The following is a 72,089-nucleotide window of genomic DNA, read 5'->3' on the forward strand; positions in this document are numbered from 1 at the left end:
ATTGGGGAGAAAGAATATAAATAGGAAAGATTCACTCGATCGCCCTTGTCATTTTAAACCCTAATCATTAAAGACAATTAGGTTGCGTTTGGTGAGGGGTAATTCGTCTTATAATATAATCAGGATTACATTACAAGATTGATTATTTTGTTTAGTACCATTTTAAATTTGTAATATAATGTAATATGAATTATAAAAGATAATAAACACTTTTGTAATCTGGATTACAAGACTAATAGCATGTTATCTAGATTACATTCTAATCCTTAAGATTTAATATGTCAAATCTACCCCTAGTTCAATTTTTACACTAACCAATTGTTGTCGTCGCCGGCTACTGCTATCATCACCGGCCGCTGCCAATTGTCATCGATAAAAATCACAGAATGTTTTTATCATTTTATAATAATATAAATTATAATTTTTATAAAAAATAATGGACATCAAATAAAACAAATATAATTAACTTTATAATAAAAAAATTACATATATATACAATATATAACTCTTTCATCGTAGTAATATAATATTAATTACATTATTAATTTAAATACATTAACGCAGCGTTAATTCTTTGCCCATCGACTTTAAAGGATGTGACCCTCAATCCATATATAAATCCGTCCCTGTTCATACTACAACTATATTAGTCAACCCGTTGCATGTGATAACACAATAGGCCAAAGTACGTTAACAATCCATATTAGTCAACCCGATGCATGTGATAACACAATAGTACGCTCACAATGTGAACTCCAATAAGATGATGAGGCATTCCTTTGTTAGACATATGAACTAAGTGCCATAGCTCATAGCTGGTTGAAACAAGTGTGGACATGTGAGTTATGACTAGAGGTGTGATAGATAAGAGAGAATTACAAGGAAAATTTTGTGTGATTGTTTAAATTTTTTTATAAAATTAACATAAATAATATTTATTAATAACTTTCTTAATCGTAATTGAACAAGATACACTAGGCAGTTATCTCTATTAAGGACTAAGGAGCGACAGAATCTTTGATCTGATCTGCCGACCTCGAATTGGCAAATATTCGCGCAATAGGAGAATAAAATATAATAATAAAAACAGGAAAAGAAACGGTGCGAAGATAAGAGCAGACGCGGACGCTTTCTCTCCACGCGTGGGCCGTTTTCTCCACGTCATTAGCGCGGTAGAACATTCTGCTGCCCAGTTGGAAGCTTCCCCTCGCACTCCTCGACCCGTCCCCACCCCACCATGTGATTCACAAACTGCACTTTTTTCCTTGCCGTGACAGCCTACCATCACGGACCTGGTCAATTATTGAATGCAACGATGGGACCCGCTTGGAACTCAATCGGCCGTCCAGCGACACGTATTGCCCAGCTCAGCACTCCATAAAGTACGCCCGCCGCCGCGGGCTCCGTCGTAGACGCTTTTTCCGGTCTATTTACTCGTATTAGAATCGACGAACCTCACGATCGCCGGCCATTATCTACTCGGATACCCCACCGTCCACCTGGGCGGGTCCCTCCGCAGCCCCTCCAAACGGACGGCCTATATCTGGTACGATATTAAGATGAAGTGGCGTCGGTCCACAAACTGGGCCCCAACCGCGTGAGCCGCGGTCCCGACACTGGCCCCCGACCGCGTGCACGCGCGTGCTCTCTCTTTCTCGCCGCAACATATAAATGAATCCGCCTCATTCTGCGACTCATCACGCATCCTCTGCCCAATCTGATTCCGAGTCTTCCCATTCCCAAATCGCCGCCGCTGCAAATCATAATGACCGCCAACCACACTCCTCCGCCCGTCCCCTCTGCCGCCTCCGCCTCTATTGACGACGACCTCTTCTCGTATTTCTGCTCCTTCGAAGACGAGTTCACCCCTGCATCCATCCCTGCTAGTCAACCTTCTTCAGCCCCCTCCCCGTCGATGGACCAGAACGCAAAGAAGCGCCCAAGGGTGGATGACGATCTACTGAACCGGTATGTTGCCTTGAAACGCTCCGCCTCCTCCTCGTCCCCCGCGCACAACGCCATAGAGGTGGGGGACGTCGGAGTTCAGGAAACGAATCTGCCGCCGCAGCCTCACCAACGCCGACTTTGGGTGAAGGACCGGAGCCGGGATTGGTGGGACCATTACAACAACCCGGATCTCCCCGAGGAGGAGTTCCGGAGGGCCTTCCGGATGTCCCGCGCCACCTTTGACTTCCTCTGCGACGAGCTTGGCTCGGCCGTGGCGAAGGAGGACACGGCGCTCCGCGCCGCCATCCCTGTCCGGCAACGAATCGCCGTGGGCGTGTGGCGCCTCGCCACCGGCGAGCCCCTCCGGTTGGTCTCCCGACGATTTGGACTCGGAATCTCCACCTGTCATAAGCTCGTCCTGGAGGTATGCACCGCCATCAGGGACGTGCTAATGCCGCGGTCGCTCCTCTGGCCCGCCCCTTCCGATTTGGCCGCGGCGGCGGCGCGATTCCAGTCTCTCTCGGGAATCCCTAACGTGGCTGGCGCAATGTACACGACCCACATACCGATCATCGCCCCCAAGGTCGGCGTAGCCTCCTACTTCAACCGCTGCCACACGGACCGCAACCAGAAGACCTCCTACACTGTCACCCTCCAGGGAGTCGTCGACCCCGACGGCGTCTTCACCGACGTCTGCATCGGCTGGCCGGGCTCAATGACTGACGACCAAGTGCTCCAGAAATCGGCGCTCTGGCAGCGCGGCAACAACGACCAATTGAACCACCAGTGGATCGTCGGCGGGGTCGGGTACCCTCTGATGGACTGGCTGCTAGTCCCCTACGCGCAGAGGAACCTTACATGGGCACAGCACGAGTTCAATGAGAAAATCGGTGGCGTGCACCGGGTGGCGAAGCAGGCCTTCGCCAGGTTGAAAGGCAGGTGGGGATGCCTGCAGAAGAGGACCGAAGTGAAGCTATCGGACCTGCCGGTGTTCCTCGCCGCTTGCTGCGTGCTCCACAACATATGCGAGATGAGGAAGGAAAAGATGGATCCAGAGCCAGAGTTCGAGCTGCTGGACAACGAGACGGTGCCCGAGAACGGCCTCCAATCGGCTAGCGCCATGCAGACAAGGGATAGCATTGCCCACGCCTTGTTGCACCACGGCCTCGCTGGGACAGGCTTCTTGTAGACTCTGCCGGAGTTCAGCTTTTTATCAAAAACAGAGTACTCTGTTTTGGCGTTTTCTCCACTGACGGAGGAACACTGTTGTGTAATCAATAGTTCGTATGTTGTCTGTAAAATCTCTTACCAGCGTGGAACTTTGTTAAACAACAGATTAAGGTGGAGATGATCTAATGTAGATCTTGATGATAAACAGAGGCCAAGGTCAAGGTCAAAATCAAATAATACGATGTACATTGCAAGAATCAACTTAGGTCAAGGCGAGTTGACCCTGACGACTGAATCCTAAGGTCTAAAACCGTCTAAATGATAGAAAGACAACCCAACCCAGATCTAGAATATGATGCACTCCAGGTCCAGGGCATGCCACGTTGGTAGAGGTAGGATGGGGACTTTCAGGTCACGGATGTTTGAACCTCGCGCAGTGCATCCACGCCAGTGGTTTTTTTTAAAAAAATCGTGGTTATGGCCCATTCGCCTTAACCGAACTGTGTTTTTCAGATTCAGTCGGTAGGATATTTGGGTGGACCGGATCCCTTTAGAATTAAGAACGGAATATCTGAACTAAAAATATATATATAGAAAAAAATAGGATAGAACACAGAACCGCGGAAGCAGAAGAAGCAGAAGGGTAGAGATAGGGAACTATATCGGTATAAAAAAGGATAATAATTGAAGAAACAAACTAATAATTATTTGGTGCCATAAAAAGTGTCTCTACTTTACTACTATTACAACTAAGTAAAGAAACATAATGACATAAAAAAGAAAACGGTCGAAGAAATAAAACAACACTTCTAAAAAGTTATCTCGATTTCAAATAGCCCCGCCTTTCTATTTGGTGGAGTCAAATTCTCGGCTGAGTAAAATAATTCAGGGCATCTTCAATAGTTAAAATTTTGAATAAGCTTTTTTTTGAATATTTCAATATGTCATGTCAACATTATAAAATCTCATTGAAATATTCCTAATGATTAAAGTTCTAAGTGAACTTTTTTGTAATTCTCTCCACATGTAATTGCATGACTCATGCACATTAATTCTCTCCATAAGTAATGATCCGGAGGTAAGAGCAGGAGACCCCCGTCTTAGGGAGTCAACACCACGTATAAGTCAAAGGGCCAGGTGGCCGACCTGACGACTTAGAAAAGGTGGGATCGCTATGCCGACCGGAGAAGGGGGGGCCGACCGCCCGGCCGGCCGACCGATGTCCAATTGAGGGCAAAAGGCGCCCCGGCAGGAGTCGGGGTTCCGGCGCTCTCTGAACAGGGTCGTAAGGCTGAGCGGACGGCACGCTCGGCTGAAGACATAAGGTAACATACTGCTAACAGTCTTTACAAAGCACATTACCGAGTATCTCCCAAGTAGATCATTGTATATGGCCGGCCGGACGTAAGGCAAGTGCTGGCCGGCCGGACGCCCAACAGGGAGTAAGGAGAAAAGGATAAGGGACATATTTTGACAACGGGCATGCTTTATAATCCAGCCATGCTCCAAATCTGACGACAAAGGGTTCTGCTGTCCCATCGAAGACATGCTTGGACTGTAGCAGTATGGTGTCAGGTAAGCTTGCTGACAGGCCCTTACTGAGGTATGGGCTGAGGACACGTGTTTCCCTAGGTATGTGTGCCTGAGCTCCTCCCCAGCTCTATATAAGGAGCTTTGCACTTCACCAGAGGTACGCGTTCTACGATTTTTGGAGTCACTTCTTCATTGTTCGCTTGCCTGACTTGAGCATCGGAGGGTCGTCGCCGGGAACCCCTTCCCGGCCCGACTTCTGTGCAGGTTCACCGGAGGCCCGTGTGGACAGTCAGGAGATCTACGTTAGCCCCTTGGAGAGCGCCACGTGCCCAGCGTCCGTTGATTCAGCTTTCGGACAGGATCAATTTGGCGCCGTCTGTGGGAACGCTCCTGCATCCGATCGGAAGCAATGGACGAAGCTGGACGACAGCACACGATGACGCTTTCCACGGAGGAACTCGACGCTCTGATCGAGTCGAGGGCCGCTAAGCTTGTGGAACAAAAACAAAAGGCACAAGTCGAGCGGCCTGAGCAGCAGGCAACATCAGCATCAGGCGGCCGAGCGGAAGCACCGCAGGCCACAGTTGCATTCCATCGGGCCCTATTCTGCACTCCTCCTGAAGCCGCAGCAACTAATCGTGGTCGAGGATCTTCTTCGGATGAAGTGCTAAGACGAGATAACAAAAAAGGGAAAGCCCCCCGAGCGGACGCCTCGCCCGAGCGGATCAACCGTCAATTTTCAGAGGCTATTCTACGAGACCCTCTGCCCAAGCATTATGTGCCTCCAGCGATCGGTGAATACAATGGAACCACCGACCCGGATGATCATTTGGGTAAGTTTGATAACACGGCTACCCTTCATCAATACACAGATGGGGTAAAGTGTCGGGTTTTCCTCACCACCCTCTCTGGATCGGCTCAACGGTGGTTTCGGAGACTGCCGGACGGATCCATCTCAAGTTTCAAAGACTTCCGAACGGCTTTCCTCCACCACTTCTCAAGCAGTCGGCGCTATCAGAAGACTAGTGTCAGTCTGTTTGCCATCAAACAAGAAGCCCGCAAATCGCTCGGAGCTTATATCCAGCGGTTCAACAGGGTGGCTATGGATATTCCAACGGCCACCTCGGAAACCATGATGAATGCCTTCACACAAGGCTTGGTGGATGACGACTTCTTCCGATCGCTCATTCGGAAACCGCCCCAAGACTACGACCATATGCTATACCGGTCCAACGAATACATCAACGTGGAGGAAGCCCAAGCAGCCCGAAGGAAGGAAACTCCCACCGAACGGGCTCCCCATGCCGAACGGAAGCCACACACTGCTCATCAGCCGCCCAGAGGACCGAGGGCCGAAGCGATCCGCTCCCCCCAGGCTAGGTCCCATGTACAAGAGGTAGCTGCCGAGCGGCCCAAACCAAAGAGGAAGGTATGGACCCCTATGTTATGCTCCTTCCACCGGACGGACACACATAACACCAGAGATTGCCGGAGTCTTCCTTTAATCGCCCACCCCATTCCCCGGAGTGGCGGCCATCGATCGCCATCAGCCGACAGGCGACAGAGGCCTCGTGAAGCCGATCGGACGATAGTCGACAGGCGACAACAACCGACTCCCGAGCAACATCACACTCCGAGGCGGGAGAATCCCCGGATGTCTAGGGAGCGGCCCCGACTATCCGCTCGGGAAGAAGAAAATAGGAGCAATACCTCCCGAGGCGAGATCAACATTATAGCTGGTGGGCCGACCGGAGGTGATTCTAACCGAGCAAGGAAGGCGGGCGTCAGGCAGCTCCAGATCCATGCAGTCGGCTGCAGCCAGGAACGGGCGAGCGGACCCGAAATCAGTTTCGGGCCCAAGGACTTGGAAGGAGTTGAAGTGCCCCATGATGACGCTCTTCTCATCAAAGAGGTAATAGCCAATTACACCATTCACCGAGTTTTTATTGACACAGGAAGCTCGGTCAATATCATATTCAAAAAGGCCTTTGACCAACTACAAATTGATCGGGCCGAGTAGCTGCCCATGACGACCCCCCTCTACGGGTTTACGGGCAACGAAGTTCAGCCGGTCGGACAAATTCAACTGGCTATCTCGCTGGGAGAAGAGCTGCTTAGGAGGACGCGGACAGCAAACTTCGTGGTGGTAGACTCTCCGTCGACATACAACGTCATATTGGGGCGATCAGCTTTCAGTGAATTCCGAGCGGCCGTCTCCACTTTCCACCAGAAGATCAAGTTCCCCGTGGAGGACAAAGTGGGAGAAGTACAAGGAGATCAACTAGCAGCTCGGCGTTGCTACGTCGAGATGGTCCGAGCAGAATCCAATGCCGCTCAGAAAGCGCCCCGGATTGAGGTGAACGCTATCACTGAAAAGCCACCCTCTTTGATTTATGAAGAAAAAGAGGAAGTGCAGATTCACCCGACCCGATCGGAGGCCACGACATTCATTGCGTCCGATCTGGAGGCCAACCAGAAAGAGGAAGTGGTCAAATGCCTCCAGAGAAATCGTGATGTCTTCGTCTGGTCGACACATGAGCTGTCCGAAATTTCACTGAGTATAGCGCAACATTAGCTCCACGTCCGACCGGACGCTCGGCCGGTGAAGCAGAGAAAGAGGGACTTCAGCGCCAAACAAAATGCCATCATCCGAGCGGAGGTCGAGAAACTCCTGGAGGCCGACCACATACGCGAGGTCCAGTTCCCGAGCTGGTTGGCGAACGTAGTGCTAGTCTCCAAGCCAGGCAACAAGCGGAGAGTGTGCATCGATTTCCGGGACCTTAACAAGGCGTGCCCGAAGGATTTTTATCCATTGCCTCGGATCGATCAATTGGTGGACTCTACGGCGGGCTGCGAGTTGATATGCATGCTCGACGCTTATCAAGGCTATCATTAAGTGCCGCTCGCCCGAGAAGATCAAGAAAAAGTCAGCTTCGTTACAGCCGACGGCACCTATTGCTATAATGTGATGTCGTTCGGATTGAAGAACGCGGGAGCCACTTATCAACGCTTGATGAACAAAGTATTCAAAGAGCAGACCGGGCGAAACCTGGAAGTATACGTGGACGACATTCTCATCAAGTCCGTCCGAGCGGCTGAGCTCTTTGAAGACATGGAGGAGACTTTCCGAACGCTGCGAAAATATGGAGTTAAGCTGAATCCCCAGAAGTGTCTGTTCGGAGCAAAAGGAGGGCGTTTCCTGGGATACATAGTGACCGAGCGGGGCATCGAGGCAAATCCCAGCAAGGTGAAAGCGTTACAAGATATGTTGCCCCCAAGAAATTTGAGGGAAGTGCAACGCTTGACCGGTCGGATAACTACCATGTCCAGGTTCATCTCCAAAACCGCCGACCGGGCCCTACCTTTTTTCAAAATCTTGTGCAAAGCCACTAAGTTTCACTGGGACGAAGAGTGCGATCGGGCGTTCGAAGATCTGAAGACATATTTGAACTCTCTTCCGATACTAGCCAAGCCAACTATGGGTGAGCCACTTTGTATCTACTTATCTTCAACCGAGTAAGCAGTCGGCTCGGCACTAGTAAGGGCGAGCGGAGAAGAGCTTGTATATTTTCTGAGCCATATTTTAAAAGATGCTGAATCTCGCTACATTGGGCTCGAGAAGCTGGCTTTCGCTTTGGTCCTCGCCGCTCGGCGCCTCCGTCCCTATTTCTTGGCTCACACTATCATCGTCCGGATGAACAACCCACTGGGAAGAGTGTTGTTGAATCCCGAAGCGGCCGGGCGGCTCATCAAATGGACAACGGAGTTAAGCGAATTTGACATTCAATACCAGCCCTGGTCGGCGATAAAGGCGCAGTCCTTGGCGGATTTTGTCACCGAAGTACAAAGGCCAGAACCCGAAGCCATGTGGAAGATATTTGTGGATGGATCGTCCACTCGGCTTGGGAGCGGTATTGGTATATTATTGCTTTCGCCCCAAGAGGAAAAAATGCATCTATCCGTCCGGCTTGATTATAGAGCTACGAATAATGAAGCAGAGTATGAAGCCCTTATAGCCAGCTTACAGGCCGCCCAGCATGTAGGGGTTGGATGGGTGATGCTATATTCAGACTCCCAATTAGCCGCTCAACAACTCTCAGGCTATTTTGAGATCAACAACGCTCGGCTCAAGTTTTACGCTCAAGCCTTCGAGAAACTCAAGGCCGACTTCAGAGAGGTTATTATCCAGAAGATACCCCGAGCGGAGAACCAGGCGGCCGATGAGTTAGCCAAACTCGCAAGCTCAATAACGCCGATTGCCATCCAGCAGCCAATTGAACAAGTATCTTTGGTAGCGCACGTCGATCGGATGGAGGGCCTCTCGTTTCCGAGCGACTGGCGGACACCCATCATGGAGTTTCTCTGCTCGGGTGCTACACCGTCCGATCGGGATGAGACCCAGCTACTAAGAAGGAGAGTCGGTCGGTTCACGCTCATTGGAGACCAACTATACAAGAAGGTTTTCTCCCGCCCACTGTAATTGCATAGCTCATGCACATTAATTCTCTCCATAAGTAAATTTATTATTAATTATTTATAAAATAAAATATTATAAAACATTATGGCAATTATTGACATTAATTATTAGCTCTATGTTTAAGAGAAAAAAGTAAGTTTGAAAACTCAAACCTGCTCTTAAATTAAAAACCCCAAACCTTATATACACAATTATAAAAACTCTTTTTGGTAAGGTTTTTCAATTTTACAAACCTCTAATAAAGCTTGAATTGGAGATGCTCTCAGTTAAGACATCTTAGTGGTATGGCTAGGGCTGTAAACAAGCCGAGGCAAGTCGAACTTTGGGGTGTTCAAGCTTGTTTGATAAGATAATCGAGTCGAGCCGAGCCGAGCTTAAAATGAATCAAGCTTTTGAAATGAATGTTCAAGTTTGACTTGGTTTATTTTTTATGAGCTTGAGCTTGTTCGAAGCTTGGCTTGAGCTTGGTTCGTTTAGATGTTATCAAGCTCTCAATTCAAGCTTGGCTTGAGCTTGGTTTGAGTTTGGTTCATTTAGATGTTATTAAGCTCTCAATTCAAGCTTGACTTGAGCTTGGTTTGAGTTTGGTTCGTTTAGATGTTATCAAACTCTCAATTCAAGTTTATTTGATTGTTTAAAATTTTTAATTGTTTGATTGGTTATTAAGATTGATAATTTAAATTTATTTATTTATTTATTTTATTGTTTATTTAACATATTAAAAAGAATTTTATTAATAAATATTGTTCGTGAACATTGTTCACGAACGTTATTCACGAACGTTAACGAGTTAAACACATATGTGTTCAAGCTTGTTTGTTTAGCTTAACGAGCTGTTCAAGTTTGTTTGTTTAATTAATCTAATGTATATTGAACGAACATAAACAAGCTCTTATCAAGCCGAACACCAAACTTGTTCACGAACGCTTGATTCATTTACAGCCCTAGGTATGACCACTACAGTACCATATCAATGCAACATAAAAGTAAAAATTTTCACTCATCCTTCCATTATTAAAAAAAATTCTCAATAAATTTTTTTTATGGATGTCACTCTTAATTTATATTTTATGTTATATATATAGATAATGTATTTATATGTATTTTTAAAAAAAAAAAATAAAAATAAACTATTGAACAAAAGACCGGATTTATAATTTTTTTAAAAAATAAAATTTTAAAATCATTTTATTTTCTGAAAAAATAATAATAAGGAGCAAGGATCCACTACTGAAGTTATAAAAAATAGTTCCTCTCGTAATGAGAGAGAGCTACACATCATCATTGTGGATAGAAAAGGAGTCATGTAGGAATTGTCTTGGACTATAGCTTAGTTCCTGTAGGGCTCCACCTACATTGTAAAACATGAATGATTATAAATTAATTTTAATAAATAATGAATAAATAATATGATATTGATTTTTGATATTAAATTCTAGTCTATTTCGTTCATTGCAATTAAAATTTTCATAATTAGTTTATCCTTAACCTATTAATCGAATACAGTACTTAATAAATAAATAAATAAATAAATAAAGTGAATATGTTGATTTAAAATTAGATTGGGATAAAATAAAATTCATTAGGTGGGTGTAAAGATAAAAATTATGTTAATCTAAAATAGAATTGATTTTAATTTAATTTGATAAAATCATGACTGATCCAAATTTAATTGGATTTAATTGGTTTCATCGGTTTAAAAGGAGTTATAAAATTTTTAAGAAAATATAATGTCTTCTCTATTTTCTTGTTATTTTTTCCCCATGTATATAATCTCACTCCCACTATCTCACACATAACACATAAGTCTTCATATGCCAACTTCTTCATCTGATCTTCTCATTCCTTCTTGGGGGCGATTGCACGTATGTACTATCTAGAGTTATAGTCCGACCTTTTTTTTATTATTATCTATATAAATTTCATTAGATATGAAATAAACATAAGTGAAGATGCTAAATTAAAATTATGGTTTATTCTTGGGACATAGTATCAGAGTAAAATATTTAGATTGTCATCCAGACACCCACGATTTGATCGTATTTATAGGAATTTTCCTTCAAATGAGGAGCGCAATCAACTAGGATTATCATTTTTTTAATTAAAATTGTGGTTTGAAATAAAATACATCAAGTAGTTATAGAAATAAGGAGTTATCATCGAACCAAATTTAATTTAGTTAATTTAGTTTAACTAATTTAAAATGAATTATTTTTTTAATAAAATATATTCTCTCTGTTTTTTTCCTTTTTATTCTCTTCTACGTATGTAGCGTCGCTCTCACTCTCTTACGCACAAGCCTCCACTTATGGTCATGATCATTCCCTCCATGGCTAGGCCCTCTCCCTCGAAGGCGTAGTCATCTACATGACTGCCCTCAATTGTGGCTGTCACAATCGGATCGTCAAGGCATATCCTTGCGAGTCATGTCTATGCCAGAGGTGAGCAGTTGTGAATTGAGGTCCTGTGTAAGATGCTCGATCACGGTCTTATGTCGCGCTAGAAGTTATTTAGTTTTTTTTAAAGGAAAGTTTATTAGGTTTTTATTATAAAAATTAGGATTTTATTAAAAAAAGTATGTTATTTTATAAAGAATACGTCGCCTTCTCAGATTATAAAAAGGATCAGGATTCTACATATTAATCACATTTTGAGTTAATATAATTTGTAATTTTCTGTTTTTTTGGGTGAGAATTAGTAGCTTTCTCTTGGATGAGGCTTATATCCTTGTCTGGTTCACCGTGCTACATCAAAAGGTATTATAGCTTTTCTCTGGGTGAGTATTATATCTCTATCCTTCCACTATAATTTAATTTGTCTCTTCAATTATTATCATTTTTGATGTCAATATAATTTGTTGTTTGCATTAAAATCATCATTTGATCCGAGTTAACTAAGATGCGAGGTAGTAGCACCCAAAAAAAAAAAAATCTCATAAAGAAATCAATACCAAATTAATGCAACATTGTACAACAATTAGCTGACTCAAACTGTGAGAATTGACATCTGTATGATGTTTTCATTGGAAGGATTTAACTCCCAAATGGCGAAAGACGAGGAAAAGGAAACGATGTGTATGATAATTAAAGTGTCTTAATGTTAGTTAAGGCATATCGCAGATTGAATTTTGAGATACGCTGCCGGTTTAAAGCAACAAATTAAATCGATGAGGCGCCGCGTGCTTGAGGTCGCATCATAACAGCTACTCATGATTCACCAACTAGAGTTGTTACTGGACACGCAAGCGGGCCTGCGATTTCTCACCAATGAGAAACCAGGTAAATTCGGTAATCCTCATAGGAAACACGTTGCGGAAAAGCTATGAACTAGCTAATTTAACAATTCATCATTAAGAATAAACATTGTCGCTACTCGATTCATACCTGTCTCGTTTCTTCCGTTGTTATGATTGGCCGACCCGTGTATTTTTTCCAATACAAATTAGGTACGAGTGGACAGTTGCGTACAAATAAGCGGAGGCAGTTGGTGGATTAGTAAATGGTATATTAATTAGTTTTTAATCAATTAATTAAGATTTAATGTCCGCTAAATCAGGCCTATAAATATCTCCCCCATCTTCCCTGTTTCATGCCTCGTTCGGATTCGAAGTCTCACAGAGTCCCATACTATCTGCTTACTTGCGCTCTAGGGCTTCTTGCACGTCCTCGCTTCTCGGAAAAGAAGCATCGGTCAGGAGCAGCGATGAGCAACGAAAACCAGCCAGGTAGCCTGAACTTGTCTGACCATGCTGGAATTCTGCATCCGCAAACCCTTCTTTTTTCTTGTACTGTTACTTATCTCTTCGTTTTTCTTATTCTCCTCTTGATTCTTGTGTTTACTCCTTCTGTTAACAAGATTTGAGTTCGGCGGATAGAGATGCTCTTGTGGTCGTGGATGGTTCAAAGGTGCGATCTTTATGCCCTTTCGTGATACGTAGGGGATTTGTTGGAGAAAGGTTCTTTTTGTATTGTGATTGACGTGTTTTTGCTGTTGCTATTGGAACTCAGAACAAACATGCGGATGTACTGGAAACATTAAGTCCAATAGTTAGGAAGCGCGTCGAGGTTTTGAAGGAGATTCAGGTTGGTTTCTTCTTTTCGAGTCGACTAATATTCTCTCTTTTTTACTTTAAGTGGACTTGGAATATGTGAATTGTCTGTTTGACTTTCAAGAGATTCTATTGAAGTAACTCTGCTCGTTTCTGCCAATGGACACTTGTGTTGATTCTCCTTTGGATGAGAATGCAAATCTAAGAGACGTTTATGTTTAACTGATATGATTGAATATTGGCCCTGTACTGCTGGATGGCTATGATGATTAGTTCTACCATCGATGCTTAGGGGGTATCTCATACTAATTTTCTAGATCTGCTTATTATCAACTCTATTCAGATTATTTTTTGAGCATATTCCTGTCAATTTTAACTGTGGTAAGTTTCCTATACTTGATTCGCCCTTATCGCTTGATAATTGTTTAATTTCAAGTGATAAAAAAAATTCAATATAATATTTTAGGTTAATGGGAAATATTGTCAATAACATTTATTTTTTTAGGAGATATAAACTCACTAATGGTATAAATACAACATGCTAAATTTTATAATGATATATACTATATCACTTGGATGTAGTTTGATCGAAAATCAGTTCACATACTATGTTGCACCATATGTCAATATTGGTTGAAAACAAGAATATAGTAACTACTAGTGATTCTTTATTACTATGACCTTAGTTTGTTCACGTGGACAAGGATTAAACATTCTTTATATTTTTTCATCTCATCTTCTTTTAATATGGAAAACATTTGGTCATCAATCTCTTCCCATCATTAGATACTTCACCACTCAAATCACTTTGACATAATTTTAATAGTTTAGTTGATTAGCTTTGTTCGTTTTTTTCTGTTTTGTTTTGTTTTGTGTTGTTTTGTTTCTCTCTACTCTAAAATGAGCAAGGTTAATTGAATTTTCTTGAATGTGAAAAACCCGTGGAGAGAATAACATACTTTGAGCTAATATCTGGCCAATTCTGACCATGTCATGACTTTAGCATAGAGCAAGTTTGGTACTTTCCAATTTATTGCATCGATAAGTGATGTTGGACTGATTCTATTCCCCAACAGCTAGACCTGCCGAGATGCAAGGATGGTAGTATACCACAAATTTGGAAAAGTGGCTTGTCTTGTGCTTTGTTACTGTCTTCTGTTTATAGTGTTTTCCAAACCTATTCGATGTTTAGATATTCTGATGGAGTAGTACCTTCTCATGTTTTTATTTTATAGAGCCAACATGATGCACTAGAAGCAAATTTTTTCGAGGAAAGGGCTGCACTTGAAGATAAGTATCAGAAGCTTTATGAACCGCTATACACCAAGGTACACTTGCAGCCCTTCATGTGGTGTAGTTTCATACTTTACAATGTACTACAACAACAACCAAGCCTTTTCCCACTAGGTGGAGATACTTTACAATGTACTGCTGAGAAAAAATTGCTATGCTTGGACCTTAGACTCATTGGTTAAAAAAAAAAAAGATCTTTAGATTTTGGGTCGTATAACTGATTTTGGTGCATCTTTTTGTCATTGGACTACAGAGATATGAGATTGTAAATGGTATCTCTGAAGTTGAAGGTATCACAGATGAATTAGCAGGGAACACTAGTGAAGGTATTTTGGCATGCTCTGATTTTGAGTATTATGCTTTATTTCATGCCTTAGTTTGTGTGCTTATTATATTTCATTATGTACCTATAATATTTCTCCTTCAACAGAAAAAGGTGTGCCAGAATTTTGGCTGAATGCTATGAAACTAAATGAAATTCTAGGAGAGGAGGTAATCTAGTGTGAAATTGCACCTCTTTTCTAGTTTGCTTCTCTGTTTGATGCTTAGTTTATAACTTCATCCAGATTCAAGAACGTGATGAGGAAGCTCTTACATATCTAAAAGATATAAAGTGGTCAAGAATTGTTGAACCCAAGGGTTTTAAACTTGAGTTTTTCTTCGAAGCTAACCCTTTTTTCAAGAATACTCTTCTGACAAAAACATATCACATGATCGAAGAAGATGAACCAATCTTGGAGAAAGCAATTGGGTAAGTTATATTTTCTCTTTATTGATCCAACAATTACCATATGAAAATAAATTACCAAAATTTAACTAACTTTTGGGTTTTGCTTAGGACTGAGATCGAATGGTTTTCAGAGAGGTGCTTAACTCAAAAGACTGTTACTAAGAAGCCAAAGAAGGGTTCAAAGGATGCCAACTCTCTAACAAAAACTGAGAAATGTGAGAGCTTCTTTAACTTTTTTAATCCGCCTAAAGTGCCTGATGATGATGCAGATATCGATGAAGAGAATGTAAGATTGTTCTGCCAACCTAAAAAACAGTGAGAAAACAAAAATCAGAAAATACAATTATAACTAATTTCATTATCCATTATTCTGCAGGCTGAGCAGTTGCAGGATCAGATGGAAATTGATTATGATATTGCGTAAGTTGTGTTTTGGTTCAGTATACTTGTCTGTTTATGCACTTCATCTCATATGCAGTCATCTACTAAGATCTCTTGTTCATTTGCCTAGCTTATATCATAACGAGCCATCTGCAGGGCAACAATTAAAGACAAGTTAATTCCTAATGCCATTTCATGGTTCACGGGAGAGGCTGTTGAAGATGATGAGTTAGAACTACAGGACAATGAGAAAGAAGATGACGAGGACGAGGACGAGGACGAGGACGAGGACGATGACGAGGATGAGGATGAGGATGACTAAGGAGCCAACTCAGAATGTTGGTGGTGAGCAGCAACGGGTCAGCTGGTTGCAAACAACAGTAGATTCTTTTTACAATAAGCATTGAGAATTTATATGCTAGTTGGAGTCTTCATGTGTAACGTGTGTCATGACTGGTTATTTCTTTATCCTTAAAAAGTCCTGGAACTCTAGTTGAGTGTATTTCATTGGTTGACTGCATTCTTCATAATAAGATTTATATTTGGCGAAAAAATTTACTTTCCTGATGCAACTGAAGAATATTTATCCTGGAATATCTTCTGTGGTAAATTTGGTTTCCTCTGTCAATCAAATTTGGATTTTCCTCAGTTTAAATGCACACTTAAGTCTAAAAGGTATGACTTCTTAATGAGGAAGTTCAGGAGGTAAGACCTTTTATAAAAGAAGTCCCAAAAGGCAAGACCTCTTGTGTGTGGCAATTCAAGGTTTTTATTTTCTTTACAAATGCATAAATATACTTAGTTTGAGTGTAACATATAGAGATGTCTTAACAATTCAAATTCAGATCATATGGAGTCAAATTTTGGGCAATGCACATGGTTATTGAGGAAGTTACAATTCTAGTATCTCAAGATTGACATGCGTCTGAACAACTACATATTATATTATGGTGAAGAGGCTGAGCCCCACAGGATACTCAGTTGCTTAAAAGATGATGTCCTTGAAGAAATTTTTTTTTCTCACCCTTTAGTTAATTTTCTCACCCCTTAGTTAAGTATTTTCTGGATAAAAAAATAAAGAAATATTATTTTTTTTATAAAAAAGTGTGTGTATAATTAAATTTACTTAAATAATAGTAGCAATAGGCCATTGGAGCTATAACTAATTAGGACGGTAAATGAATATGAATTCAACGTTTATGAATAAGTTTGGTCTTTGTTTGTTAAAATTTTATTTATGTTCGTTCAATATATATATAATTAATTAAATAAATAAATTTAAATAATTTATTAAACTAAACAAACAAGTTTGAACACATATGTGTTGAGCTCGTTAATGTTCATGAATAATATTAGTAAACAACGTTCGTGAACAATGTTCACGAATCATGTTCATTAGTAAAACTTTTATCAACGTGTTAGATAAATTTAAAAAACTTTTAAAATGAACGAATAAATTTAAATTATCAAACTTAATAATCAATCAAATAAGTAAAGTTTTAAATAAGTTTGAATTGAGTGCTCAAAAACATCTAAATGAATCAAGCCTAAGCCAAGTTTGAACTAAACTGAAGCTCATAAAAAATAAATCAAACCAAATTTAAATAATCAATTTAATGGATTAGTTCATTTTAAACTCGTCTTAGCTAGATTACCTTATCAAATAAATTTAAAACTCTTTAGCTTCTTTAAGGCCCTATAACTAATCATATAAAAGCCATTATTTTCCTTTTCCAAGTTGAAGTTTTATCCTATATATTTAATTACGGTTAAAAGCTATATATATCTTCTATCTTCCTTTTACAATAGATTCGTGATTTTCTACTTAATTCTACAACAATGCGAAGAGAATAAATGATCTCCTTAAATTCTGGACCTACAGCTCTCCTCCTCCTATAATTGTTTCCTCCCTGGGATTCTGTGCATTACAAATCTTGTAGCAAGTACAGACGATTCATGCATCTTTAAGCATCACTCGTGGAGCCATTCATTCATTGCACAATTCATTTTTCCTATTTGTTCATCCTTTCTTAATTTCTTCATTTTAAAATCACATAATTAATTTTATTTATTTATCTATTAAACACCCAAATATTTAAAGAGACAACCCTATACTGCATCCCTTTCATTAAAAAAGGAGACACACAGGCCCTAATATTAGCTGTATACCTCCTCTCTTCCCCATTAACATGGCCACATTTCTGATTGCCATCGTAGACGACAAAACGTTCACGTTCCGACTAAGAGAATTATTGTCACTTAAAAATTGTAAAAAACAATAATATATTTGTACCATTATGTTCCTCGCAGCAGTACCCATGAAGAAAGCTAGCAGTACTGCTCCTGATTAATGTCTTTCTGAAGGCCTATATATATATATATATATATTTATAAACACATACTCTATATTTTCATCGATATTTTCCTTGAGATTCTACTGCGTCAGGATCACATGAAAGAAAAAAACATATATACACAATTTTTTTTTCCTGATTAATTTATATTTTTAGTGCAACATGGAACAAGGGTATGAGTGAATGTTAGGGTTATTCTATGAACAAATGGACAAGGGAGTGAGAGGGGGCTCACGGTCGCCTATGCCTTCCTTGGATTGCAAGGAATATTACCCAAATAGAGCTCTGAAACACCTCACGAGATTTCTGTTCCTTATATATATATATATATATATATGCCTCATCGTTTTGATTGGACACCAGAGAATTTTTGATTTTTTTTCATCCTGAAAACAGTCTGGAATCATGCATCATGATCCATGCAGAAACTCATTTTGATGCTAATTGTGAGGGTTCCTTGATCATTTTAGAATTGAGTACTGCATAGATTTTACTGTGCAATAACCTAATTTCTCAGACCACACAGGAAAAATAAAACTAAGGCAAAAAAAAAAAAAAATGAGAGCTCAAATTAATCAACCAGAGCAGTAAATATCTAACCGACTAAAGTTAAAAGTACACTGCAAACTGTATAAACACAGTACACAGAGACAGTATGCACAGCAACTGCATGGATACATGTAATTAAGTGGAAGTAGATGCCCTCTGATTTATATTATTCTACACCATGAACAGGGTAGCTGCCTGCCTAGTTTAGCTAATAATCCTACTTATGGAGAACAACTATGCATATTAACTCTGGCTGTTTAACTAATTTAGATGGTAAAATGTGTTTAATTATAATTTTTACAGTAGACAGGGAGGAGTAAAGGAATTTCTTGGTCTGCGTAGATATGTAGCTAAGGGACAAAGCAAAGGACAGAAATGCTAGCGTCAGAGTCGGCTATCTTATTTGGTGAATTATTCTAGGCTGTACGGTTCATTCCACCTTTACTTCCTTCTCTCATTAATCTCATCCATATGCTTCCTCCCTCTCTCTTTCTCCCCCTCTCTCTCAGAGCATGATTTCTTTGCTTGATTTATTGAAATCAGAAGAGCCTTTTGGTAACTAGCTAGATCATATGGTCGCCTGAATTTTTTTGGCAACTACGTACTAGTTCATGGTAATTAAGCATACATAGATCTCACTTATCTGTTTGTTCTTTGATTTCTCCTTCAAAGTTTTGCATGTTCGATCAGGGAGCTATAGGATTTTCCACTCTTATTTCTTTACTTCTATATATATACATATGTGTGTGTGTTCTTCTTATCTTGCAAGATCTGGAGGAAAAGAAAGTGCTTACGAGCAACTAGCTAGCTAGAGATTTTATGTAGAGTTCATTTGAAGGTGCACTTCGAGATTGTTTGTACTTTTCATTTCTGTTAATCTTCTGTCAACTAATTCATAGTCCTTCCTCCTTTTTTTTCAGGGAAAGCACAGATCTGATCCTTTTTCTTTTCTGTTTTTTGACTGATTGAGCTGTTGATTGATCAGATCTCTTTTCAAATCTTTCGCACTGAATTCGGAGAAATTAACCATGAAAGGGATAATCAGAATTCATCCAAAACACCAAGTCGTGGAGGAGAACATGTCCAATCTCACCTCTCCTTCCGGGGAAGCCAGTGTCTCATCCAACCAACAGTCCTCGTTGGCCTCCACAAATCCAAACTCAAGTAACAAGAAAAAGAGGAATCTCCCAGGAAATCCAGGTTTCTGATCAATATGTCTAACAATTTTCTCACGTTTTTCTTTCTGAATGCAAACTTTGGATGTTGATTTTAACGATCAGATCCAGAAGCCGAGGTTGTGGCACTGACTCCCAAGACACTGATGGCGACCAACAGATTTGTGTGCGAGATCTGCAACAAAGGGTTTCAGAGGGATCAAAACCTGCAGCTCCACAGGAGGGGCCACAACCTCCCATGGAAGCTCAAGCAGAGGCCCAAGGAGGTGAAGAAGAAGGTGTACATCTGCCCCGAGCAGACGTGCGTCCACCACGACCCTTCTCGGGCTCTCGGCGACCTCACTGGCATCAAGAAGCACTTCAGCCGGAAGCACGGCGAGAAGAAGTGGAAGTGCGACAAGTGCTCCAAGAAATATGCAGTCCAGTCCGATTGGAAGGCTCACTCCAAGATCTGTGGCACCAAGGAATACAGGTGCGATTGTGGCACCCTGTTCTCGAGGTACACAGCTAGCCACCAATCTAACTCCTATATATATATAACTCTTTTTTTTTTCCCTTTCGATCCCCATTAAAGTGGAGTCTCTTTTTGGAGTTTGGCGCAGCCTTTTGTGAAAGATTGTTATTCTTTTTAATTAAAGTCGCTGCTGGTGGTGGTGGTGCAGGAGGGACAGTTTCATCACTCACAGAGCATTTTGTGATGCCCTGGCAGCTGAAGAGAGTTCAAGGGGCATCGCAGCAAACCCCATGTCAGCTCACCACCCACTTCAATTAATCTCTCATTCAGCAGCAGCATCTCTCGAGCCCTTCTCTCTCCACTTCCATAACAGTCACCAAGAAGTGCAACAGATGGAGCAGTTCAGCAGTACTATCCCCCCATGGCTGAATTGCCAAGGCAGCACCTCATCTAACTCCCTCAACCACCATGGTCTCGGTCAACTCCCAACTGTTTATTCCACAAGGCTGCTGGAACAGGATCATCACGCGTACCCTAATCATGACAACCTTCCTCCTCCTCCCCCTCCTCCTCCTCTTACTCTTCCGCACATGTCAGCCACTGCATTGCTGCAGAAGGCAGCTCAGATGGGTGCAACTCTAAGTACTGGCAGGCCTCAAATGGCACCTCACACTAGCCATTACTCTTCTGCTTCAGCCTCTAATGGATTTGGCCTCGGCATGGAAGCTAGTACGGACATTGGTGGACGAGGAACAGCACCTACTCATCTCCTTGAAGACATGATGATGAACAGCAACCCCCTCTGCTCATCAACTTCTACTCCGGGGTTTGGTGGGTCATTCGAGGATGCATTTGGTGGAATGATAGGTTCAAAAAGGGAAGGGAGTAGCAGCTACATGGAGGGCATGGTAAGAGCCCAAGGAAACAATGAAGGAGGAGGAAGAGCTGGGAATGATGGGATAACAAGAGACTTCTTAGGCCTAAGGGCTTTTCTTCCACAGGGTTATCCTTAACTCTGATATATAGATTAATGCTGATCGAGGCCTAAGAGGTAGGTTGCTGCATGCATGAAAATTGTTTAGCTGGTTAGGGCGATCATAAATCCATCTCTCGTAGTTTTGGTAAAAGCATTAATTCATACTTTATTGTCTCCCGTCGGATTTCTTGAATGAATGAATATGATCTGCATGCACTCCAAATGGAGGAAACTTTGTTGTATCACGATTATATGATCTGTCTTAATTATATAAAATTAGAGCTAGATTGTAATTGTAGTCGACCGTTTTCTATAACTTGACAAGAATATAAAATTCCATGCATGAATCTATTTATAACTTTATACAAGAATATAATTAATATTCCATGCATGCATGAGTTGAAACTTGTTGTAAATCCTTTCTAAAAGCTCTTAGAAGGCGAAACATTTCTCCACCCTTAAAACCATTATGGCACTAGCTTGTTCCCTCAAAGCATTTAGGTATAAGCTCTTGTTTGTCAATATTTTGTCTTCTTGATCTTCTTGCTCCACATTGACCAAAACATTTATATGAACTAAGGGCATTCATAATGTATTATCATTATAATATCCATCATCTCAACATATCTCTTTCACTCACATTTCTTTTAACATTAATATTCATTATTTATGGATCCCACAATCTACTCAATTATCTTAAATTATATCATATTAAATAAATATATTTTAAAATATTTAAATTATTATTATTATTTTAACTAGTCGTTAAAAAGTAGCCCTTAAAAAACTAACCGTTTTATTCAATTATTAATTTTAAAATTTTAATTTTTTTAATAAATAAAATTTAAAAAAACACACATGTGGAGTGGGCCAGTACACGTTGCTTGAACGCGTTCAAATGGAGGGGTGTTATAACACCTCTCCACAACGGATGTTAACACCCCCTATTAATGGAGCATTACAAATGCTCTAACACAAATGATTTATTTATGAAGAATTTATTTTTAAAAAATATTAATAAATTTTATGTCATATAACTTAACCTTTGCAGTATTAATCTTATACACCTTAAAAAATTATTATTTTTAAAAATAATTTTATCATTCTTATCCTATGGTGTTAGCCATTCCTCTATTACTATGATAATCGGATAATTGGACGAGGTTAAAAGGACAACAACAATTAATTCATTGGCTTAAGAAACGCATTTATATAATTGTTAGCAAAATTAATATTACTTTTAGTGTATGGAGTTATAAAGGATAGTCTGGTCCACGTCTCTCTTAGATTTGTCTCTTTTAACTTCTTCTAGCAAAAAAAAATATTTTTTTAGCAAGACTCAACTTATCCATAAAGAGGCTCTTATATATACTTACATCACCATGACTATGAGATGAATCCTTCGATTTGTTGCAACTAAATTCGACACAAAAGGAGTTATCGATGTTAATCACCTCCTTCCTTCATTTTAAGGCTTTAGTACTCAATGAAAATTTTATCTCATCAACATATATACTTCACTACATATGATATAAATATTAAACAATAATTTATTTACTCTCCAGGAAAATCAGGAATTAGCGACAAATTTAGCGATAAAATTAATAATTCATCTATATTTGACGACAAAATTTCATCCCTAAATTATGAAAATAATGATAGAATATTTAAACTTCCGTCACTGAAATCAAAAAAAAATATAGAGTTTCCGGCCCACATTCATGCGATCGATCTCCCTTCTCTCTCACCCTCCGGCAATCTTGTTCGACGACCGTCCACGGCATCTCTGGCGCGCTTCCTCTCTAGCTTGTTGTCTTTGGTGCATCCTCTTCGGCTAGTCTGTCGTGAGTTCTCTAGCGTCCCTTCGTGCGTCCTCAGCCTTGTGTCCATCGGCCTCAGCCTCGTCTCCACCCTCCTCAACACTCTCTTCGGCGTTCCTGAGTCATTGGTGCTTTTTGGTGTCCGCGCGTCAGTGTGCTCAACCTCCTCCTCCTCTCCAGAATCCAACTCCTCTCCGGCGTTGTCACTATGCCTTAGCTCTTCATCGTCAATGAGCACTCCTTCAAGCTCTGTCTGTCTGCTCCTCTCCGTCGCAAGGTAAAGCTTTCTCCTTCAAGGTCATGTATGCTTGCGAGGCTGCCTACGAACTCGCATTGTGTTTACGAGACTGGATGTACTTCTGAGGCTGCTATGCTTGTGCGCTTGTTGTGCTAGTGAACTTGACTAATCTTGTAGTGTCATTATATTATGTGTATGTTCCATGTATGTTTGGGTTTTTAGAACAATTTTGCTGTTATATATATATATATATATACATATATATATATATATATATATATAAAAGGTAGATCCGTTATTTTAACGGTTCCACGGATATGGAGGGAGGTTTATGTAGGTACATAGACGTTGAGCGCATGGTGAGTTCGACCATGTCATTCATCACCCCAAGGGATCGACCTCTGACCATTACGCTATAATTACCATGTGCCCACTGTCTATGCTATATCATAAGGACAAAAGTTTATCACTTACAAGATACTTGGGCAATATGAGTGTATGCTATTCTCAAAGTTATGCTTTATTTTTTTTTTTACTTTATTTTCCCAAATGTCTAATTAATTACTGCTGCATAGCCGAGTTTAGTATTAAAATCAAGAATTAGAAAAACAATAGTTTTGGTATTAGATAAGATAACAGTAAGCTTGGTAAGTAAAAAACTTTAAGCACAAAAATGGTAAGAATAAATCTTTGTATTCATAAGTATGAGAATATCATTTACTGAGACAGAGATATAACCTTAACCATCAAAATAATTTAAATATAAACATGCTTAGTTTAACATGATTAACTTTGTTAGAAATTTTATTCTCATTAAGATGCAATATATATAAATAAGATTTAAATGTACAATATGTTAGACAATAAATTTATCAGTCAAGAATTTTTTATTGGGTTGATGAGTTTACTAAGTCTCATCCAGAATGCTTAATGGTACGTACTGAATTAAAGTGTCCATGTAATTAGTACGGATATAGAAATATAGGTTTGCATGATGAAGATACAGTGAAAACTCATATATATATATATATATATATATATATATATATATATATATAGGTATGAGTTTGTTCCAAATTAATACAATTAGTATTATCATGGAGAGTGATATGTATTTGATTAAATTGGACTTTCTATTGCTTCGTCATCCAGCACGATTGCACCATAGGGATCATCAAGGCCTATGAATGCAATACAATTAATAGTTTATGATGCGATAAATGCACATGATCAATCGAATATAAAGGAAACACCTACGTTTGAACTTTAGAACATATGTGACATGTTAAAAGTTAGTGAAAGAAAATTATGGGAATGTATTTTTTTTTTATTATTCTCAACTATCAGCTACTATAATATTACAAAACATGAAAGCATAACATCATTTCTCTGAACGATATTACGATGACATGTGTCAATTGATGTCACAGTTAATCACTACTAATAACTGCATGACTGATAGCTTCTATAATACAAAGAAATTGATTAGATATTTGAGTTTACCAGTAGAGAAGATTCATTGTGGCATCAATAACTGTATGATCTTTTGAAATGAAGATAACGAACTGATGAAATACAAAATGTGTAATCACCCTAGTTATAAATAGAATAGTCGCTTATCTGGGAAGAAGAAGAAAAATATTCCCTTGAAAGTCATGTATTATTTTCCGTTAATTGCTAGACTGTAACACTTGTATGCATCTATCACAACAACAAGCTACATGAGGTGACATCAAAACCATGTACACGAAGGAGATATAATGTGTCATCCTTGTGACTCCCTTGCACGGAAACATCTTGATACAATATTTTTCTCATTTACAACGAAACTGTAAGTACCTCGTGATAGTTTTGATGTGATCAACCAAGTCAAGTTAGATCTTATTATGTTTTGATATCCTTGTGTCTAAGTGTGTAGGAACTTAGGAGTAGAGGAGGTCGAGCGAAAGACGCAGCTAGCGAAAAGGACAACACCGGAGAGAGTTGACGAGCTTGGTGCGTCTGAGGGACGAGGTGCTGCGGAAGAGTACGCTGGCAGACGAGAAGGAAACGCGCGATGATTCCAAGGGACAAGAAGTTGGAGTGGAAGGTTGCTCGAGAAGGTCGGAAAATGAGTTCGGGTGAGCCTTATTCCGGATGACCGAAATCATCAAAGTGAGCGGAGTACACTGGTGGATGAGAAGGAAACACGCCGCCGTTCTGAGGGACGAGAAGCCAGAGTAGAAGGTTGCTCGAGAAGGTCATAAAATGGGTTTGGGTGAGCCCTATTCCGGATGGCCGAAATCACCCAAGTGAATGGAGCTGGAGCTAGAGCCCGGATCGAAAACTCAATAGGGAGGTTGACTTTGGTCCAAGCACTCGGACCTGGTCTGGGCACCCGGATCACTTGGGCACCCTCGGGGCACCTCGCCCAACGGGGGTCGTATCGACACCGCCCGGGCACCCGGAACCCCTTTAGGCACCTTAACTAGAAAGTTTATTGAACTCAATGTATCACGATCCATTGTGACCTAGATAAAATTTTATCTACGTCCATACACCTGGAACCCTTCTAGGCACCCCGATTAGGGATATAAATACAACCCTCATCTCAGAAGCTAAATAGAACACTTGAAAAAAAATTCTATTTGAGTTTGGCTTTGTAATTGTGTGCTTTGACTTCTATAAGAGGCTTCTTCATCAGAAGGAGACTTTAGTGAGCTTCCAACGTCTTGGATTAGCAATCTTCTAATTACAAACCAAGTAAAATCTCTGTGTCTCTTTAATTTCTCTCATTAATTAGTTTCTTAATTCCTTTTATGCAAGTGTTTATTTTAATAAAGTTGTAAGTCAATAAAGGTGTTTGTTTTCTTATTTCAGGCTATTCACCCCCTCTAGCCGACTACCAGGGGACCAACAAGTGATATCAGAGTAAGACCACTTTAGAAGGACTAATCGCCGATCGAAACACAAGAAACGGTCGGACCTAGCATTTGCCCACTAGTATTTGAGGGGGAGTTCGCATTTTGAAGATGTCGAATGGAGGTATATTTTAAAATCGATTTTAATATTTTACTAATGATTAAGTACAATTTTGATATGCCCAAAAGTGAAGAAGGAAAAGAACTTGAGGAGCATCGATGGACTGAGAAGCACCGCAACAATTTTATGGCAAATGGTAAGGCGGAGTTTCACCTTCTGAGCATTCTGCCCGCCCAGGATCTTGACAGAATTCAAAAATATGAGAGTGCAAAAGAACTTTGGGAAAAGTTCTTGAAGCTCTTTGAAGAACCAAAAAAAGCCAAATCCAACTCCTCGATGGACACCGAGTCGTCGTTAGAAGAATCCGAGGTCGAGGAAATTAGTAGAATAACTCTTATAGCCGAATACCTACATAAAGACAATGAAAGTTTATCGTAGCCTCTTATTTATAAAGTCTTATACCCACCTTCTTACCCACCTTAAGGTGGTCGGCCAAGCCTAGCTTGGAGCCCAAGCTAGGGCCGGCCAAACCAAGGTGAGTTGGTGGCCAGCCCTAGCTTGAACCCAAGCTTAGGTGGCCGACCAAAATAAATTAAAAGGATTTTATTTTTAAAATCTTTTCTTATGTGGAAGTCATGATTTTAAAAGAGAGTTTAAAATTTAAATCTTTCTTGTTATAGTTTTCTACAAAAGATTAAGAGAAAGGTTTAATATCTTTCCTTCTCTGTAGTTAAAAGGAAGATTTTAATATTTGATAAAACTTTCCTTTTTTGTAACCATCCTCATGATTTTAAAAGAGAGTTTTAAAATTTAAATATTTCCTTTTATAGTTTCTACAAAAGATTAAGAGAAAAGATTTGATATCTTTCCTTATTTGTAGATTGAAAGAAAGATTTTAATTTTGAGAAAACTTTCCTTATTATAATCATCCACATGTTTTGATAGAGAGATTTTAATTTATAAAAGTTTCTTTTTATAACCAACCATGAAGGGAATTTTTAAAGAGAAATTTTATTTTTAAAATTTTTGGAAACAAATTAGGAAGTTTTAATTTTGTGTTTAAAACTTTCCTTATTTGGAGTAATTGGGGTGACCGACCACATTGATAGAGAAAAGGAATTTTTTTTAATCAATTAAATTTTCCTTTCTATGACAAAGAAAATAAGGAAGTTTTTATTAAAACTTTCCTTATTTAACAAGACCAAGGAATATAAAAGAGAGGGTGGAGGTGCCTCACCTCATAAGAATATACATCTAGTATTTCTCTCTTCTCTTCTTTGTGGTGGCCGACCCTCCCTCTCTTCTTCCTCTTCCCCTTTTCTTCTTTCTTGGCCGGAGGCATCAATTCTCTAGGAGACCCTTGGTGGCCGGATTTTGCTTGGAGAAGAAGTAGAGAAAGGAGACTTTGTTTCTTTGCATCCCTTGGAGCTTGGTTGGTGGCCAAAGACCTTCATCTCTAGGAGATTCTTGGTGGCCGAAATTTGCAAGGAGAAGAAGGAGGCTTGGGTGGATTCTCATCTCGATAGATTGTCGCTCACACGTCTGTTAGGATCTTAGATGGCTAGAGGGGGGGGGGGTGAATAGCCTCTTAAAAACTTTAACAAGGATTTCTACAACGAAACTTGTTAGCACAGCGGAGTTAGGAAACTAAAACAAGGAGGAAACAAGCACACTAACACAAGGATTTACGAGGTTCGGGGATAACTTGCCCCTACTCCTCGGTGTGTCCGTAAGGTGGATGACCCCTCGATCTTCGGTAGATCGCATCCCGGAAAAATTCCGGCTCAAGATCCTCCTTCTCGGTGGAGTAACCTCTCCACAAAGTCTCAAGAAATATATATGTTAAAGCACAAGACTTACAGAGCTCGGTGGCAAAGAAGAATTAACTAACGCTTACAACCACGCGAGGATCAGTGGAAACAGAGAACTCACAAACAGCAGTTTTTCACCCGAGAGCTCAAGAACTTAGCACTGCTCAACGATCAACAGAACTTTCTTTTTCTTACTTGCTTCTTTTTTCTCTCCTCTCGCTTTTTACTGCTTCTTAAGCCCCTGTCCTCTGCTGTCACGGATCGTGGTCAATCTGCACAGAATCATCGCTGCAGCCAATCCCTCTTCCTCCTTACTCGTTCTCTGAACTCACTCCAATGAAATCACAGTCTTCACTGGTGTCTTCTGAGCTCGAACCAATCACCAGGAGTCAAGCGGATCGCAGCCAGATCACACCAGTAGTCGTTGATGCCTCAAATGCACCATGCGCCGCGAATCACAGTAGAAAGGCCATTTGTCGTATTCCTCTTATGGACTTAATTTGAAATTAAGCTTGGAATGATACCTGTGATCCTGCAAACTCAAAAGCTAACAGCACAGAGATTATATCACATGAATCAGGCAGATCAATGGAGGAATCGCAGAAACAGCGAACAATGTGGATCGTGTGTGGATCGGTCACCAGACCGATCCATGGACCGATCAGGACATATCCTGATCGGTCCGAAGATTGTCTGATCGGTCGTGGAGACCGATCAGGCCGCAGCTGGATCGGTCTCCACGACCGATCCCAGCCTTCTTCTCTTCGCAATAGCATCTCCTGATCGGTCTCCAAGACCGATCAGATTACACTCAGTGTGCTACTGAGTGTTTCCTGATCGGTCTACAGACCGATCAGATTACACTCAGTGTGCTACTGAGTGATCCATGGAAACTTAGTTTCACTGGATCGGTCTGCCGACCGATCCACTATCTTATGTATCACTGGATCGGTCTGCCGACCGATCCAATGTACCATGGAATGTCCACTTAGGTCCCTCTCTGACCTAATCCGGAGAACGAGCTACCGAGCCCTCTCCGACTTCGTCAGGTCCAGAGAACGAGCTACCTAGCCCTCTCTGACCTAGTCCGGAGAACGAGCTACCGAGCCCTCTCCGACTTCGTCAGGTCCAGAAAACGAGCTACTGAGCCCTCTCTGACCTAGTCCGGAGAACGAGCTACTGAGCCCTCTTCGATAGGGGTGTCAAAAATGAACCCGACCCGACGACCCAACCCGAATCGACCCGAAAAAAATAAGGTTCGGGTTGGACATTTTCGGGTTCGGGTCGGGTTTGGGTTGGAGGGTATTCGGGTTGAAGATTTTCGGGTTGGGTCGGGTCGGGTTCGGGTTGACCCGGGTTGACCCGGGTTGACCCAAATATAGGGTTTAGTGGGGTTTTTTTAGGGTTAAATCAAATTTTATTTTGAAAATTAAGATGTTTTATGTATATTAATATCAAGTTAGTATGATAATGATGAAATATTGAGATAAAAGTGAAGAATTATAGGGAAAATAGCTCCAAAAAGTCATTTTGAATCGAATTTTCGGGTTACACGGGTTGGGTTCGGGTTGGGCGGGTTGGGCGGGTTCGGGTTCGGGTTTAGGAGTTTCGGGTTGAATTCGGGTTCGGGTTGGGTTATAAAAAAAAAAAAAAAATTTAACCCGACCCAACCCGACCCGACCCACCCGAATTGACACCCTTACTCTCCGACTACGTCAGGTCCAGAGAACGAGCTACTTAGCCCTCTCTGACCTAGTCCGGAGAACGAGCTACCGAGCCCTCTCCGACTTCGTCAGGTCCAGAGAACGAGCTACTGAGCCCTCTCTGACCTAGTCCGGAGAACGAGCTACCGAGCCCTCTCCGACTTCGTCCGGTCCAGAGAACGAGCTACCGAGCCCTCTCTGACCTAGTCCGGAGAACGAACTACCGAGCCCTCTCCGACTTCGCGTGCCAAGTTTCCAACTTGGACTTTTCCCTTCCACTTGATCAACCTTGATCATTAATCAAACCGAGTTTAATTAACATCTGATACAAACTTAAATCTGTGTCAATATCAAAACAACAGCCAGGTCAGACTGTATCAACAATCTCCCCCTTTTTATTGTTTGACAACACGATTTAAGTTTAGATCAGAGATGTTCTTATTTTCATAATTTTAAGGGAATCAAGATCCTCCCCCTAAGATGAATACACCACTAAGTCAATAACGGGAATCAAGATCCTTCCCGTTATCTTTTCCCTTAAAATCAAGCCTTCATACATCTCTAAACTTAGGTGTTCTCTCCCCCTTTGTCAAACACCGAAAAGGTGCAAATGAGATGACAAAACTCAAAAGGCTCCCCCTTAACCCATACTATCTTTTTCTTAATGCACCTAGAGTTCCCTCTAAATGTATTATATGACAGTAAGAAAGAGATAAAATACAATCAAGTCATGGCATAGGAACAACATAATAATATGAACTGAAGCATAAGGAAAAGCAAGAAATAGACAAATGAATAGCAAAAATATATGAGTAGCATAAGTATCCAGGTCAGACAAAGATATCCAACAAATAGTATCCAACACAGACAGGCAAAGTGACACACAGAATGTATCAATCAATATCCTCAACAGGAGGAACCTCATCATCATCTGCAGGAGGCACGTAACCCTGAGGCGGCATGCTGGAGCTCGAAGGTGGATGGCCCGAGAAATGCTGCGGAGATGGGTAGTTGGCAATCCAGCCCAGAAGCAGCTGCTGCGTCACCAACTGCTGATTGCGTAGATCATCATAGCGCTGGTCGATCCGAACGCGCAGTCCATGGAGCTCAGCAGCCAGTAGCTCATCGTGCTGATCGAAGCGGCTCTCTAGCTCAGCGATCTGCCAGCGCAGATCAGGATCGACCTCATCAGCAGCAGGAGGAGGAGCAGCAACCTATCGAGAAAGTGCCCGTGGTAACTCTCCCAGATCTCTCCCATCCTTCCACCGAACAGCCCCATTCTGTCCCAAGATACCGGACTTGGAAAATGCCCGTTTCCCAAGTCGGCAATCCTGTCTGACCATCTTCACTATCCTACCCTTAGACACATCTATCTGAAGGGTCTCGAGCCAATCTGTAATTATATGCCCATAAGGCATATAAATGGTGGAGCTGCTAGGCTGAGAATAGGAGATGATCGAAGAATAGATGCTGGACATAATGTCAAAGTCGAGATGCCGACGCAAACCATAAAGCATCAGGCAGTTGTATGGTCGGATCTCTGCTAGAGGTTTGGACGTGATTGGAAGGAGACAGTTTGTGACTATCTTAAAAAGAATATAGTCAGGGGCAGATAGTCGTAGGGCGGCAAAGGTGGGAAAATCAACATCCAACTCATCCAGTCCACCTGGTCTAGGATGATCGAAGAAGTACTCATAGATGGAATCAGGTGATACATCAAGTGGAGGAGGTAATGATTCTGGTAAATCAGGATAAATGGGAAAAGGATCTCCTGAACACCTTCGGCAACCTAGATACCCAAAGAATTCTACGATGGAGAAATCGATAGTTCTTTTAGCGACTCTGGTTCTATAAACACCATCACTGGCCTGATGAAGATTGTTGTAGAATTCAGATACTAGGTCATAGTTGATGTCCCTTTCTAGGTAGACTAACGAGTCAAGTTTGTAATATGCCAGGGTTTCGGATACAGAAGGACAAAACTCATCCATGTACTTTCGATCCACAGATCGACATGGGAGTAGCTTGAATGTCCTATTTTGAAATGCTTGTTCAAACTGGCGGTTCGGGAATCTTGAAGAAGAGGAAGGTTGAGGTCGGGAGGGTGCCTGGGACTTGGATTTCTCAGCAGAGGACTTAGACGTACCCTTACCGGCTGATTTCTTCCTAAATAGGTCAAAATGGGACATGGTCGGGGCATATGGGAGTCCACGGGAGCCACAGAGTCGAGAACCGAGACAACACACAGAGATATACTGTGAAAATAAGCTAAAATGCCAAAAATGAACAGATTTCGGGGAGAAATGAAGTTACCTAGGCGCCATTTGAAGATTTCGGAGAAGATGGAGGGAAAAGTCGGGACTGAGGAGTGGTTCGGCTAGGGTTTTCGACGTGAAATGAGAGAACGAAGGATTGGGGGAAGTTAAAGGGGGTGAGCAGATCATAAGATCGGACGGCTGTCCGATCAGGAGAAATCCTGACCGATCAGGGAACGTCCTGATCGGTCAGGGAGGGTCCTGATCGGTCATGGAGACCGATCAGGAAGCCTCTGATTGGACCCTGGACCGATCAGAGGTGGATCACGTACCAAAGCCTCCTGATCGGTCGTGGGGACCGATCAGGGAACCTCCTGATCGGTCCCCGGACCGATCAGAGGTCGATCAATAATATATGTGCCAGAACCCTGATCGGTCTGCACACCGATCAGATATCGAATGGAACTCTCCTGATCGGTCGCAGAGACCGATCAGATATCATCCTGATCGGTCCCTGGACCGATCATTGTCTGATAATCAGTGATTTCAGTCTCTAAAATTCGTATCGAAAGCTATGAAACTTAGTTCAACAACTTCCAAGTTCAGAACCTAGGATCTGAAGAGCCCACAGATTATATTCAGTGATACCAATGAATATTTCCTTATGATGAGCTTTAATGATTTGGAATTATTTAGGGCTCGAAAGTTTCAGACACTTCATAACAAATGTGTTGAATCTCAAGGTTTCAAAACCAGAGAAGTTTGTTTTGTTTGTTTGCTGAAACTATGATCTATAGTGAACCAAGGTAATAAATCTGACTCAGGCTATCGGTTCAAAATACATCCTTACTATGAGTAGTTACAAGTTTGTCAAAATATATCAAGGTTTCTTCACCAACTTGTCCTATTTTCAGTCAACATCAGGAAGATATCAATCAAGGGTATCAATCAACACATCAACAAAGTTAGATGATTTCTAGACACAGGTCCAACCAAGATTCCTTGGTTGGAATATATGAGTAAGATCTAGGAGCCAAATACACATGAATTATGTAATGGCCTTCCCCATACTCAATTTATGTCTCTTCAACCTAATTATTCAAGGGATGCATGATATATTTTGAATAATTTGGTTGATCCTAGCATCTCACCCCATTTCTAGCAAACAAAAATATTTTGTTAAACCTTATAGTTTGTGTGAGATGTTCCCAAGTTGTCCAAATTAATTTCCCAATTTCTCTTGTCTTTTTAATGGTCCTTATTGATCATGATGTGGTCAAAATGACTTATTGAGCCAAACACATCCCCAATTCTCTCCTTAAATGACTAAATTCATTTTCCGGAAGGGGTTTGGTGAAAATATCGGCTAAGTTTGACTTTGACTCAACATATGTGAGTGCAATGTCTCCCCTAGCTACGTGATCTCTAATGAAGTGATGACGCACTTCAATGTGTTTGGTCCTAGAATGATGGACTGGATTTTTCGTTAGGTTTATTGTGCTAATATTGTCACACAACACTTGCACTCCCTTATACGAAAGTCCATAATCTTCTAGAGTGTGAATCATCCACAACAATTGTGATACACTCTCTCCCATGGCAATGTATTCAGCCTCGGTCGTGGAGAGAGCAACACAATGTTGCTTCCGACTTGACCAACTGACCAATGACGAACTAAAAATTGGCAACCCCCACTAGTACTTTTCCGATCCAATTTGCATCCAGCATAATCGGAATCGGTATAGCCTATCAAATCAAAAGACTCCGTACGAGGGTACCACAGTCCTACTCTCATTGTGCCTTTGAGATATCTCAGAATTCTCTTAACTGCAGTTAAATGAGATTCCTTGGCACAAACTTGATATCTAGCGCACATACCCACAGCAAAAAGTATGTCCGGTCGACTAGCTGTGAGATATAGAAGACTACCGATCATGCTTCTATATTGCGTTAGATCAACTGGTTTCCCACTCTCATCATTGTCAAGACGAGTGTTTGTCGCCATTGGAGTGGATACTTCCTTAGAGTCACTCATTTTGAATTTTTTGAGCATCTCTTGAGTGTATTTCGTCTGATGGACATAAATTCCATCTCGAGTTTGTTTGATTTCAAGTCCAAGGAAGAATGTCAATTCTCCTACTAGACTCATCTCAAACTCACTTTCCATGTGAGAAATAAATTCATTCAAATAGCCCTTGTTATTTGAGCCACAAATTATGTCATCGACATACACTTGGGCTACAAAAATATTTTCACCATCTCTACGCAGAAATAGTGTTGGGTCTATTTGGCCTCTTACAAAACCCTTTTCTAGTAAATATGTTGACAACCTTTCGTACCAAGCTCGTGGTGCTTGTTTAAGCCCATAAAGTGCTTTCTTGAGCTTGTACACGTGGTTTGGAGCTTCGGTATTCACAAACCCCGGTGGTTGTTCAACATGGACTTCTTCTTTAATAAAGCCATTTAAGAAAGCAGATTTAACATCCATTTGATAGAGCTTGAAACCTCTATGTGCAGCAAAAGCTAGCATCAAACGAATGGACTCTAATCGGGCCACGGGAGCATAAGTCTCATCATAATCGAGGCCTTCGACTTGACTATAGCCCTTGGCTACAAGTCTTGCCTTGTTTCTCACAACTTCTCCCTTTTGATTTAACTTATTTTTGAAGACCCATTTAGTTCCAATAATGGTGGTCTTCTTAGGTCTAGGAACTAAGTCCCACACTTGGCTCCTTTCAAATTGACCTAACTCATCTTGCATAGCTATGATCCAATCAGGATCGCGCAATGCCTCATCAACTAATTTTGGTTCAATCTCTGAAATCAATGCGACTTCATTAGACTCATTTCTAAAGTATGACCTAGTCCTAACCCCTTGTTGGATGTCTCCCACAATTTGGTCTTGGGGATGACTAGTGGCTATCCTAGATTGTCTTGGTGTTGGTGGTGCCTCATGAATGGTCTCACTAGGCACAGGCAAGGACTCAATATCAGGCAACGGATCAGATTGAGTTCTTTGTTGCCTTTGTTCATCATCATCAGAGTCAACTTCGACTCTTTCTATGTTTCGATTATTCAAACTTAGCCTTCTAAGTTCAAATTGAATTTCTCCTACATTCCTTGATTGATCATTTAAGTTAGGGATTTCTTCAAAAGCTACATCAGAGGACTCTTCAATCAATTTAGTCCTATTGTTGTAGACTCGATAGGCTTTGCTGGTGAGCGAGTACCCGACCAGTATCCCTTCATCAGCTTTGGCCGAAAATTTTCCAAGATGGTCCTTGGTGTTCAAAATAAACACCTTACAACCAAACACCCTAAGATGTTTAATTGTAGGGGGTTTTCCAAACCAAAGTTCATGGGGAGTCTTTCCTAAAAACCTATGTATCAGGATTCGATTTTGCACATAGCAAGCTGTATTTACAGCTTCAGCCCATAAGTAACTCGGTAGTGAGTACTCATTGAGCATACTTCGTGCAGCCTCTTGTAAGACTCGGTTCTTTCTCTCCACAACCCCATTTTGCTGTGGGGTCCTTGGAGTAGAGAACTCATGCCTATATCCCTTTTCTTGACAAAATTCTAAAAACCTATGATTTTGAAATTCCCCACCATGATCACTTCTAATGGTTTTAATTGTTGTTGATTTTTCATTTTCAGTTCTTCTACAAAAGGAAATAAAAATATCTATGGTTTGATCCTTAGTTTTCAAAAAGAAGGTCCATGTATACCTAGTAAAGTCATCAATAATCACAAAACAGTATCTACTTCCATTTAATGAAATAACACTACTGCAATCAAACAAATCCATATGTAATAGGTCTAAGGCAGTGGTTGTACTTACAGCACTTTTACCTTTATGAGGCGCTTTAGTTTGCTTACCCTTCTGACATGCATCACACAATTTGGTCTTTTGGTACTTGATGCTTGGTAAGTCTCGCACTAACCCTTTGTTGACCAGCTTCCGGATATTCTTCATGTTTACATGAGCCAACCTCCTATGCCAAAGCCACGATTCTTCTTCTTTTGACATGAAACACTTAGCAAGAGCATTAGTAGCACTTTTAAAAGAAACTTGATAAATGTTATCTACCCTTGTGCCTACTAGTACCGTGTCAAGTGTGTCAATGTTTTTGACTAGACATTGACTCGAATGAAACTTAATTGTGTAACCCGTATCACACAATTGACTGACACTTAGGAGATTAAAAGTCACCCCCTTGACTAGAAGGACATTCTTGATTTGGAGATATTCGGATATATGAATGTCTCCAACCCCTATAACCTTAAGGTTACCATTATTACCAAATGACACATTACCTCTATTTTTGTTTTGAATGGTAGAAAATAGTGACTTATCCCCGGTCATGTGCTTGGAGCATCCACTATCAACAAACCAAGTTGATAGACGCTCCCCCTTTACCAATGCCTACAAGACACGAAAGATAGATGCTTTAGGTACCCAAATCTTGGGACCTAATGCATCTACAATGAAAGACTTAGGCACCCATGCCTTTGTTACCTTCTTCCTAGTCTCATGAACCCTAGAAACATGCGATCTATGAAATTGGGTTCTTGACACTAAAGAAATAAAGCTAGACTCCTTAGGTTGGTATCCTAATCCAGCCTTGTTGTAGACCGCTCTTTGGGCATTTAGAATCATGTCTAGGGTCTTAGAGCTAGTTGAGAATTTCTCAAGCATTTTCTTGAGTTTCTCAACCTCACCCTTCAAGGCCTTGTTCTCATCTTCAAGGAGCTCTAGATGTAGGTCATCAACCTCATCTTCCCTAAGAGCTCTCAAGTTCTCTACTTCTTCTTTTAATGATTTATTTTCTGTTTTTGATTTTTTAAGCAAGGTAGACAAATGTGTAATAGTCTTATAACATTTTTCTAAGTGAGAAGAGGTTACCTCTTCATCATCCGAAGATGATGAAGCCGCGGCTGAAGTGCTTGAGTCATCACTCTCGGACTCGGACTCCTCCCTTGCCATGAGTGCCAATTGCCGAGTACTCTTCTCCTTCTTCTCTTCCTCCTCCGATGAGCTTGAGGAAGATTCATCCCAAGTGGCCTTGAGAGCTTTCTTCTTCTTGGATCTTTCCTCCTTCTTTTTGGCCCGTTCCTCCTTCTTGAGTTTTGGACACTCACTCCGGTAGTGCCCTTTCTTGCTACACTCATAACATGTAACATTAGTCTTATCGATATTTTGATCATTAGGTTTACCTTTTCCTTTGTATCTTCGGCTTCTTCTCATAATTCTCCTCACGAAGTTGGCCATCTCGCTTGATGATGCACTACAAGAAATTATAGATTTAACCACACCAAATAGACAACAGTTTTTTGAGAAACTGTTGTCTTTTTGTCATTTAACAACAGTTTTATTGAAAACTGTTGTTGTTGGTCGTGTTTTTTAAAAAAAGACAACAATGTTTAAAAAACCGTTGTCTTTGACATACATAAGACAACGATTTTTTAAAATTGTTGTCTATGAGATATCTTTATTTGGCATACGACAACAATTTTAATCAACCGTTGTCTATTAGCGTTGCTTATATTTTAATGTGCATATTTTAATTTGGTGTCTAAAACTATGTTGTCTTTAAAAATTATTTTATAAAAAAAATAGTCAAACATAGTTATTTGCCTATTTTCATTGATGAAGTGAAATTTATATCCCTTAATGTTTATCTTTAAGATAAAATTTGTGGTTTATTTTAAGATGGATGGATTTATTCAAATAGTAAAAATAAAATTACAATTTTATACGAACTATATTTTGCAACAACTATTCTAAAGTGGAGGTTATACGCATTGCGCGAGCGCAAACCCTAATCGCGCTCTGCGGCACGGTGCTCGGGTACTGGTTCACGGTGTCACTGATCGACATCATCGGCCGGTTCACGATCCAAGTCCTAGGGTTCGGAATGATGACGGTGTTCATGCTGGGGCTGGCAGTGCCGTAGCACTACTGGACAACGCCTGGGAACCACATCGGCTTCGTGGTCATGTACGCCTTCACCTTCTTCTTCGCCAACTTCGGGCCGAACAGCACGACGTTCATCGTGCCGGCGGAGGTCTTCCCGGCGCGGCTGAGGTCGACATGCCACGGGATATCGGCAGCGACAGGGAAGATGGGGGCGATCGTGGGGGCCTTCGGGTTCCTGTACCTGGCGCAGAACCCGGACCCAGCGAAGGCGGACCGAGGCTACCCTGCTGGGATCGGGGTGAGGAATGCCCTCTTCTTGCTTGTCGTGTGCAATCTTCTGGGGCTAGCGTGCACCTTCCTGGTGCCGGAGTCGAAGGGAAGGTCGCTGGAGGAAATGACCGGCGAGAACGAGGCGACAGTGGACGATGATCACAAAAGTTGGTATGGAGGGCTTCGGCGGCATCACAAAAGTTGGGAACTGGCTGCACCGGATCGCTATCTACCGTGCCATCGACCGTAAAGGCGCATATGTCTCCGATGCCAGCGCCTCGTCCAGAAACCTAGGTCACAAATTTTTGGGCATCGCCCTCCATGATCACCCCTTGGTCGACTTCTTCGTCATCCCACTCCCACGCCACTTGACCGTTCTCGAGGCCGACGCAAACATCCAAATCCTCATGAGCCAACTCGGATCGTTCAAGCATTCGAGTGTCAGATACTTCCAGGTCTTTGTTCAAATCTTTCCATTTCTTACATTTTTTTCCCCCACTCCTGTTACGCTCAGAGTTCTATTAACTTACAACAAGAAGTATACATTTCCTTTTAACCGACAAAAGTTTACAATTCTTCATATTCTTTTTAATGCTTCTCCCCATCTGGATTGTGCAAGCAATGATGGAGAGTGACTGAATGCGTTTCATGGAAATTGGTCGTTTGGTATGATGTCGGATGCAAAGCATTTCGGTTGCATCCAAGAATTTGCTCATTTTTTTCTTCTTTTTGATGCATCTTTCGCCCCTTTCTTTACATTTTTTCAATTCTACTTGCTCCTTTATCATTCCACCAAGTTCGTCTTCCTGCTGTAACGATCACAAGATTGGGTATTCTATCCTTATTTTCGTTACTGATTGTTTAAGGGTCAGTGTGAAGTTCAAGGTCTAGTCTTGGAAGGATTGTTTTCCTGCACTTTTAGGTGTTCGACCAAATCGGTTGATTTCTTACCTTTTATAATGCTTCTCTTCATTCTTATGCTTCTACTGCTGGTTTGTGTGAGCTGATAAGAGATGGAATGCCTTAAAGAAATTGATGTCTAATAGAAAGAGATTTCCATTGCTCCCGACATTGTATCCAAGAATCTGCTGCCTTTTTTTGCTTTTTTTTTTAAAATTCTTTTTTGCCTTATTCTTTATGTTCTCAACTTCACTTGTTCATTTATCATTCCACAAGACATGACTTTCTTCTGTAGTGCTCATCAAACAGGTTATTCCATCTGAATTTTTCAAGCCTACATACACTTCATCACAACAATAGTTCACTTACTTTGAAATATATTTTAAGAATTCATCCATCTATTTAAACTGTATGAGAAGTTTAATTTAGAGTATATCACAATGAATAAAATAACAAACCTTGTTAGCCAGTTTTTGTTATATACTTTGCAAACTCTAAAGCTAGACTTGTTGTTGTTGAATGACAATCTGGACGATTCAATTAATTATCACAATTCACAAGAAGGGTCTGGTTCTTCAAGGACATGCTATGCATAAAAAAGCGGTAAAAATATCTATTGGTGTTTGCTGATAATAATATTCAAGTGATATGTTCTTGTGGCGATATATGATGTCTTTAGAATAGCTTACTATGGGAACAAAATTTACTTATTGTATCATAAGTGTGCATTTCTTTAATTTTCACTATATCTATGTGAACTTGCTAAATAAGTATTATGACATATTAATTTGTCATTTTGACATTCGAATATTCTACAACTATTATTATCAATTTTGTGACTTTTATATTTACATGTGGAACTTGTTTAATAATTATGTTGAACTTTATGCTTAGTCTTAATTCTTAACTCCTATGTTTTGTGGTATATATTCACTTATATTAAGGGATTTGCAGGGATTGCAGCTGCTCATGCGCTGAAAAATGCAGCTTTTCAGGTGTTATGTCGATATAAATTAATAGTTTTTTCAGTTGCCTTTACATATTAGATTCTAAGTTCTGATATGAATGCAGTGTGTGAAGTGGCTGGGTAAATTTGTATCACATGGAAGTTTATTTTTTATTCCTTAGGTTGTGCTTTTAGAATCTCGGGATAGAATTGGTGGTCGAGTTCACACTAACTACTCATTTGGTTTTCCTGTTGACATGGGAGCAGCTTGGTATGCTTCTTTTTTTTGTGTTTTTGTTTTCATTCCTTCTGAAGAGGATTGTGGCCAGCCTTCAAAATTTCAGTGACTAGAAGTTTTAATTTGGACACTTCAGGTTGCATGGTGTCTGCAACGAGAATCCATTGGCATCTTGGATTGGAAGACTTGGTCTACCAATTTATCGAACTTCTGGTGACAATTCTGTCTTGTATGATCATGACTTGGAGAGGTAATGGTTAATTGAATAACTAACAGATATCACTGATCATGGAGACTATAATCTTATGGAGACAAATTTACTTCTATTTTTCAGCTACGCACTCTTTGATGGTGATGGACATCAAGTGCCTCAAGATCTAGTGGAAAAAGTTGGTCAGGTGTTTGAAACCATTCTGGAAGAGGCAAGTTCTTTATTAACCTTATATTTACAGTGCTGATAACTTGGAAATATTTCTCTTGTGAAATGACTGTTCAACGTTTACAGGCTAACAAACTCAGGTATGAAACAAATGAAGACATGTCTATAGCACAGGCTATTAAGCTAGTCATGGAGAGACATTCAATATGATGCATTATTAATGAATTAAGTCTACTTTATGAGATTTCAGATTTTTTTTATTATTCATAGGCATTTAGTTAGATCAAGTGACATTTCTTTATCTTCTTCTTACAGGTGGAGTTTGAAGGATTAGGAGAATTAAGAAGCAAGGATGAAGAAGATGAAGGATTAGGAGAATTAAGAAGCAAGGATGAAGAAGATGAAGACATTTAGTTTATCTTCTTTCTTTATCTACTTGGTCCACTTCGATCCAAGTATGATGCAAACATGGCAAGGATGAAGAAGATGAAGGATTAGGAGAATTAAGAAGCAGTGTTTTGTTACTCTTCTAGTGTTGTACATGGTAAAAGTAGTTCAAATGCTCCAACTCTTCAAAACTGGATATCAAGATTAGGATGTTGTGTTACTCTTCTAGGATTAGGATGTTGTGTTGTTCTACCTTTGTTTTAATAGTATCGTTGTCATTTTGTTGGTTGCTTTTGAAATTTCTTCAGAATGTTGTAACTATTATTTTCGAATGTTAGAAAATTATATGTTAACTTTTATTTACAAATTTAGTATTTTGAATGATTTATAATACTAGAAAATTGTATAATAAATTTTAATATATTTTTTATTTTTTATCAAAAAAAGACAACGGTTTTTCACTGTTGTCGTAAATAGTTTAAAACTGTTGTTGAAGACCCTGTTATTAAAGGTAGACGCTCAAAGACAACGGTGAAAAACTGTTGTCTTTGAAGGAAAAGACAACAGTTTTTCACCGTTGTAAAAACTGTTGTCTTTGTCTTCAAAGACAACGGTTAAAAATCGTTGTCTTTGAGTACCCCCTTTAACAACACAACCTTTAACAACAGTCCGAAAGGGGCTACGACAACGATGAAAAACCGTTGTTGTAAGGCTTTTTTCTTGTAGTGATGATCCACCTTCATCATCGGACTCAGAGGAGGATGTAGATGAAGAAATCTCTTTCTCCTTCTTCTTTTCCCTCTTTCTTCTTCCATCCTTGTTCTTTGGTCCTGCAACTAAGGCAATACCTTTCTCTCTTTGACCTTTGTTAGCAAGTTCATGAAGTTCCATTTCACAAAAGAATTCATCTAATTTAACAATGGAAAGATCCTTGGAAACCTTGTAGGCATCTACCATAGATGACCACAAGGCATTCCTTGGAAAGGATTTAAGAGCGTACCTTACTAGATCGCGATTCTCCACGCGTTCATCCACGGAATGTAGACCATTGATGATTTCCTTGAACCTCCCATGTAGTTCACTTACCGTTTCGTTTTCCTTCATGGTGAGATTTTGTAGTTGATTCAAGAATAGGTCCCTCTTGGCTATCCGAGAATCACGAGTTCCTTCTTGGAGCTCGATAAGCTTGTTCCATAAATCTTTTGCACTAGAGAATGGACCTACCTCGACGAGTTGGTCCTTGGCAATCCCACATTGTAAGGTGACTACCGCCTTGGCATCGGCTTGCCCTTTACGAGTTTGTTCGGTAGACCACCTTGATGAATCGAGTTCCTTACCTTCTTCGTCCTTCGGTGGTGTGAATCCTTCCTTGACCGAGAACCACATGGAGATATCAGTCTTGAGGTAATACTCCATGCGGCTCTTCCAGTACTGAAAATCTGCTCCATCGAAGAAGGGTGGTCTGTTTGTGCTGAATCCTTCCTTCATGGCCATCTTCTTGCTCCTTTGGATGTTAGTCCAGATGAAGAGCACCAGGCTCTGATACCACTTGTTAGGATCTTAGATGGCTAGAGGGGGGTGAATAGCCTCTTAAAAACTTTAACAAGGATTTCTACAACGAAACTTGTTAGCACAGCGAAATTAGGAAACTAAAACAAGGAGGAAACAAGCACACTAACACAAGGATTTACGAGGTTCGGGGATAACTTGCCCCTACTCCTCGGTGTGTCTGTAAGGTGGACGACCCCTCGATCTTCGGTAGATCGCACCCCGAAAAAATTCCGGCTCAAGATCCTCCTTCTCTGTGGAGTAACCTCTCCACAAAGTCTCAAGAAATATATATGTTAAAGCACAAGACTTACAGAGCTCGGTGGCAAAGAAGAATTAACTAACGCTTACAACCACGCGAGGATCAGTGGAAACAGAGAACTCACAAACAGCAGTTTTTCACCCGAGAGCTCAAGAACTTAGCACTGCTCAACGATCAACAGAACTTTCTTTTTCTTACTTGCTTCTTTTTTCTCTCCTCTCGCTTTTTACTGCTTCTTAAGCCCCTGTCCTCTGCTGTCACGGATCGTGGTCAATCTGCACAGAATCATCGCTGCAGCCAATCCCTCTTCCTCCTTACTCGTTCTCTGAACTCACTCCAATGAAATCACAGTCTTCACTGGTGTCTTCTGAGCTCGAACCAATCACTAGGAGTCAAGCGGATCGCAGCCAGATCACACCAGTAGTCGTTGATGCCTCAAATGTACCATGCACCGCGAATCACAGCAGAAAGACCATTTGTCGTATTCCTCTTATGGACTTAATTTGAAATTAGGCTTGGAATGATACCTGTGATCCTGCAAACTCAAAAGCTAACAGCACAGAGATTATATCACATGAATCAGGCAGATCAATGGAGAAATCGCAAAAACAGCGAACAATGTGGATCGTGTGTGGATCGGTCACCAGACCGATCCATGGACCGATCAGGACATATCCTGATCGATCCGAAGGTTGTCTGATCGGTCGTGGAGACCGATCAGGCCGCAGCTGGATCGGTCTCCACGACCGATCCCAACCTTCTTCTCTTCGCAATAGCATCTCCTGATCGGTCTCCAAGACCGATCAGATTACACTCAGTGTGCTACTGAGTGTTTCCTGATCGGTCTACAGACCGATCAGATTGCACTCAGTGTGCTACTGAGTGTTTCCTGATCGGTCACCAGACCGATCAGATTACACTCAGTGTGCTACTGAGTGATCCATGGAAACTTAGTTTCACTGGATCGGTCTGCCGACCGATCCACTATCTTATGTATCACTGGATCGGTCTGCCGACCGATTCAATGTACCATGGAATGCCCACTTAGGTCCCTCTCTGACCTAATCCGGAGAACGAGCTACCGAGCCCTCTCCGACTTCCAGTTGCCAAGCTACCTAGCCCTCTCGACCTAGTCCGGAGAACGAGCTACGAGCCCTCTCCGACTTCATCAGGTCCAAAACGAGCTGAGCCCTCTCGACCTAGTCAGGAGGCAGGCTCGAGCCCTCTCCGACTACGTCAGGTCCAGAGAACGAGCTACCTAGCCCTCTCTGACCTAGTCCGGAGAACGAGCTACCGAGCCCTCTCCGACTTCGTCAGGTCCAGAGAATGAGCTACCGAGCCCTCTCTGACCTAGTCCGGAGAACGAGCTACCGAGCCCTCTCCGACTTCGTCCGGTCCAGAGAACGAGCTACCGAGCCCTCTCTGACCTAGTCCGGAGAACGAGCTACCGAGTCCTCTCCGACTTCGCGTGCCAAGTTTCCAACTTAGACTTTTCCCTTCCACTTGATCAACCTTGATCATTAATCAAAACGAGTTTAATTAACATCTGATACAAACTTAAATCTGTGTCAACATCAAAACAACAGCCAGGTCAGACTGTATCAACAACGTCGTCCAAGATAAGAAGAGGAATATGGTAGAAGATCGTGAGGTCTATAAGCTATAAAAGGTATAATTAGTTATTAGTTTCCGTATCATAACTAGTTCATCCTTTTATTTAGATTTTGAAATACCAAACACAAGAGGCTAATAAATCTAGGTTATCGAATTTATGTTTTTGATTTTGTGTTTCTTTTGTTTTTCGAACTTGAGATTCGATTATTCTTTTTGGTTAAACCTAAGGTTACTATAAGGAAATTAAATATTAAATTTCGTTGAAAGGCTTTGTCTAGGAAGTGGTGGATGCTCCCATACCCAAGAAGGTCTAGTGCCTCGCCATGTTTAACCTGGAAGTCAATCTCTGAAATTAATATTTAATTGAATTTGTAATATGGGTGGATTTGGATCAATAATGTTAAGCATCGTTTGTGATCCAGGTCTAAACCTCTAAGAACAGATAAGTTGAATTTGGAATCAATAATGTTAAGTTCTGTTTGCGATTCCAAATTTAATTTCTAAAGAACACAATACGTTGTTAGGAATGGTTCAGGACTTGTACAAAATTTTTGTACAGGGGAACCAGTACGATATTCTGGAGTAGCAACCAACAAGATGAGCATCGAGAGCATCAATGAAAGGGGAAGAACATTAGAAGAAAGCAGCTCTACAGGGGGAGCATAAGATTCTGAGATCGACAAAGTAAGTCAGGTACGATCTCTACCTTCGGATAAATTGTTTAAATTTATAAAAATATTATCAAAAAACTCTTGCAAATTAGAAATAGAAAATAAAAATTTATTAAAATAAAATAATAAGTTAAAAAGGAACTTTAGCAATGTTTTATCGATTAGGAGATTTCGATAAAATAAAAAAATTAAAAATAGAAATAAAAAATCTTACATGCCCATATTTTCAATAAGCTCGAAATTATAATCGATTAAATTGACATTTTAGATATCATCAGCGCCAAATTAAAAAATTATCACCAAAATATATTCTTAAAAAATTTTTAATTAACCCAGTTGAAGAGAACCTCTATTGGGTTCCAAAATCATGTTTAAATTAAAAATCATTATGCATGTACTATTCTTTAATTGAATTAGAGTTTTTTTTAAAATTGTCTAATGCCTTCAAATATATTTCTTTGTATAATTTTTGTTAGAAATTAATTATAATTTAAATTTTTTTAGAAAGATGACTTCATTTTCTATCGGTAGAAAAATTATCATAATTTTTGATTATTATATTAGTTTTTAATTTTCTAACAAAAAAATTATATTTCTTAATTTAAAAATATCTTGCAATGCTATTTTTTCACAAAACTTATTTTTTTGTGAAACTTTATAATTTTCTCCATCTAAAATATATTCTCAAAAGTTTTGTGACCATTGATAAATTTCCTATAAATTATTTATCCAAATAAAAATTTTTAATATTAAAAATTATTGAAAATTAAATTTTTGAAAGTTTATTTTTTTTCTAAAAAATACTTCCTATTACATTATTAAAAAACTTCTCATGATTTTTTGAGTTCAGAAACCATTTTTAAGAAAATTTTAGTGAAAATGAATCTTTATTTATTACTGCTTAAATTAAATTCAAAATTTCATGAAAATTTTATTTCAGCTTTGGATATTTATGCTTAACCGTTATAAAAATTCTTTGAAGTTTTGAATAATTAAAAATATTTTTTATTTTTTAGATAATAATCATTTTATTTTTATCCCTTAGACTATGATTTAAATTCATTTTAAAGTTATTTTTATGGAATACCCCATTTTTAATGTGATCAAAGGTGGATAATTAGATATTAAGTGTAGGGGGAGGGTAGTACATTTTTTAAAAATCATGTACTTGCAATTCTTTTTTACTGTTACTTGTTTGTGGTTTACCCTAACTTAACTTGGGAATGCTTACATCAAAAAGAGAGAGATTGTAAGTACTCCATGATAGTTTTAATGTGATTAACCAAGTCAAGTTAGATCCTATTATATTTTGGTATCCTTGTGTCTAAGTGTGCAGGAACTTAGTAGTAGAGGAGGTCGAGCGAAAGATGCAACTAACGAGAAAGACGACACGAGAGAGAGTCGACGGGCTCGGTGTATCTAAGGGACGAGGTGCTGCGAAAGAGTACGCTGGCCGACGAGAAGTAAGCATGCAACGATTTAGAGGGACGAGAAGCTGGAGCGGAAGGTTGCTTGAGAAGGTAGGAAAGTGAGTTTGGGTGTGTCCTATTCTGAATGACCGAAATAACCCAAGCGAGCGAAGTATGCTGGCGGACAAGAAGGAAGCGCGTAGCGATTCTGAGGGACAAGAAGTCAGAGCGGAAGGTTGGTCGAGAAGGTCAGAAAATGAGTTTGGATGAGCCCTATTCAGGATGGTCGAAATCACCTAAGCGAGCAGAGTCGGAGCGAGAGCCCGAACCAAAAAGTCAACAGGGAGGTTGACTTTGGTTCGGGCACTCTCGGATCACCTGGGCGCCTAGCCTAGTGGGGGTCGTATCAACACTGCCCGGGCGCCCAGAACCCCTTTAGGTGTCCAGACCAGAAAGTTTATCAAAATTTAATGTGTCACGATCCGTTGCGACCTAAATAAAATTTTATCCACGTCCAGGCACCTAGAACCTTTCCAGACACCCCAATCAGGGCTATAAATACAACCGTGATCCTAAAAGCTAAATAGAACACTTGAACACAATTCTATTTGAGTTTATCTTTGTAATTGTGTGCTTTGACTACTATAAGAGGCTTCTTCGCCTGAAGGAGACTTTAGTGGGCTTTCAACGTCTTGGATCAGCAATCTTCTAATTGCAAATCAAGTAAAATCTCTATCTCTTTCTCTCTTTAATTAGTTTCTTAATTTCTTTTATGCAAGTGTTTATTTTAATAAAGCTGTAAGTCAAGAAAGATGTTCATTTTCTTATTTTAGGCTATTGATCCCCTCTACCTAGCCGCCACGGGACCAACATATATCACGTAATGTGAGACTTAGACTTTTCGCAGATGAATTTCAGCCATTTGGAAGTTATAGACAAAAATATTTATTTTGGCCAGTTATATTAACACCATATAACTTACTACCATGGATATGCATGAAAGGCAAATTCATGTTTTTTACTGTGCTTATTCTAGGTCCTAAGAATCCAAAAGGGCAAATGACTATGATTTTATAACCTTTGATTGCAAAGCTGAATCATTTATGGAATATAAGGTCGAAGACTTATGACATTGTAAGTAAATCAAATTTTACAATGCATGCCGCTTTGTTATGGATGATTGGTGATTTTTCAGTATACTCAATGTTGTCAAGATGGAGCACGGTTGACAAGTTAGCATGTCTATATTGCATGAGGAGTCTGATGTATTTTCATTATCTTGTAGTGGAAAGATATCCTGGTTTGATAATCATCATAAATTTTTACTAGTTAATCACCTATTCAGGCGAAATAAGAAATATTTCAAAAGGAATTAAATGGTTAAGAAAATTCCCCCAGTATGGAAGTCAGGTGAAGGAGTTCTTAATGAAATTGACAGATATAGATTTGTACCAATATATTAGGACGATTTTGATGATATAAATATGTACATTGTTAGAGTGAACAATTATGATTGGAGGAAAAGAAACATATTTTGGGAGCTTCCATATTAGAAGTATTTGCTCATTCAACATAATTTAGATGTGATGCATGTTGATAAAAATTTCTTCAATAACATCTTTAATACTGTGATGAATGTTCATGGAAAAACTAAAGATACAATAAAATTATGTGAGGAATTAAAAGAATTAGTAAGCATACCTAAGTTGCTTCAGAATGAAACAACTGATAATATCCGAAGGCTTGTTATACATTGGACAAAGAAGGTAAGTAAACATTATGTACTTGGTTGAAAGCAATCAAATTTCCTAATAGATATACCTCAAATATGTCTCACTGTGTGGATATGAATAAATTTAAAATATTTGGAATGAAGAGTCACGATTGTCACATGTTCATGCAAAGACCAATTCTAATAGATTTCCATAACCTACTTCCTAATAATGTTTGGCAAGCACTTACAGAATTGAGTCTATTTTTTTAGAGATTTGACTTTCAGAGTTATTATGACATTTGATATGCTTCAGCTTCAAACAGACATTCCAATGATACTCTGCAAGTTTAAGCACATATTCTCACATAATTTTTTTGATTCAATGGAACATCTACCTGTTTATTTATATTGTGAGGTACAACTAGGAGGTCTTGTGCAATACAAATGGATGTATCCATTTGAAAGGGTTTTTGAGAAAATTAAAGAATAATGTTTGTAATAAAGTAAGAGTTGAGGGATCAATATGTACTATATATTTGGTTGAATAAGCAACTTCCTTCTGCTCATATTATTTTGCTAATAATGTGAAAACTAGAAATCATAAGTGTTCTCGAAATTCCGATGATAGTCAACCAATTGATCCGGAGATGCTTTCTATTTCAAGTTTTCTGGTAAGACAATGAGTGTAATTATTTCTAGACGGTTAAATAAACAAGAATATCATACTGCAAACATATATACTCCTGAACTGTAAAGATGTTAAACCATACATAAGGTAATAATTCAAATATATACACACACATGGCTGTCTGTATATTTGACATGTTGTCTAATATGTCTTCAAATTATATTCTTTGATAGCTTGCACGAACAATAACTACACTTACAAAATCCATCAATAAGTGCAAGTGAGGTAGATTACAAGTTAAAGGATGAATTTGGATTTTGGTTTCAAATTTATGTAAATTAGCGATTAAATTATTTATTACAATGCAACTGTACTATATATACATATAATTTATATCATAACTACTCTTATAAGCGAATTACCGTAGAATATCAAATGTGCAAGATGAAAGGCTAAAAGATCTTGCATTAGGACCTTTCCATAACATAATAGTCTACTTAGGTTATTATGTTAATGAATTTAAATTTCATGTGAACGATTCACAATGGCTTATGTATAATTCTACTGTTTACGTAAAATGATCCATAAATAACAATGATATTTAATTTGATCATTATGGTAGACATGAGAAAATCATGGAGGTTAAGTATTCTGCTTTACCTTTAAAAATGTGTGTATTATTCAGATGTTCAGGGTATGATCTAACTCTAAGAATAGGTACTAGAATACATCGTTTCTACAAATTAGTTGAGGTTAACACAAATAAAAGATTCAACAAGTTTGAGCTTTTTATCTTCGTGGTGCAAGCTGGTTAATTATTCTATCTTGAGTACCCAACGAAGAGAAGAAGACCTAGTATATGGTTTGCAGTGTATCAAATAAAGCCTCAATCAACTATAAAAATGTCGAACACCATAATTTCTCAAAACCATGATGCATATCAAAATAAAGAAGTCGAGATATACTCAGTTGATTCAGAAATACAATCTACATCACAATTATTTATAGATGTTAATATCACTTATGAAGAAATAGATGATGGAGAGATATCTAGAAGTGAGGAGGTTGATATACTAATAGAGTCTAGTGATGAGAACTTGCACAATATTAATTTAGTTGATTCAGAATGACATCAGGTGATTAAAAATTAGTAATAATATCATAGTATATTATATGGATTTTTTTTCATCCCCTAGTTAGAACATATTATTATTTCAAATGTGTGTCTTATACTGTGATTTTGTATATATAGTTATGCTGTCAGGACATAGAGCACATGGTGGCTAGATTTTTTTGAGAGTTTCTAGTGACTAATAAGTATTTATATATTTAGTAATTATTCCAGTACTTAATCTTCTTTTTATTTATCACACATATCTCATACATGATAATTTTCCATATAACTTTGTCTTAGATGACCATCAGGTTGTATCCTACATATCCAATAGGTTTAAAGAATGATTATCCCTATTTGGTACTATATAGAGGCTTGCATATCAGGATATGAATGACTTCTATTATGGTGAATTATTGGTAAGTATTTTGAATATAAAATGTATTTTGTAATTTAAAATTAACATGATACTAATTCTAAAAATATATTATTGTAGAAGAGGTATGTTTAGGAGGAGGGTGGTGTGGTTGAATTTAAAAAAAAATTGGAACAACAACTACGCTAAACTGTATAGGAACATGTTATACAAGTGGAGAAGGAGGGGCACCAGGCCATTTGAGTTCCCTGATGTAGTTTGGGAGGCTTAGGGGCCATTTGGGTTGCCCAACATTGACAGTCCTATTCATCAATTGCTCGAGACAATCCCAATTCAAAGCCTGCTGGGCTGAGCACCGGATCCACAACCACACAGTATACTGTTGGATCCTGTTCTATCGTGGGACATGCCTTTGACTTGGTAAATTTAAAATTAAGTTATATAAAAATTTCTTATATATATATTTTTATTAGTTTTAATGTACTTGCATTCTCTATACGTAAGCTGCTGAATTACAGAGACCTACCACTTGTGGAGAGATATTTAACAAAACCTATAAGAAGAAGGATGAGTCAGTTGTCGATCGACATTTCTTAGCAATTAACATAAGAATATTATTTTTTTGTATATATTTGTAGACTTTATGTGGAGGTTAATAAAATTATTATTTTGACATGGAAAGTAATGTCCACTAGAATTGCACAGGCATCTTAGCCTAGTGCACATGAAGAGGGGTCACAACCTCTTTCCACTAATGAGGTTAATGACATTTACTATGATGTCGTTGGTAGAAGGAAGAAGACCTCTCTCTACGGGTTTGACTCTTTGGCCAAAGTTATCTTTGACACAATGAGGGCTCCAGGGGTCAGGGGGTGTCCTAGTTCCTCTACCTCATATACTGAGGTATACGCATTACGGGTGGAAAATCAAGATTTATTGACTCAACTCTCATCATTGGAAGAAATAATGGTTGAGAGGGACGCAAAGGTATGAGAGATGGGCAAGTGACATGCTTGAATTAAGGAGATAGTTCACTATATGCAAGCGTTTACAGTAGTGTTCACTCCCGATTCACAGATGTCGCGCCTACATCATTTTGAGTCCTAAGAGACTGAGGATCCCGACGATTCCCCTACTAAGTAGATCATTTTGAGATATGTTATCTTTTATCTTAGCTTTTAATTTTTTCTCTGTGTTTCAGTCAAAAATATTACTATTATTTTTTAAAAAAAATTATATAGATCTCTAATTCTATTATAATTTTCCATGATCATTTTCAGATCTTACATATTTCTATCACCATATTAAGATATCCAAAATCTAAAGTAAGGTATGTTTTTTTATATATTGGATTTTTGTCAGGATATCTTGTATGGATGATATAAACTTTATGCTAAAATTTTAGATGTACTATGTGTTGGGGCAATTTTTCTAGGTCAAGTTTGATCAGTTTGACTAAACTTGAGTTGAGTCAAGCTTGAGTCAGGATTTGAGTTTTGATGTTTGACAATATAAGGAGATTGTTGGAACAATCGTCCGGTTATGGAGATGGTCAAAGGGTTGACCAGGTTGATGAGAAGACAAATCAAGTAGGTCAAGGTTGACAGGAGACTTGACTGGGAAAGTCCTAACTAGATGTTAGGCATTTGGAAAGTCCTGGTGAGGAGCCAGGCAGCGAGAAAGTCCTAGGCAGTTGGTGAGGAGCCAGACAGTTGGAAAGTCCAAGTGTGATCTTGGCAAAGGAGAAAGTCCTGGTGAGGAGCCAGACAACGAGAAAGTCCTAGTGAGGAGCTAGGCAGGAGAAAGTCCTTGTGAGGAACCAGACAGTTGGAAAGTTCAAGTGTGATCTTGGCAAAGGAGAAAGTCCTGGTGAGGAGCCAGGCAATTGGAAAGTCCAAGCATGTGGTCTTGGCAGGGTAAGTCCTGGTATGACTTGGCAAGGAAGACTCGACAACTAGGATGAGGCCGAAGGAAGCTCCTGAAGGCAAGGCGTGAAGGATGGGGAGATATCCGAGGGATGCAAGGCTGATGGAGGAGGCTAGAAGGCTAGTTCGAGATTGGTCGGGTGTGGCCAAATGCTAGGCATGGAGACTCGACAGGTCATGATTGATCGAAAGTTGGGTTTGGGACTTTGGACTTGAGTTTGAGTCAAGTTCAGAGTGTTCAATCGATCGAACGATCGATTGAACAGGGTCCAAATCGATCAGTCGATCGATTTGGACTGTGCTGCGATTGTGGGAAGAATCAATCGATCGGTCGATCGATTGGAATATGAAATTGCGAGCACAGAGACTTTTTCAATCAATCGGGCGATCGATTGGGAGCTGCCAATCGATCGGTTGATCGATTGGGCAGCAGAAGCTCTCACGCGGACGCGAGAGCGCAGAAAGGCACTGAATCGATCGAGCGATCGATTCAGGTAGTCCCAATCGATCGGTCGATCGATTGGGAAGTGACCGTTGCGCAGGATGCAGATGATGGACAACTGCGATGGCGCGGTGCTGACGTGGCAATCGATTGGGGTTGATTTCAATCGATTGGAGGCACTGTATATAGCCTGGGCAGAGCGTTTTCTTCGCCAGATCTTTGCGATTTCTTCCTGTGATTTTTCAACGATCTTCACAGCGATTTCTCCAACACTCATGCCAGTTCTTGAAAGCACTTGAGGGGCATCTTCAAGGTTCAAGAGGCAACAACAAGTAGCAAGAAGAAAGGTGTATTCACTTGTATTCTTAGAGTTTCTTCTTGTATTTGTATTTGTGTTTGTGTTGTGTGTGAGTTTGTATGAGGCTTCTCCGCCTCCGGCTGCGACCGAGAAGGAGGTTTTCATTAATGGAGATAGCGTGTCATGTGTGGATCTTTGGATTAGTCACCTCTTCTTGAGGTGGATACCAAGTAAATCTACTTGTTAGCGTTGTGTGAGTCTTGTATTTTATTTTCGCTGCATATCATCATCAAGACGCAACCGACGAGCGCGTGATGAGCCGCTATTCACCACCCCTCTAGCGGGCACATCGGTCCCAACAATTAGTATCAGAGCGATGTCGCTCTTCTATGGACTAACCACCAAGAGAGCAAGAAACTAGAGGAAGAAGATGGAGTCCGAAGTGTTAGAGTGTATACTAAAAGCCTAGCTTTTGTATAAACATTTATTTTTGAAATAAAGAATCACATTGGTCAAATGTCTACATTTATGCTAAGTGTAGTTGTTCAATTAATTTATATTGTAGATAACATGGTGTGTGGTGTCACACACAGAAGATAATGTTATCATTTTTTATAAATTATAAATAGTTGCTCACGACTAAGATGGATAAGAACAAACCATTGGAATAGTCGTAGTGTAATTTGGTATTAGTTTATCTTAACTATAAAATTACACTAGTACACTCAGAGTGTATTGAACTGGACCATTTAAGGTAAGTTCTTTTTATACTGACTGAATAAAAGAACAAGATCTTTGTTATTGTGGAAGTGTGTGCTCTTAATCCTGATATAATAACAAGCACATATATCTAGTATTTATTTCTTTGACTTATCAATGGGTGAGATTTAGTTCGATAAATCAAGAGGTCTGATAAGTTGGGAAATGATATTATTTATAGCGTGTGTTGTTGATTATAGAAGGAAACTGTGTCCTAATAATCTAGGCTGATAATGTCCCCAAGAGAAGCTCATAAGGATTGTCATGTAAACCCTGTAGGTGGACTTAGTCTAACATGATGATAAGGTTGAGTGGTACTACTCTTGGACTAAGATATTAGTTAAAGTGAGTTGTCAGTAACTCATTTAATTAGTGGACATTCGACATCTTAAACACAGGGAGATTAACACACTCATGATAAGAAGCAGCCCAAAATGTAATTTGGGATTGATGCGGTAGTTTAATAATAATTCTTTAGTGGTATGAATTATTATTGATGAAATTAAGTTGGGTGTTCGGGGCGAACACGGGAAGCTTAATTTCATCGGGAGACCAAAACCAATTCCTCCTCTCGGTCCCTATCATAGCCTCTTATTTATAGAGAATTATATCCACCAAATACCCACTTTCTACCCACCCTTAGGTGGCCGACCAAGCAAGCTTGGAGCCCAAGGTTGGGCCGGCCAAGCCAAAGGCTTGAGCCAAGTAGGGTGGCCGACCATAGCTTGGAGCCCAAGCTTGGTGTGGCCAGCCATACAAAATAAAAGGATTTTATTTTTTAAAATCTTTTCTTATGTGGAAGCCATGGTTTTAAAAGAGAGTTTAAAAATTTAAATCTTTCATTTTATAGCTTTCTACAAAGGATTAAGAGAAATGTTTGATATCTTTCCTTATTTGTAGTTAAAAGGAAGATTTTAATTTTTGATAAAACTTTCCTTTTTTGCAACCATGCTCATGATTTAAAAGAGAGTTTTAAAAATTATAAATTTTTTCCTTTTATAGCTTTCTACAAAAGATTAAAAGAAAGATTTGATATCTTTCCTTATTTGTAAATTGAAAGGAAGATTTTAATTTTGGAGAAAATTTTCCTTTTTGTAATCATCCACATATTTTAATAGAGAGATTTTAATTTATAAAAGTTTCCTTTTATAACCAACCATGAAGAGAATTTTTAAAGAGAAATTTTATTTTAAAAATTTCTGAAAACAAATTAGGAAGTTTTAATTTTGTATTTAAAACTTTCCTTGTTTGGAGCTCAAGATGGTGACCGACCATTGAAGTTTAAAAAGGAAATTGTTGTTTAAATTTCCTTTTTATTGGCAAGAAGAATAAGGAAGTTTTTATTAAAACTTTCCTTATATGCCAAGACCAAGGAATATAAAAGAGAGGGTAGAGATGCCTCACCTCATAACCTAACATCTATTATTCCCTCTCTTCTCTTCCTTGGTGTGGCCGACCCCTAGTCTTCCTTTTCTCTTCTTCTTTAGTGGCCGGTGGCACCCTATCTTGAAGCTCTTGTGGTGGCCGGATTTTGCTTGGAGAAGAAGGAGAGAAAGGAGGCTTTGTTCTAGCATCCCTTGGAGCTTGAAGGTTGGTGGCCGAAACTTGCAAGGAGGAAGGTGGTGGTGGTTCTCATCTTGGTAGATCGTCGCCCACACGACGTCCAAGATAAGAAGAGGAATACGATAGAAGATCAAGAGGTTGTTGTTTACAAAGAAAAGTATAACTAGTAATTCTATTCCGTATCATACTAGTTTTCTTTGTATGGATTTTGAAATACCAAATACAAGAGGCTAGTGATTCTAGATTTTCGGATTTGTGATTCAAAGTTGTTTTTTCGATTTTATGATTCGATTATTCTTTTTGGTTAAACCTAGGGTTACTATAAGGAAACTAAATATTAAATTTCGTTGAAAGGCTTTGTCTAGGAAGTGGTGGATGCTCCCATACTCAAGAAGGCCTAGTGCCTCACCATGTTTAACCTGGAAGCCGATCTCTGAAATTAATATTTAATTAAATTTGTAACATGGGTGGATTTAGATCAATAATGTTAAGCATCGTTTGCGATCTAAGTCTAAACCACTAAGAACAGATAAGTTGAATTTGAAATCAATAATGTTAAGTTCCGTTTGTGATTCCAAATTTAATTTCTAAAGAACACAATAGGTTATTAGGAAATGTTCAGGACTTGTACAAAATTTTTGTACAGGGGAACCGGTACGATATTTCTAGTAGCAACCAACATGAAGGACCGCTCGGATGGGACATTCGAATTCCACCCCCGTATGAGAAGGAGGACTTCAATTTTTGGAGAACTCGGTTGGAAACATGGTTCCAAATGGATTGAAACCAATGGGTTGTTTTGCAGGACCCATTTGAATCTCCAACGGACAAGAAGGGTAAGCGCCTCCGAACTCGACATTAGACCGAGGAACAAAGGGAGCAAGCAGAGGCGGATAAGGAGGTAACAAAAATTTTGTTAAATCTATTACCTTGTAACATAATTTTGAGTGTAGGTGAATGCACGAGTGCAAGTGATCTTTGGAAAAAGGTCATTGCCTATCATGAGAACCTCACTCAATTTCAAGGAGTGGATGAGCCTAAGGAGAGAAGGACCAATCCGATGTTGACATAAGGTCAACATTCAAGGAGAAGAAGGAAGAGGAGGAGAAGGAAGAAGATGAGAGATCTTCTACATCTTCAAGAGAGGAAGAGGTGGAAGTATCCACATCCTCAAGAGTTGAAGAGGTGGAAGCACCCACACCCTCAAGAGGAGAAGAAGAAGAAGAAGATGATGCAACTTCCACAATGCAAGATAAATCAAATGGAGGATTAAGTGCCACCCCTACAAGAAAAGGTATAGAAATTTCGATTGTAAATAATAAAAATCATATCATTTTACTTTGAGTGTAGGGAACATGGACACTATAAGAGCAAGTGTCTAAAATTGGCCAAGAAGAAGGCCAAGTGGCAACCAAGGCTAAGGAGAAGCCTAAAGTTCCCATGGAACACAAAAGCAAGGAGCACATTGTGTGCTTCTCATGCAAACAAAGAGGACATTACCGAAGTCAATGTTCTAAAGAGAGGAAGCCAACCAAAGTCAAAGGAGGAAGCACAAGCCTAGGGGGAGCTTCCAAGGTAAAAACCAAGGTATCATTTAATGAATCTATTCCTTTGACACAAGATAAAAAGCATGCTAGAAGTAATTCTTATCATTTTAATGCTAATTATCATGAAAGTAGGAAGCATGATAGCGTTAAGGGAAAATACATTCCTCCTCATGCTAGAACTACCACACCTAAGTTTAGGAAGATAGATAGTAACTTAGACAATAACTCTAAGGATTATAGATATATGCCAAAATATAGAAATGCTCATAGGGGTCAAGAAAATCCAAATCTATGGATTTAATGACGGAGAACCAAGTCTTGAGGTCAAGACTTGATAACTTAGAAAGGACCCTAGCAAGAATGGAAAATATTCTTAAGGGTCAAAATGAGCAAACTCTAGGGAGGACTAGACAAGAGTCATTCAATGGTCATAAAGGTTTGGGATACAAATCTAAAGCCAAGAAGAGTGAGACTCAATACCATAGGGTTCCATATAGCTATGGGACCAATCCTAAGTTTAGAGGTCAAGCTAAAAATACTAGGGAAGTCATCCCTAAGAGTACGTTTGTCAAGACCAATGTGACTAAGACTTCTAAGAAGTCAAACAAAGTTACAAAGAAGGTCATAAGGGAAGCAATCCCTAGAGTTGATCTAGTAGAAGTGACCAAGGCTTCTAAGAAGCCTAGAAAGGTCCTTAGGAAGGTGACTAGGGAAGTTATCCCTAGTGAGTACCTAAAGTATCCAAGGAGCACTAATAGGTTTTGGGTTCCTAGGAGCATATTCTCTACACCCTACATGGGTCTAGAGAGTGTCAACTCTATTTGGAAGGGTAGTGAACCCAATCGTGATAAAGTTGGCACTTGGAGAGCATTTCCAAGGTTTTACTAACCTTTGAAAATGAGAAGGATTATTAGTGTTACTCTTTAAAAGAGTAAAATGTGTCAAAATTTGAGGAGTTGAATCTAATTTAAATTGACACACTTGAGAGAAGCAAAAGAAATGCCAAATTGGGAATTTGGCATTTTCCTATGGAATTAAGGGAAATATAAATCTTAATCCAAATTTAACTCTTAGAAAGAGTAAAATGTGCCAAATAAAATTTGAGGATTTAATTTTTTAATTTCAATTGGCACAAATAGGAAAGGGTAAAAGACATACCAAGTTGGGTTGTGGCATTTCTTCAATAGGCAATCTAGGATTAGAATTTAAAGACTTAGCTAAGGGATTAAGGATACTTAGATAGTTTATCTAGGTATATTTTATATATGCTAAAGTGCCATGATTGATTTCTTATCACATGTTATGACATCATGTGTTGCATTCATTTTTAGTATGAAAAACACAAAAATACCATGTCATGCCATACATACATCATGTAGCTATAGTATTTTTCTTCTTTTAAAAATTGCTTATTTTGATGTATGCCATGTAACATCATACATTATGTTAATTTCCTTGTAATTAAGGACAAAAAGTATTTATCATGAATGGTAAATATCTCAAGAAGTGGGATGACACCAAGTGACATCCTAGGTGGATGATCATAAGTTTCATAATACCTAGATAGTTATGCATGATCCCTTAGTTTAGGATAAAACCAAATCTACATCTCACAAAGAATCATAAGGTGACTTGTATGTGTTTTAGTACACATTAGATACAAGTGAGATGTTAGGATGGTGAACAAAACTCAAGATGTTGATTTAGTGCATCTTGTTGAGTTTTAGGTTCATCAAAACACATAGTTATGTGTTTTCCAGTCATTGGGAAAACTAATGTACAAGTCATGTGCATTGAGCCCAAGGAACATGGTTGGATATTGGTTTTGAAAATGATTTTAAAAGGCTTTTGGAAAACCTTGGTGAAGACTATCTTTTGATAGTAATCATCATTGAATAGTTAGACACAAATTAGGAGAAAACATTGAAGTTTTCAAGAGTTTTCAAATTTGTGTCACTCTTTGAAAATAGGAAGTATTTTCATAGAAAACTATTTTTCCTTTATAGAGTATACCCTAAAGAGTATCTACATGAATTTTCACGATTTTTGTAATTTTGTATAGTTTTTGGAGAGTTTCTGAATTTCGCTGAAACTAAATTTCAGAAAATCAGAAACCCAATCGATCAGCCGATCGATTAGGATAGTTTTAATCGATCAGTCGATCGATTGGGAAGCCAATTCCCGTGAACAGAGGGTCAGTGGATCGATCAGCCGATCGATTGACCCAGGCTGGATCGATCAGCCGATCGATTCAGAGGAAATTTTTGCAAGCAGAAGCTTGCAGAATTGATCAATGGATCGATTAAAGTAGCTTCAATCGATTGAGTCCCAACTTCAATCGATTGGGAAGTCTGATTTTGGCATGAAAAACCTAATTTCAGCACTTTAAGCCACTTCAAGTTCCAATAACCATTCCAAATCTCTTGGAATATATTTGTATACATTTATGGGGAGTTTTCATGATGAAAGCAAGTATGGATTGGTTAAGGTAAACTTAGGAGAAGTTTAGGTTGGGGTTTAGTTTCATTATTGAATTTTGAACCTTAAAACTTCAAGTTTTGATTTTCCTAACTGTTTAGGAACTCCCAGTCATTGTTGGTGCAATGACAGAAGTTTGACCATGTTTTTAGGGGGAGCTACTCCTTGAATGCATGAAAATTTATCTTCAAGGACCTTGGAAGGGGATTAAACCTTCGTGATGGATAATACTCAGGGTCGAGTATTGGGGAACAATGGAAGATTGGTTATCTTCATTGCTAGGATGATAAATGCTCTTGGATGAGCATTGTGGAGTAGGTTACTGCTCAAGGGGGAGCATTGGATTAATGGACGAGATCAGACCTTCATTGGTAAAGTGAAAAATGCTCTTGGATGAGCATTGAGAAGAAGATTACTACTCAAGGGGGGAGCATTAAATACAATGAATGAGAATTTCATTGGAAAGTTGATACATGCTCGAGGATGAGCATTGTGAAGTGAAGTAGAGCTAAAGGGGGAGCTTTGGCGGCAATGAAGAATATGAGATCTTCATTGTGGGGTTGTTAACAACATATGAGGTTGTAAACAACATAGAGTTAACTCTTATGAAGAAGAGTTTGTTTTCAGTTTTTGATGTGTCACAAAGGAGGAGAATGGAAGGTTAAGTTAGGCCTTCATCCCAAGCAGGGGAAGTTTGCCCTCTAGGAAAGGGAGAGAATGAAGGAAACCTTCATTCAAGCCTTGGTATAAAGAAGATGTTATGGCTATGGGATTTAGCCTTGTGATAAAGAAAATGGTTAAGGCTATGGGATTTAGCCTTGTGATAAAGAAGAGGTTAAGGCTATGAGATTTAGCCTTGTGATAAAGAAAAGGGTTAAGATTATGAGATTTAGCCTTGTGATAAAGAAGAAGTTAAGGCTATGAGATTTAGCCTTGTGATAAAGAAGAGGTTAAGGCTATAAGATTTAGCCTTGGTATAAAGAAGAGATTAAGGCTATGGGATTTAGCCTAACTTAGAGATATTGTCAAAAATCAAAAAGGGGGAGATTGTTAGGGCAATTTTCCTAGGTCAAGTTTGATCAGTTTGACTAAGCTTGAGTTGAGTCAAGCTTGAGTCAAGATTTGAGTTTTGATGTTTGACAATATAAGGAGATTGCTGGAGCAATCGTCCGGTTATGGAGATAGTCAAAGGGTTGACCAGGTTTATGAGAAGACAAGTTAAGTAGGTCAAGGTTGACAGGAGATTTGACTGGGAAAGTCCTAACTGGATGTTAGACATTTAGAAAGTCCTGGTGAGGAGCTAGGCAACGGAAAAGTCCTAGTGAGGAGCTAGGCAGGAGAAAGTCCTGGTGAGGAGCCAGACAGTTGGAAAGTCCAAGTGTGATCTTGGCAAAGGAGAAAGTCCTGGTGAGGAGCTAGACAACGAGAAAGTCCTAGTGAGGAGCTAGGCAGGAGAAAGTCCTTGTGAGGAGCCAGACAGTTGGAAAGTCCTGGTGAGGAGCCAGGCAATTGGAAAGTCCAAGCATGTGGTCTTGGCAGGGTAAGTCCTGGTATGACTTGGCAAGGAAGGCCCGACAACTAGGATGAGGCCGAAAGAAGCTCTTGAAGGCAAGGCGTGAAGGATGGGGAGATATCCGAGGGACGCAAGACTGATGGAGGAGGCTAGAATGCTAGTTCGAGGTTGGTCGGGTGTGGCCAAATGTTAGGCATTGAGACCCAACAGGTCACGACTGACTAGAAGTTGGGTTTGGGACTTTGGACTTGAGTTTGAGTCAAGTTCAGAGTGTTCAATCGATCGGGCGATCGATTGAACAGGGTCCAAATCGATCAGTCGATCGATTTGGACTGTGCTGCGATTGTGGGAAGGCCCAATCGATCGGTCGATTGATTGGGATATGAAATCGCGAGCACAGAGACTTTCTCAATCAATCAGGCGATCGATTGGGAGCTGCCAATCGATCGGTCGATCGATTGGGCAGCAGAAGCTCTCACGCGGGCTCGAGAGCACAAAAAGACATTGAATCGATCGAGCGATCAATTCAGGCAGTCCTAATCGATCGGTCGATCGATTGGGAAGTGACCGTTGCACAGGATGCAGATGATGGATGGCCGCAATGGAGCAGTGCTGACATGGCAATCGATTGAGGTTGATTTCAATCGATTGGAGGCATTGTATATAGCCTGAGCGGAGCATATTCTTCGCCAGATCTTTGCGATTTCTTCCTGCGATTTTTCAGCGATCTTCACAGCGATTTCTCCAACACTCACGCCAGTTCTTGAAAGCACTTAAGGAGCATCTTCAAGGTTCAATAGGCAACAACAAGTAGCAAGAAGAAATGTGTATTCACTTGTATTCTTAGAGTTTCTTCTTGTATTTGTGCTTGTGTTGTGTGTGAGTTTGTACAAGGCTTCTCCGCCTCCGGCTACGATCGAGAAGGAGGTTTTCACTAGTGGAGATAGCGTGTCGTGTGTGGATCCTTGGATTAGTCACCTCTTCTTGAGGTGGATACCAAGTAAATCTACTTGTTAGCGTTGTGTGAGTCTTGTATTTTATTTCCGCTGCATATCATCATCAAGATGCAACCGACGAGCGCGCGACGAACCGCTATTCACCCCCCCTCTAGCGGGCACATCGGTCCCAACACTATGCAATAGATTCTATTAGTTTTGGATGTTATATTTTTTGTGTATGGATTGTATTGTTTATGTTGATATAGATGTTTGTTAATGTGATTTTGTGTTGTGAGCTTGTTGATATTAATTGTATTGTGAGTTTGTTGTGAAAATCATTGTTTGTGATGATTATATTTGGATGTAAACATGGAAAATGGACCAAAATAGGGAGTTTTTTTTTATGAAGATTAGTGACGAATTTTAATATCCATCGCTAATATATCGACATGTTCTGTTTATCAAATTAGCGACGAATATTACATCTCCATCGCTAATTAGCGACGAATAATTACTTATCATCGCTAATTAGTGATGGATTTATATAAATTCATTGCTAATTTGTTTCCAGAATCTAAATTTCATTTAAGATATTAGCAACGAATAATAACTTATAATTGCTAATTAGCGATGAATTTATTTTAAACTGTCGCTAATTAACTTACAGAATTTAGCGACGAAATATATAAATCTATCGCTATTTTTAGCGACGACATATATATTCCATCGCTAATCAGCGACGACATTGTATATTCTGTCATAAAAAAATGTCAGTGACAAAATATATTTCATTATTGATCCGTCACTAATTGCATATAGTGGCAGATTAGCGACGGAATAAATCTAAATGCTAAATTTTTTTAGCATTACCCTTAAATGATTAATTTTGAATATTGATTTTTATGGAAATTATTAGCGTGTTTAATTTATAAAAAATCAAAATCAAAATATAATTTTATTCATATTTCATTTTAATTTAATTTCAAATTATCTCTTTAAATAAATGATACAACTCTCGATAAAGAGATATGTTCCTGTAGATATATACTCTTTCTCTAATAGTTCGCTTTGGACATAACTTTTATTGTTAACACCGTGAGATTAGGGAGATGAGATCCTCTGTCCCGAAAATGCTGTGTCCCCGTGTCTCAGCATCGATTAGACGGCTATGATATTTTCATGATGTACACTGCATCCTTGAGATATGATTTAGTTCGTTCGATCGGCGCTGTGACATGGGGACACAACATTTTCGGGACAGAGGATCTCATCTTGAGATTAGGGGTGTTAAAAAAAGAATCTGACATGATGATCCAATTCGAGTTAACTTGAAAAAAATTAGGTTCAGATTGAGCATTTTCATATTCAGGTTAGGTTCAGGTTGGAGGATTTTTGGGTTGAAAATTTTTGGGTCGGATTCAGATTAAACTACCCGAATTTAGGGTTCAGTAGATTTTTTAGGATTAAATTAAATTTTATTTTAAAAATTAAGATATTTTATGTATATTAATATCAGTAAGTATAATAATGATGGAATATTGAGATAAAAGTGAAGAATTATAGTAAAAATAGCCAAAAAAAAATCATTTTGAATTAGGTTTTTAGGTTATTCGGGTTGGTCGGGTTCGGATTTAGGAGTTTTGGGTTTAATTTAAGTCCAGGTCGAATTTGGGTAGGGTTTTTTAAAAAAATGTCTAACCCGATCCGAACCACCTGAATTGATACCCTTACGTGAGATAACCGTTCTAGTCCTTTTTCCCCCTCTATTCTCTTGTATTTTTCAAGTCTATTCATTTTTTTATATCGCATAAAAATAAAAGGTCATATGATAAACTTCCATACCAACATATTGATATCAACTATAGTTTGCAATCATACCAGCATTAATGTACCGTATTCCATTAAATTTCAAAAATTAAGCTTACTTAGGCGAGAATAGTACTAGGATGGGTGACCCTGGGAAGTTCTCGTGTAACACATCTTTTTCAAGTCTCCTCCTATATAAAGGACCACTGCGTTAGGACAAATGCCCTTGTGAGTTACCCATTCCAGATTGTGTGGAGGCATCCTAGAGGGGCCGCTAAGGTGACGACATCACCTTTTGTCCCAACTATAATAACCTTTACCTACCCCTGGGGCAATGGTGCAATAGTAAGATGTCTCCTCAGTTTCCAGGTATCTATGGATCGAGTCTTAACTTCGACGAATTAACAGATGAATTTCTCTTACTATGTGGTTGATCTAAGAACGCTGGGATGATATATTGCCCGCTGTGAGCGCTTCCCGATTTACCCCAGTGGTCGGTGGAAAACTTCCATGGGGTCGAACTAGTCACCCCTAAGATGAGTCGGCGTAAGCTGAATACCTAGTACTAACTAAAAGAACTATAATCTTTACCTTGCCCTCTGGGCTATCGTACAATGGTAGGACACTCATGTAGTCTTCCAAGAATCCATAATTTGATTCCCATCTATAGTGCACTGTAGGATATTTTCCTCCTATTCTCAACTATGGTGCACTGTAGGATATTTTTCTCCAATTTGATGACAAACTTGGGATGTTGGCTGCTGGGTCATCCGTTGCGAGCACTTCTAGATTTACCATGATGGTTAGTAGAAAACTTTCTTGGGTTGGACCAGTTATTCCCAAGATTAATCGTCTCAAAGGTGGGATAATATGCTTTCTCTCTCTCTCTCTCTCTATATATATATATCCCTACCGCGTACACCTTATGCAAACCTCAAATATTTTTTCGATTTGAAATTTTTTATGTGCTTAATACTATAACCCAACTTCTAAAAACTAAAGACAAAATTTGATTTGAAATTTTGTGTGTGCTTAATACTATAACTCAACCTCTAAAAACTAAAGACAAAATTTGATTGGCATAAATGGGAGCTTATAAATAATAATATATTTTTTTAAAAAAAAGCACGGGCATGGATGAAGTCTGTACAGTAATGTTCGCAACACACACACACACATATAACTTGCCTTTACCTGTTGTACTTTTAAACCCAACTTAGTTCTAAATAAACATGATAACCGAATGAGAAAAAATAAATTGATTGTTACCTCTAGTCATTGATATTTGAAGAACGCTTGAATACTACTTTTATTGCTTAATACTTTAGAGCCTTCTAAACACTCCAAACCTCTTCTATATATGGTGTTATTATTTTTAAAAGGTATGTATATTTAGGAACCCTAAAGGATACTATTTATAGAGACTCATTACCATTATTGAGTTAATCCTTAATATTGTGGCAAATCATGATGTGATAATTATACCATATTAAAAGATATGATACACATATTAAGATAATATTTTAATTAATTATGCACATTAAAATCTTACAATATATGACCTCTTAATTAAGATAAAAGATTGTGCATAAATAAAATTTTAACAAATCTGTGTCACTTAATAAGGAAAGATTTGTAATCAAAATAAAATATTTCCAACATCTCCCACTTGACACATATGTATCTCATCTTTCTCTAAATGAGTATACACAATACATGAATTATAATGATAGATCATCTAAACGCGAGTATTATCTTCTATGTATTACATTATATTATGTTTTTCAACCAATATATATTAATAAATAAACCTTATGTTTATTCAAGGTCCAACTTCAGTGTTGTTTCTCAAATTAATTAATATATACACAAAAATGAGAAAATATCATAATTGAATTTCATTGATAACCAAATTATTCTAACAACAAAAATTACATAAGGGAACCAAGTCTCATCCTCTCTACTTGATCACTAAATTTCAATGGTAGCATGCCTTTAGTCAAGGATCAACAATCATCAATTCAATGCTAATGTGTTCAATAACTACTGTCTTATCTCTAATACGTTCTTTTATGGCTAAATACTTAATATCAATATGCTTAGTTCAACTACCACTTTTATTGTTCTTATCCATCAAGATAGTAGTTGAATTGTTATACTATTTTCTTAATGGCTTGGAAATAGAATCTATAATTCTAAGCCCCAAAATGAAACTCTTCATCCAAACACCATGCGAGACCGCCTTAAAACAAGATACGAACTTAGCCTCCATAGTGGAAGTGGCAATCAATGTATGCTTTGCACTTCTCCAAGCCATAGCTCCACTGGCTAGCATAAAAATATATTCAGAAGTTGATTTTCATGAATCAATATAGCCGACATAGTTTGAATCAGAGTAGTCAATTACTTCTAAATTCTCAGCTTGTCTAAATACAAGCATGTAGTTTTTAGTCCTTTGAAGGTATCTTATCACCTTCTTTGTAACTTTCCAGTGGTCTATACTCGGATTACTCTGATATCTTCCCAGCATACCAACAACAAATGTAATGTCAGGTCTAGTGTAGATCTGAGCATACATCAAGGTTCTGACAGCAGAAGCATAAGAAATGTTTTTCATTTGTTCTCTTTCAAAGTTATTTTTCGGACATTGATCCATATTGAATTTGTGACCTTTCACAATGGGAGCTATATTTGGTGAACAATTTTTCATCCGAAATCTCTCTAAAATTTTGTTGATATAGGTTTCCTGAGACAAGCCTAAGATTCCTTAAAATATGTCTTTGTGTATCTTAATACCAATGACATAAGATGTATCACCCATATCTTTCATATCAAAGTTCTTAGAGAAAAATTGTTTTTACCTCATATAGTAAAGTTTTCACATCCATTTGTTGCAATTCGAAATCAAAATATGCAACTAGTGTCATAATAATGTGAAAGGAATCTTTCTTAGAGACAAGAAAAATGTCTCTTTGTAGTTGATTCCTTCCTTTTGAGTGAATCTTTAGTCACAAGTCTTGCTTTATATTTCTCAATATTGCCCAATGAGTCCTTTGTTTTGAAGACCCATTTACATCCTATGATTTTTGCATTATTGGATAACTCGACAAGATCCTAGATTCCATTCGATGCCATAGAATTCAATTCTTTTTTCATAGCATCATACCAAAATTTTGATTCACTACAACTTATGGCTTGTGAAAATATTTTAGGGTCATTTTCGGCTCTAACATTAAATTCCGATTCTTGTAGATACACAACATAGTCACTAGGTGTTGTTGATTTCCTTATTATAGTTGATCTTCTTAAGTTATCCTCTTAAGAAACTTGTTGTTCAATCAGTTGAATAATTCCTTGTTGTTTTCCATTAACAATTTGTTTGACTAGATTTTCATCAATATTTTGTGGAATCTTCACAATTGGTTGTCTAACATCCATTTGTACTTGAGGGGTGTAAATGATAGCCCATCCATAACTTGAATAAGGTAGTTGATCATTAATGTGATCTTTCTCAAAAGCTATGTCTTGAGAATGATCACTCTCACTAGTCCAGTCATTCTCAAGAAATTTTGCATTTCTTGATTCCACAATTCTAGTGTTATGAGATGGATAATAAAATCTATATCCTTTGGACTTTTCAGCATATCTAATGAAATACCCACTTATAGTCCTTGGGTCAAGTTTCTTTTCTTGTGGGTTATAAACTCTTACTTCAGATAAACATCCCCAAATGCATATATGTAGCAAACTTGGTTTCCAACTTTTCCACAACTCAAATGGCATTTTAAAAATAACCTTAGTTGGAACTCGGTTTAATATATACACTTCCATTTTAAGAGCTTCAGTCCACAAGGATTTAGGAAGTTTAGAGTTGTTGCACATACTCCTAACCATGCCCATCAAAGTTTGGTTTCTTTTCTCAGCCACACCATTCTGGTCTGGTGAATCAGGCATGGTGTACTAGGCAATAATCCTATTTTCTTAAAGAAACTTTGAAAATAGACCAAGTGTTTGTCTACTCTCTGTGTATCTACCATAGTATTTGCCACATCTATCTTCTCTCATGATCTTAATTTATTGTTCACATTGTTTTTCTGCCCCCTCCTTAAATATCTTAAAGGCGCTTAATACTTCACTCTAATTATGAAGCGGTTAGATATACATATTTCGTGAGTAATCATCAATGAAAGAGATGTAGTATTTCAAATCATGCATATATATATATATATATATGTATTTTTGAATGTATGATCTCTTATATTTCAGTACTCCTCTTGGTACCCTTTTTAGATTTGTTAGTTTGCTTTTCTTTAAGTGTCAAAATGTCAAAATTAGCAAAATCTAAAGTATCAAATACTCCATCATTTACTAATTTTTTTTCCCTCTGTATGGAGATATGTCTCAATCTCTGGTGCTACAAAGTAGAGGAATCCTCATTTATAACACATCCTTTAATACCCGCTTGAACATGCATAGTGATATCGCTATTATTTTACAAAGATATAGAATAAAGGTCATCAATCATCGTACTATTTCCAACAAGATTGGATTTATAAAATAAATTCACCGAGTTATTTAAAAATTTAAAAGAGTATCCAAATGGTACAAGCTTTAAAATAGAAATTAAATTTCTTGCTAAGTTAGGAACATAAAATATTTTTTCTAACTTTAAAACAAAATCAATATCTAAAATTAAAATGCATGTTCCCATTGCCTCCACATGTGAGCACATCTTGTTTCCAAAATAGATGCTCCGCTCACTTCCTACTGACTTCCTCAAGCTTTGCATATCCTGCAAGGTATTTGTGACATGGATTGTAGAACCAAAATCAATCCACCAAGTGTTATACATGGTACTGACTATATTAGATTCATAACAAACAAATGAGATAGGAATGTCTTTCTTTCAAATCAATCCTTAAATTTGGTGCAATCCTCTTCATGTGCCCCTTCTTTTTATAGAAGAAACATTGGATTCCTTCTTGATTTCAAGTTGGGGTGGAATCTTCCCTTTCCCTTGTCCCTTGACTATGACTTATTTTTATGGCTTCCCTTGTGCACTCATAAGAACATTATCACTTATTTCTATCAACAACCTTCCTTCCTCTTGTACACACATGATCATTAACTCATTGATTGACCACTTATCCTTATGTGTATTGTAGGAGATTTTGAAAGGACCATATTGATGAGGAAGAGTGCATAAGATGTAGTGCACAAGGAAAGTTTCAGATATTTCCAACTCAAGTATCTTTAATCGAGAGTTATATCCCTTATCTTCATGATGTGCTATCGCACACCTTTCACATTTGGTGAGCCTTAATGATGAGAATTCCATTATTACAGTGCTAGCAAGGCCCTTGTCTGAAGTTGTAAATTATTCATCAATTGCCTTAAGTAGGTCCTTGACTTTTCCATGCTCCTAAATCAAACCATGAATCCTAATAGAGATTTTGGTCTTTATGAACATTACACAGAGACGATTAGATTACTCTCATTTTTCATAAAGGTCAATCTCAGCAAGAATACTAATTTATTAATATCAAGTGATTCATCTTTTCTTATGGCATAGTCAGCGTCCAACCACCCCAAATGAAGGAGAACACTTTCCTTTCAAATTTTATAGTTATCACCCTTGAGTTCAGGTATATCACAATGTATATTAGAGAAATTTAAAGATTGTGCTACATAAATTAAATACAAGCTTATTAAAAAAAATTAAGGAAAATGTCATGTTTACCAATATAAATCATGTTTAAAGAAAAAAAAAATCTAGTGATATAAAACTTGCCTATGAGGTAAAGTTTAGTTCAATTAGATTTTATTATAATTTTATAATAAAGCTATATAATTATATTTCCTTTAACTCCTATGGGTAAATTAAGCAAATATAATTTGATATTTTATTCTAGTTAATCATATAAATATAAAAAAGATCTTGTGAGGTAAAATTTGTTATGATTATATAATTAATTACAATTTATGTTTGTTATGTGATCCTAATCCACTTAATATAAATTTTATATAATTAAGAGTGTTGTGACTAAACCTCAATAATTATTTAAAAATATACCGTTCATTGGACATTTTTTTTTCTTAATCTTTATATAGCAATTATTTAGTAACACAATCAACATTATCCAAAAGTGCTCACAGGAAAGATTGGTAGAGCAAGGTCTCTTTAATTAAAAAATTGTAATACCCTGGTTCTGAGATTCTGGTTAAGTATGGCTTAAAAGGTTAGATGGTACTATCCATATCAGCAAGGTGCACCTTCCTTTTCGGGAGCCCAAACTTAAGAACTCCAAAGTTAAGCGTGTTGATACAGTCTGACCTGGATGTTGTTTTGCTGTTGACACTGATTTAAGTTTGTATCAGATATTTAACTCAGATTAATTACTAATCTAGGTTGACCTGTTTGAGAAAGTCCTAACTGGGATGTTAGGCAGTTGGAAAGTCCTGGTGAGTGAAGCCAGGCAGATTGGAAATCCTGGTGAGTGAAGCCAGGTGAAAACCCTAGTGAGTGAAGCTAGGTGCAAGTCCTGGTGAGTGACGCTAGGGAAAATCCAAGTGATCGGACATCTGGTGTTGAAAAGTCCAAGAAGGAAGCTTGGCATGCGAAGTCAGAGAGGGCTCGGTAGCTCGTTCTCTAGGACCAGATGAAGTCGGAGAGAGCTAGGGAGCTCGTTTCTCCGGACTAGGTCAGAGAGGGCTCGACCCGGACTGAGTCAAGAAGCTGGATCGGTCGGCAGACCGATCCAGTGAAACCTTGGACACCTGGATCGGTCGGCAGACCGATCCAGTGAAACCTTTATACCTGATCGGTCTACCGATCGAGGTGTCGATAGCTCTGAGCGTTTGCGATCGGTGCGCGGACCGATCGAAATCGATAGTAGCCTCGTGATATTCTTGATCGGTCGGGAGACCGATCGGAGTCTGATTTGGGGACTCGATCGGTCTGGGGACCGATCAGATTAATTCCTGATCGGTCCGCAGCCGATCGGGAGCTGTCGTATTTTCAAACAACGCTATCGATCGATGCGGGGCCGATCAGATTAATTCTGATCGGTCCGAGCCGATCGAGATGATCAGCATGGATCGATGCAGACCGATCCACGGTATGTTTGTTTTGCATGTACTTTTTACGATTGCCGTATTTGTTTCTGTTTTTAACCATCTGCTGTGAGTCTTTCTAGCTTGCAGGTTGCAGTCAGGTCACATTCTCATGTTTGGATTCAAATTAAGCTTCATTAATAGAAGGAGACAAGTACCCTTTTCACTGTAATTGGCTGCAACAGATACGTTTGGGGCATCAACGTTCACTGGCGAAATCCGATTACGATTGGGCTGCTCAGTTTGACTTCTACCCATTGGTTGGTATACTGAAACGCCGGTGATTTTCATTGGCATGTGTTCAGAGAATCAGATGAGGAGGAGAGGTGATTGGCTACGCCTTGTTGGCAGCAGCGATTCTGCAGGCGGCGATGATTCGAGCAGAGAGACATAAGAAGGAAGAAGAGGAGTTCAAAGAGCATAATCTGGATTCTCTGTTTTCCAAGTGATCAAGCCTTCGAGAGAGCAAGTTGGTGAAGCTGTGATGCTGAGAAGGTTGATTGTGCGCTCTCTGCTCTGTTCTCTTCTCCGCGTGGCTGTAAGCTCATCTTAATATTTTTCTCAGCCACCACTGTAAGTCTTGTGCTTAAATCCATAATCATCTGAGACTTTGTTGAGAGGTTGCTCCACCGAGGAGACATCTTTAGCCGGATCTTGTCCAGGGTGTGATCTACCGAAGATCAAGGTCATCCTCCTTACGGACACTGAGGAGTAGGGGCAAGTTATCCCGAACCTCGTATATCCTTGTGTCTGCTGTGTGTTTGTTTTCTTTCGTTTTAGTTTTCTATTTCCGTTGTCTTTGTGCTAACAAAGTTCTTGAAGAAATTTCTGTTTAGTGTTTTCAAAGAGGCTATTCACCCCTCTAGCCATCTAAGATCCCAACAAGTGGTATCGAGCAAGGTGCTCTTCATCCGGACTAACATTCCAAGGAGCAACAAGATGGCCATGAAGGAAGGATTCAGCACCAACACCGTTCCTTGATGGAGAGATTTCATATTGGAAGAGTCGCATGGAGTATTACCTCAAGAATGATATCTCCATGTGGTTCTCGGTCAAGGAGGTTCACCTCAAAGGACGAAGAAGGTAAGGAACTCGACTCATCGAGATGGTCAACCGAGCAAACTCGCAAGGGACAAGCCGATGCCAGGCGGTTGTCACTTTGCAATGTGGGATAGCCAAGGATCAACTTGTCAAGGTTGGTCCTTTCACAAGTGCGAAGGATCTATGGAACAAGCTCATCGAGCTCCAAGAAGGGACTCGAGACTCTCGGATCGCCAAGAGGGATTTGTTCCTAAACCAACTACAGAACCTTGTCATGAAGGAGAATGAAACTGTAAGTGAGATACATGGAAGGTTCAAGGAGATCATCAATGGTCTCCATTCGGTGGATGAACGAGTAGAAAACCGTGACCTCGTAAGGTATGCTCTAAAAGCTTTTCCTAGGAATGCCTTGTGG

General features: G+C 39.1%; 3 protein-coding genes and 1 pseudogene across 6 annotated transcripts; all 4 read left to right on the top strand.

Moving 5' to 3' along the window:
• Positions 1-1,681: 1,681 nt before the first annotated feature.
• On the top strand, positions 1,682-3,295 carry LOC122008143 (protein ALP1-like). Its single transcript, XM_042563748.1, has one exon. The coding sequence runs from the start codon at positions 1,766-1,768 to the stop codon at positions 3,134-3,136; it is 1,371 nt and encodes a 456-aa protein (XP_042419682.1). The 5' UTR covers positions 1,682-1,765; the 3' UTR covers positions 3,137-3,295.
• A 9,428-nt stretch (positions 3,296-12,723) lies between these two features.
• Positions 12,724-16,122, top strand: LOC122011430 (nucleosome assembly protein 1;2-like). The gene is made up of 10 exons (XM_042567821.1): positions 12,724-12,851; positions 12,983-13,032; positions 13,135-13,209; positions 14,411-14,503; positions 14,722-14,794; positions 14,899-14,960; positions 15,035-15,219; positions 15,307-15,484; positions 15,575-15,618; positions 15,736-16,122. The coding sequence occupies exons 1-10, from the start codon at positions 12,830-12,832 to the stop codon at positions 15,899-15,901; spliced, it is 948 nt and encodes a 315-aa protein (XP_042423755.1). The 5' UTR covers positions 12,724-12,829; the 3' UTR covers positions 15,902-16,122.
• A 2,784-nt stretch (positions 16,123-18,906) lies between these two features.
• Positions 18,907-21,329, top strand: LOC122008144 (protein indeterminate-domain 11-like). 4 transcript variants are annotated; one of them, XM_042563749.1, is made up of 5 exons: positions 18,907-19,096; positions 19,252-19,320; positions 19,403-19,682; positions 19,763-20,156; positions 20,320-21,329. In XM_042563749.1, exons 3-5 carry the CDS (start codon positions 19,511-19,513, stop codon positions 21,122-21,124), a joined length of 1,371 nt encoding a protein of 456 aa, XP_042419683.1. In that variant the 5' UTR covers positions 18,907-19,096; positions 19,252-19,320; positions 19,403-19,510; the 3' UTR covers positions 21,125-21,329. The 4 variants fall into 4 exon arrangements, with proteins under 4 accessions (XP_042419683.1, XP_042419686.1, XP_042419685.1 ...); XM_042563752.1 differs by having other exon boundaries at positions 19,468-19,682; XM_042563751.1 differs by having other exon boundaries at positions 18,907-19,320.
• A 4,894-nt stretch (positions 21,330-26,223) lies between these two features.
• Positions 26,224-38,315, top strand: LOC122010629 (annotated as a pseudogene).
• The last annotated feature ends 33,774 nt before the right edge of the window (positions 38,316-72,089 follow it).

Source organism: Zingiber officinale, chromosome 8A, assembly GCF_018446385.1.
Source record: "Zingiber officinale cultivar Zhangliang chromosome 8A, Zo_v1.1, whole genome shotgun sequence".
NCBI classification, from domain to species: domain Eukaryota; kingdom Viridiplantae; phylum Streptophyta; class Magnoliopsida; order Zingiberales; family Zingiberaceae; genus Zingiber; species Zingiber officinale.

Bases quoted from the DNA above. Each gene is read 5' to 3' on its own strand.
- LOC122008143 (XM_042563748.1), top strand. From the start codon at position 1,766: ATGACCGCCAACCACACTCCTCCGCCCGTCCCCTCTGCCGCCTCCGCC.
- LOC122011430 (XM_042567821.1), top strand. From the start codon at position 12,830: ATGAGCAACGAAAACCAGCCAG. The intron at 14,795-14,898 runs GTATTTTGGCAT...CTCCTTCAACAG, and splicing joins AGCAGGGAACACTAGTGAAG to AAAAAGGTGTGCCAGAATTT. The intron at 15,220-15,306 runs GTAAGTTATATT...GGTTTTGCTTAG, and splicing joins ATCTTGGAGAAAGCAATTGG to GACTGAGATCGAATGGTTTT.
- LOC122008144 (XM_042563751.1), top strand. From the start codon at position 19,511: ATGAAAGGGATAATCAGAATTCATCCAAAACACCAAGTCGTGGAGGAG. The intron at 19,683-19,762 runs GTTTCTGATCAA...TTTAACGATCAG, and splicing joins GAATCTCCCAGGAAATCCAG to ATCCAGAAGCCGAGGTTGTG. The intron at 20,157-20,319 runs GTACACAGCTAG...GTGGTGGTGCAG, and splicing joins TGTGGCACCCTGTTCTCGAG to GAGGGACAGTTTCATCACTC.